Source organism: Vanellus vanellus (genome assembly GCF_965231255.1).
Source record: "Vanellus vanellus genome assembly, chromosome: 30".
In the NCBI taxonomy this organism is placed as follows: Eukaryota; Metazoa; Chordata; class Aves; order Charadriiformes; family Charadriidae; genus Vanellus; species Vanellus vanellus.
The window spans coordinates 329,679-395,348 of record NC_138935.1 but is presented as its reverse complement, the minus strand read 5'-3'; the positions used below and the strand labels follow the sequence as shown (position 1 = coordinate 395,348).

The 65,670-nt window shown below is 53.9% G+C and overlaps 3 protein-coding genes and 2 pseudogenes across 5 annotated transcripts; 2 read left to right on the top strand and 3 right to left on the bottom strand.

The window, feature by feature from the left end:
* Positions 1–5,189: 5,189 nt before the first annotated feature.
* LOC309682596 (guanylate-binding protein 1-like) lies at positions 5,190–15,612 on the bottom strand (the record flags this gene model as incomplete). Its single annotated transcript, XM_082496704.1, has 9 exons — positions 5,190–6,505; positions 6,635–6,737; positions 6,862–7,659; positions 7,959–8,228; positions 8,787–8,946; positions 14,014–14,140; positions 14,489–14,607; positions 15,358–15,392; positions 15,501–15,612. 7 exons carry the CDS (start codon positions 15,610–15,612, stop codon positions 7,319–7,321), a joined length of 1,164 nt encoding a protein of 387 aa, XP_082352830.1. The 3' UTR covers positions 5,190–6,505; positions 6,635–6,737; positions 6,862–7,318.
* A 159-nt stretch (positions 15,613–15,771) lies between these two features.
* Positions 15,772–21,433, top strand: LOC309682595 (olfactory receptor 14A16-like; annotated as a pseudogene). Its single transcript has 3 exons — positions 15,772–15,871; positions 17,337–17,423; positions 20,547–21,433. The product of its transcript is annotated as an olfactory receptor 14A16-like (transcript).
* Positions 21,434–30,292: 8,859 nt separating this feature from the next.
* Positions 30,293–34,762, bottom strand: LOC309682528 (guanylate-binding protein 1-like). The gene is made up of 6 exons (XM_082496628.1): positions 34,542–34,762; positions 34,324–34,451; positions 33,775–33,884; positions 33,257–33,459; positions 32,897–33,139; positions 30,293–32,597 (listed from the first exon to the last, which is right to left on the bottom strand). The coding sequence occupies exons 1-6, from the start codon at positions 34,732–34,734 to the stop codon at positions 32,257–32,259; spliced, it is 1,218 nt and encodes a 405-aa protein (XP_082352754.1). The 5' UTR covers positions 34,735–34,762; the 3' UTR covers positions 30,293–32,256.
* Positions 34,763–45,482: 10,720 nt separating this feature from the next.
* On the top strand, positions 45,483–46,728 carry LOC309682594 (olfactory receptor 14A16-like; annotated as a pseudogene). The gene is made up of 2 exons: positions 45,483–45,557; positions 45,835–46,728. The product of its transcript is annotated as an olfactory receptor 14A16-like (transcript).
* A 7,731-nt stretch (positions 46,729–54,459) lies between these two features.
* Positions 54,460–59,079, bottom strand: LOC309682509 (guanylate-binding protein 1-like). The gene is made up of 8 exons (XM_082496601.1): positions 58,874–59,079; positions 58,656–58,783; positions 58,107–58,216; positions 57,589–57,791; positions 57,229–57,471; positions 56,132–56,929; positions 55,905–56,007; positions 54,460–55,775 (listed from the first exon to the last, which is right to left on the bottom strand). Exons 1-6 carry the CDS (start codon positions 59,064–59,066, stop codon positions 56,589–56,591), a joined length of 1,218 nt encoding a protein of 405 aa, XP_082352727.1. The 5' UTR covers positions 59,067–59,079; the 3' UTR covers positions 54,460–55,775; positions 55,905–56,007; positions 56,132–56,588.
* Positions 59,080–65,670: the final 6,591 nt, after the last annotated feature.

Here is a 65,670-nt window from a genome sequence, read left to right as displayed (position 1 = left end):
CCTTCCTCTTCATTCAGGGATGCCAAGAAGCTGGGTATGCGATCCAGACAGTAAAGAGTTAAAGTTCCCAGGGTAAACGGAGGAAGTGTTATTTTCCAAACTGTGAAAATTTGTTTATGTTCTCCGGAAGAGAAGCACATGTCATCTACTGGCTTAGCAGTTAAAAAGCACAATGGAAATATTTAGGGTTTCGATGGGCTGACTGGATGAAACCTGTGCCTGGCAGACTGTGGCGCGTGGTCCTTCAGGACAAGCACCGACCCCAACCCCGGTAGGAATTGGGAGGCTACAGTGCGTGCACTCTGCACAGCCCAGAAATCACCAGTGTACTGCAGGATCCGATTGCTGCTGCAGCAGGAAATGGAATTTCGCACGTCATAACAGACTCAGAAAAAAGGCACATTATTACCCCTTCCCCTGTACAATTCACCCCTCTGGCCAGTCTGAAACTGGGTGGGAGATGGCACCTGAGAGTTGATTATCAGCATAATAATATGTTATCGTGTATTGCCGTGCCGACACATCTCCGCTAATGGCTGCGTACCCGCTAGTGCAGCTCTAACAGCCACGCTCCAGGCAGCCGCACAGCCCTGGATGGCCGTGCTCCATGTCGGAGATATGTTCTTTACGGTGCCCTCGCCGGAGGAGGATAAAGAGAAACTGGCTCTTCCTTGGGAAGGAAGACAATACCCCTTTGACAGACTCCCACAGGGCTACAAACATTCACCCGCGATCGCTCATGCTGCGCTTGCTGAAGTTTCACAGAGCGTCCCGCTTCCTCAGGATGTGGAACTCTGCCAAGAGATGATATTCTGACTGAAGGAACTTCTCCTGAGAGGGTGGTGTGTTGTGAAGCTCACTTATGACCTCACTGACAGTAAAGCCACAGCTTTTGTTTGAACAGTAGGCAATGCTTGTGTACCCACCATACACCCAATCAGTGCACTGCGATTAAATTGTACTCTGTCTGTCAGAACATAGCGTGTGGGCCTGAGAAAATGGGAACAAATGGCCGACCATTGCTGTTAATGCATGTGTTGTATGGCAACAGCAAGGATTTCTTGGGGAAATAACAGCATTAAGGCCCAAGACATCCGTCTTGACACCGAACAAAATGTTTGTCATTTTGAAATACATCCTGATGAAACCCCTGAAACTGTCCTTGTGCACGTTGGAAATGGATGTGCTTGTGCAAGAACCCTTTGTGATTCTGTAGTTACAGACACCACCACTGTAGGTATACCCAGTCCCTGAAATATCTGTCTTGGTCGTTTTGCTGTAGTCCAAGGCTGGGTGTCCCAACAGAAGACATGGACCTGCTGGAGGGGGTCCAGTGGAGGCCACAAAGATGCTGCGAGGGCTGGAGCCCCTCTGCTGGGAAGACAGGCTGGGAGAGTTGGGGGTGTTCAGCGTGGAGAAGAGAAGGCTCCGGGGAGACCTCAGAGCCCCTTCCAGTGCCTAAGGGGTCTCCAGGAGAGCTGGGGAGGGCCTCTGGGTCATTGAGGGGAGCCATGGGACGAGGGGGAAGGGTTTGACACTGAAAGAGAGGGGCTTTAGGTGAGATATTAGAAAGAAATTCTTGCCTGTGAGGGTGGTGAGACACTTTGAGCAAACTGGGCTGGTGGAAGGTGCGGGGATTGGAACTAGATGGTCTTTAAGGTGCCTTCCAACCCAAACCATTCTACCATTCTATGATTCCTTGTCCAAACTAGCAGTAGTCTGGTTCAGGCTCCAAAGGATGTAGAGGTCTAAGTCTTAACCCGGCCAAGAACAAAGTAAGCTGTGGGTACAAGGCCTATCATGCATACTTTTCCCATCGCAAGTCATTTGACTACAAGCCCCCTCTTTAGGCATGGACTCAGAGAATCACTGAAGTTGGGAAAGACCCTTAAGACCATCGAGTCCAACCGTTAACCTGGCCCTGGCAATCCCCCCACTAAACCATGTCCCCAAGTGCCACGTCTACTCGTCTTTTAAACACCCTCAGGCTATTTCCTCTTGTCCTATTGCTTGTCACTTGGGAGAAGACACCAACCCACACCTCACCAACACCTCCTTTCAGGCAGTTGTAGAGAAGGCCTCCTTTTCTCCAGGCTAAACAACCCCAGTTCCCTCAGCCACTCCTCACAAGATGTGTTCTCCGGACCCTTCACCAGCCCTTCTCTGGACACACTCCAGCACCTCAATGACTTTCTTGTTATAAGGGGCCCAAAACTGAATACAGGATTTGAGGTGGGGCCTCACCACTGCCGAGTACAGGGGCAAAATCAGTGCCCCAGTCCCACTGGCAACACTATTCCTGACCCAAGCCAGGGTGCTACTGGCGTTCTTGGCCACTGCGCACAGTTCTGGCTCATATTCAGCCGGCTGTTCACCTACACCCCCAGGCCCTTTGCTGCTGGGCAGCTTTCCAGCCACTCTGCCCCATGCCTGTAGCACTGCCTGGGGTTGGTGTGACCCAAGGGGAGGACCTGGCATGACAGCTTGAGTGATCCTTTTTTGATCTCTTCCTGCTGAGCAGCTGCCTGCATGGCCATGCTCTTCCCTGGAGCTGGGACACCTCTCAAGGTTGCTCCTTGTGGCAGAAACCTCTCACCAACTGCAGATCCTTGGTAAGGGACCGGTGTTGCTCATAATCTTGCATTATAGCACACCAAGGTTTTGTATTGCAAACTTTGATTCTGAATTGGTAGTTTTGAATCATTATGTCCTTCGTGCAGTAGGTAATCGAGGGAACCTTGCCACTGAAGTCACTCTTTATAACATCATATTTCAACAAAACCATTTTTGCTGATACCTTTAGTAGTGGTTCTTTAAGATGTCTTAATCTCCTGTCCACCACAAATTGGCATCATGGACAGGACGTTAAATCTGATCTGATCAGGGTGACCAAGTAGGTCAGGGGAGTGATGCTTATAAAGCACAAGAAGAGGCTGAGAGACGTGGGTTTGCTCAGACTTAAGGAGCAAAAGGGAGACTTCGATGCCATCTTCACTCAGTGGGAGGTGACGAGAAGGAGCACGTGGAGCAGCGTGGCTGTAGAGACATGCACAGAGCCCTTACACTTCTCTGTGTGATCCAGAGCAAACTTTGCTGTTCTTAGTGAGATTCATCTCACCTGTCTCTGGCAACCACAGCACTGATGTCCCTGCCCACTGGCCCACCTCTGCTGCCTTTGCAGGTGCTGGAGCTGCTTCTCCTCAGGAAGAAGGCAAACAGGGTTGAGAGGACCATGCTCATTTGCCAACAGCGGGGCACAGCTGGACCCTGTGCACCTGCTTTGCAGGAGGAAGAGATCCTGACTGGGAGGACAATCAGCAGATCAGCTCACCGCAGTCTGCCTCAGGGAGACATTTTGGGGCGCTCTCCTTTCAGAGGCAAAGCCTGAAGGCAACTCAACTCATACCACACACCAGGTCTGCATGGCTTGGAGGCAATGCCTGCTGGCCCCAGGGCCAAGGCTGTGAGGAGGAGAGCACTGCTCATGTGGGTCAACAGTTGGCTGAGGACTTGGTGTTGGTGATGGGGTTAGGGGCTCAGCCACCACGGGACCCTGTATGCAGATCAGTGTGTGCCTGGCAGAGATGGGATCCACCGCCCCAATAGGGCAAATGAATCTTTGACCTTGTAAGGGAGGCTTTGAAGTAAGGGTGAGAGGGAGAGGGCATCCAGCAGCGTGTGAGTGAGTGGCAGAGAGGGTCGATGAGCAAAGCTCCGGGGTGATGTGACAGGAAGGGATTGAAAAAACAATAAAGGAGACCTTAATCAGGTCACCTCCAACACTTGTGTGTAACAAGGAAGCGCCTCCGTGTCACCGTGATGGAGAAATCCCCAAAGCCTCTGCAGGAACTCAGCATGCTGGGGTGCCTCTCTACAGTCTCTGCACATTAATGCACGTGGCACGGGGAATTAACGTGAGGAGGGAGAGATCTGTGTGCAGTTGCCGGGCTACGATCTGGTTGGGAAGGCAAGATGGCCATGCCCAGAGGGTGGTGGTGAATGGAGTTCAATCCAGTTGTTGTGCAGTCATAAGTGGTGTTCTCCAGGGCTCAGTGCTGGGGCCGGTTCTCTTTACTATCTTCATCAATGACCCGGAGGAGGGGATCGAATGCACCCTCAGTAAGTTCGCAGATGACACTAAGCTCGGCGGGCGTGTTGATCTGCTTGAGGGTAGGATGGGTCTACAGAGGGATCTGGACAGGCCGGACCGATGGGCCGAGGCCAATGGTATGAGGTTCAAGAAGGCCAAGTGCCGGGTCCTGCACTCGGGTCACACCAACCCCAGGCAGTGCTACAGGCTTGGGGCAGTATGGCTGGAACGCTGCCGGGGAGAAGAGGGCTGGGGGTCTTTAAAAGGTGTGTAGGTGTGGCGCTTAAGGACCTGATTCATTGGTGGACTCTGCAGTGTTAGGCAGTGTTGGGCGAAAAGGCTTCAAGTTATGCCAGGTGAGGGTTAGACTAGATATGAGGAAAAATTTTTCACTGAAATGGTTATTAGACATTGGAAGGGGCTGCCCAGGGAGGGGGTGGATTCGCCATCCCTGGAGGTGTTTAAAAGAGGGGTAGACGTGGTACTTGGGGATATGGTTTAGAAGCGGTTTTGCCAGGGTAGCTTAGTGGTTGGACTTGATGCTCTTCAAGGTCCCTTCCAACCTCAGCAATCCTATGGTTCTATGTGGTGGGACGGCTCCCAGGACTAGAGTGTGGCAAGGGAGGGTCTCACGGTGTGGGGGCTCAGGAGGGCAAAGAGCACCGGCACAGGAGCCTGTGGAGGAGCAGAGCCTGGGCTTTGTCCTCGGGAGCTTTCCCAGGACCTTGCTGGGTGAGCAGGGGCTGTGCTCTGCAGACCTTCCTCTCTCACGGGCAGACGTCCCCTGCAGGGATGGAGTGCCCACAGCGCAGGAAAGTCTTTCCAGGGGCTAGTGTCTCTGGCGTGGCGGGGGTGACTGCCTTTGGAGCAGCCCCTCTGTCCAGAAAGAACTCAAAACCCTCTACTCCTTCACCTTACTGCAACGGTTAGTGTCCCTGCTTCTTCTCATGCTGCAGGTGAACATTTCATTGCCTGCAGGGAAGAGGGACACCCCTTTGCCCATGGGTGTCGTGGGTTGACCCCGGAAGGCAGCTAAGCCCCACACCACTTGGGGGATGGAGGAGACAATGGGAAGGGTGAAAGTGAGACAACTCATAGCTCACGATAAAGACAGTTTAATAGATAAAGCCAAAGGTGCCTGTGCAAACAAAGCAAAAGAAGGGATTCATTCTCCACTTCCCATCGGCAGGCAGTCAGCCACCTGCAGGAAAGCAGGGCTCCATCGTGCGTAGTGGTGGCTTTGAAGACAAACGCCATAACTCCAAACATCCCCCCTCCCTCCCGCTTTCCCCCGGTTTCCATTGCTGGGGCACAGGCTCATATGGTCCGGGATATCGCTTTGGTCAGTTGGGGTCAGCTGTCCCCGCTGTGTCCCCTCCCAACTCCTTGCCCACCCCCCGCCTACTCCCTGGTGGATGAGAAACAGAAAAGGTGCAGACACGCTTCGGTGACAGCTAAAACAGGGGGGTGACACCAACAAATCCAAAACACACAACCACCCCGGCATCTAAGGAGAACATTAACTCTCTCCCAGCCAACCCCAGTACGATGTGGGGGACACCTCCCACGAACCCTCTGTACAACAGCCATCTCCTGCTATACCACCTCAGACACCCTCGGGAAGGGGCACTTGGGGATCTCTTGGGCTCAAGAGAGACAAGAGGCAGCAGCATGCAGCTGGGGTGAGCGAGCAGAGAGCACGACAGCCCTCTGGGGACAACTTCCTCACCGCTTCAGAGGGAGAAGAGCCTCACGAAGGACCAGGGTGGGAAGAGCTACAGAGCAGAGGATGGCTTTCACTCACTGCTCCCTGGGTCACGGGCTCACTCCTTCTGGGTTCCTCTGCCCAGGACTGATGCCAAGCAAACCAGGTAGCGCCCACCACGGGGATTCCTGCTCTACTCACAACCTCCGCGCTCTTTCACGCTGCCGCAGTACGTGCCAGCCTAGGATATCAGCTAGTGGGCTTCAAGCTCTCTCGGGCGTGTTTCCCACAGCCCTGCTGAGGAGGTCTCTCGAAGAGGTGTGTTAGATCCCCAGGGACATGTTCTGAGCATGGCAAAATGCTCCCCGACCGCCCTCCGGGCATTATGGCCTTTCTGTGCCCCAGGCCACCCTGGCTGTAGACGTTCCCCGTGCCTTCAGGTCTACAGTGCAGTACAAGCGAACGTGGAGGTCACTTCCCTACTCTACAGCAAGCGTCTTGCAGGAAAGGCTTTCAAACTTTAACAGACTTCTACGTGGGGACTAAACACACCGTCGTATTTGGCTACAACAGGAGTAAGAGTAAAGATATCAATCCTTGCATAAGGGGAAACACGAAATGTGTGACATTTGAAAATACACGGTCTCTGTTCATCCTCTTCCACTCGTCCTCCCACTCCTTCTGAGCTCTCTCATACTGCTCCCGCTCACCTGGTGACAGAGAAACAGAGGTGTTGCAAAGGCGGGAGCTGAGCCCCCAAGCTCCCAAGGACTACTCTTGTCCCCCCCACCAAGCTTGGCCCTCGACAGGCAGTGACATTTCTGCCCCCCAGATTTTACTTTTCAGCTCCTTGTCCTTCTCTGCCAGGGAGATTTGGGTGTTGATGATGATTTTTTCCAGAGCCTCTATGCGCGGGAGGAACTCCAGCAGGACAGCATAAGCCTGCAGGAGTACAGTAGAAGAGGAGTCGGGGGCAGAAAGAGCAGCAGGGGGGAAATGGTTTCCTGGGGGAAGGGGATGGGACGTGGAGCCTCTCCCCTTGAAGGGGAGCTGCTCTTGTGCCTACCTTCACCCCCTTGCCAGGCAGCTCCCAATATTTCTCCAACAGTGCCTTCTGGTCTCCTTTGAACAGCTCATAACCCCCTGACACACTGTAGACACCAGCACTGATGTTTTTGTCTATGTCTTGGTAGAGGTTCCAGAGAGCAGCCTTGCAATTGCGACGGGACACCTCCTCGTTGGCCCTGCAGAACGTCGCCTTGATGGCCTCCACCTGGCGCTGTCCAGAAAGATGCAGAGCAAAGGCATCAGCCCAGGCTGAGCTGCGGCTGCTGCTCTCATTCTAGGCAAAAATCAAGCCCTGTTGCCAAAGAAATTGGGATCTCCATCTGTGGGGTAATCAGCTGGCAGGTGAGAGATGGGGAGGGCATTGTGCACCCATGGACATCTCTGCGCCAAGGTGCCCAGGAGCAGAGAGCATGCCAGGGACCACAGGCTTCACAAAACAGAGGGACAAGAATTAGTCAGCAGGAGAGGGGAAGCATGTCCCTGGTGGAATCCCAGCTGGGCTGGGGACCACCTACTGTAAGATCTGCCTGGAAATGGCAGATGTCATCCTCGAATGCCTGTTTCTGGAACAGCTCCAGTGCCTCCCACTCGCACTGGCTGTGCAGATCCAGGAGCTCCTCAACGGTCTCCGTCGGCAGCTGCGCCCGCTGATGCATCAGATCATGGTACAACTTCACAGCCTCTTCCACTGCCGCTGCATTTGCAATCTTGGCCAGGGCAAGCATTGCACTCTCCAGGCATGGCACTGCCCCGCTCTGGATGGCCTCCACGTAGGCCTCTGCCAGTTTCCCCAGCACTGCCAAGGAGGACCGAGGATGAGAGATCGGCAGCCCCAACACAACCCAGGCTCCCCTTCGGCCCCGGCTCCTGCCATATCCCTGCTGCCTCCCTGCCAGAGCCTGCCTCAACTTCTCTTCCAAACTCTTTCCCACCCGCCTCCAACACCCAGAACCTCCAAATCCAGAGGCAGGCACAGCAGCCAGCAGAATACCTCTCCCTTTCCCCACCGGCATCATTTCACTATGCATTTGACCCCTCCCCAGACACAGTGCCAGGAGCTGCTGGCCACCCAATCCTCTGGACAGCCGTACTCACACGTCCCTGTTATGATGCTGCCACCGGGGATGGTCTTAGGTGAAGACTTCTCCCAGATGTGCCTGCAGAATTTCTCCGCCTGCTGCTGGAATTCAGGATTGATCTCATGATCCTGAAGCTCCTCCAAGTGGACCAGGTCCCTCTTGTGGGCTGGCTGCTCAAAAACAAAGCACTTGCGATTTGGAAAGAACCTGCAGATGCATTCCCGGGGCTCATTGTAGCGCTGGATCTCTGGGCTGTTACCTGTGGGGTAAGGGGACACGGAGCAAGTTCACCGGGCTTGGGCTGCTCTTGACTTACCCTGAAATGCCGCTGAGTCTGGGGCTGGACGTCTCCAGCAGCACAGCACCATTCCCTTACCAGCCTTCAAATTCAGTGCCTTCTCCAAGTAGTCATCCTCAGAGATTTCCTTCCCATCCACCTCCATCTGCAGCGTGAAATCCCGGACAGTCCAGACAAACGTTGGGAAGAAGGAGACAAACTTTTCAGAATCCTTCCCTTTATTGTTACTCTGCTCGAGTGCTGCTTTCAACTTGACATGCTCGGACAGCTTCATCACATAGCTAGGGAGCTGGCTAAGGAAAGAGGGAGCTCTGCTCTGAAGGCAGGGGCATCGCCATCCTGCAAGCCCCCAGCACTTCCTGGGCAAGAGGGGAGACTCTGCGGGGACAGACAACTGCAGGGAACCACCGGAAGGAGGAGGGAGAAAAAGCCTCAGCCCTCAGCTCCACCACATGGCACTCCTGAGGACTCAAAGCACATCACTGGGCAGCACCAGAAGGTTCTGCCACTGTCGGAGGAAGTAACATTTGTCAAGCCCTTGCCCACCATACAGGCAGAGGAGGGCATCCCTGGTGCTGCTGTCCCACCAAGGATACTGCAGTTGCTCCATGGCCTGCTGGTCAATGGTGCCTCTGCTGTTGTAGATCAGGGTGCTGGAGAGCAGTACGGTGAGCACAAAGATCCAGGTGTCGTTCTTGGTGTCGCCCTGGAACAAGAACCCATGGCTCTTGTTAACAACACTCCCAAAGTCTGAGCAGAACCCCAGAGCCCCAGACCCTGAGCACCCCTAACCAACATGCCATGGCAAGCCCACTATTTGGAGACATCCACCCCCATGCCACCCCCATGTCTTTCTGCAGCCGCGTTATCCTCAACTCTTTACTCTCAGGGTGCCACCACACCTCTATCCAAGTGCTCCCTGAGCTCCTCGTTCCCGTTCTGCTGCTCTTTGCCAGAGAAGCAGAGGAATTTGGCACCTCGTCTACCCCAACCGCCTTCCCCGTGGCCGCCGGCTCTTCCCAGCACACAGGCTGAAGGCCTCCACCGGTGGTGGGAACACCTGCACTCTGGTCCCCGTGGCTGGGCCCTCAAGAGCTTCCCCAAGTGCTGGGAATGCACAAAGGCAGCTTCCGCCTCTGCCACACCTTCTCCACGTCGCCCAGCCCTTCAGTGTCCAGCAGCACCAGAGTGTGTCCAGGCTGGCAGGGGTGAGGTACACACCACATCCAGACCCCTTTGGTGTGGGACTGCAGGCCGCAGCCCAGCGAGAAACCTGTGGGGAGGACGTACGGCTCTCCAGAGTGCTACATAGAGAGGGGGAAACCCAGGTACCTTGGCCAGCCGGGGTCGGGACCTCCCTCACCTTTCCTCTGACCAGCCAGCCTGTTCATGAGGTAGGACTTGCCAGTGCGGTACAGCCCTGTGATGCCCACCACCACCACAGGCTGGGTGATCTCCGACAGCACCTGCAGGGCCTCCTGATGCACCACCAGCCTCTTCGTCTGGCTGTTCTCTATGAGGCAGACAGGCTCCGGCATGTGCACTTCAGATGCCATTGCTGACGCAAACGCAGCCTGCGGAGGAGACGGCGAGACGGCATGCTTAACAAGGTGGGGGCACCCCACAGTCCAAACAGGGACAGTCCTTATCACCCTGCTTCATTTCTCCAAGCCAATCATGCTTTGCATCAAATTCCTTCCACCACACCTCCTCTTTTGGCCCATCGCAAGCGATGCTGCCAAGACAACGACGACACTTGGAAGAGGTGCACAGCCCCTTCCCGTTGGCCACACAACAGGAATGGCTCAATTCCGCAAAGCCCACTGGGACCGTGGGAGTGTTCTGCATTGTGTCCTGAACCCCCCGTGGAAGTTTGCTGAGTGCCGAATTGTGCAGAAATGGGTGTGGGACAGAGCAATGGCCTCAGGCAGGGCTCTAGGGCAGAGGAATGGCTGCAGAGTCACAGCAGCACCAAGGGAAGGATAGGTTAGGGGATGAAAGTCAAGCTTCTGGGAGCTGCCTAGGAATGTCTCCATAAATTTCTCACACCCGACCCCGTTAAACCTCGTCTCACCCCCCGCTGTGCTTCTCACCGGGACATGAGTTTCTGCACAATGTGCAGTTAATTTTCAGCAGTAAGAAGAGGCTTAGCTAAAACGTGAAGTTCCTGAACACAATTGGTCCTGTTTTACCTCAAAACGCAACCACCATGACAAGCCCCCGCACCTGTGGCTTCTGGATCTGGGAGCAAGAAAATTTACTCTATCCCAGCCAAAACCACCACAGAATCACAGAATCACAGAATCACAGAATCGTCAGGGTTGGAAGGGACCTCTGGAGATTATCTAGTCCTACCCCCCTGCCAGAGCAGGGTCACCTACAACAGGTTTCACAGGACAGCGTCCAGGCGGGTTTTGAACGTCTCCAGAGTGGGAGACTCCACAACCTCTCTGGGCAGCCTGTTCCAGTGATCCACTACCCTCAAAGTGAACAACGTCCTCCTCATGTTAAGACGGAACTTCCTATGTTCAAGCTTGTGCCCATTACCCCTCGTCCTATCAATGGGAACCACTGAGAAAAGACTCCTCCCATCCCTCTGGCATCCTCCCTTTAAGTATTTGAAAGCATTAATAAGATCCCCCCTCAGTCTTCTTTTCTCTTGACTAAAGAGACCCAAGTTCCTCAGCCTTTCCTCATATGAAAGATGTTCTAATCCCCTAATTATCTTCATAGCCCTTTGCTGGAGCCTCTCCAGCAGATCCCTGTCTTTCGTGTACTGGGGAGCCCAGAACTGGACGCAGTACTCCAGATGCGGCCTCACCAGGGCAGAGTAGAGGGGGAGGATGACTTCCCTCCACCTGCTGGCCACACTCTTTTTGATGCACCCCAGGATGCCATTGGCCCTCTTGGCCGCCAGGGCACATTGCTGGCTCATGGTCATCCTGTTGTCCACCAGGACTCCCAGGTCCCTTTCCACAGAGCTGCTCTCCAGGAGGTCAGCCCCCAACCTGTACTGATGCATGGGGTTATTCCTCCCCAGATGCAGTACCCTACATTTACCCTTGTTGAATTTCATTAGGTTCCTCCCTGCCCAACTCTCCAGCCTCTCCAGGTCACGCTGCAAAGCCGCACAGCCTTCTGGCGGGTCAGCCACTCCTCCCAGTTTAGTGTCATCAGCAAACTTGCTGATAGTACACTCTATCCCTTCATCCAGATCATCGATGAATACATTGAACAGGACTGGACCCAGTACTGACCATTGAGGGACACCACTTGCTACTGACCTCCAACTAGACTCTGCACCACTAACCACAACCCTCTGAGCTCTATCTGTCAGCCAGTTCTCAATCCACCCCACTGTCCATTCATCTAGCCCGCACTTCCTAAGCTTGCATGTGATAACCTTCTTTACATCCAGGTGCTTTGAGATGATAAGAATGAACAAGAAGTCGGGAACGGTCACCGCCACGACAGCTGACCCCCAACCGACCATTTTGCTTTGTTTGCACACACTTTGCTTTTGCTTTGCCTATTAAAACATCTTGATCTCGACCTATGAGTTCTCTCCCTTCTGATTCTCTGCCCCATCCCACCCGGGGAGGGGCAGCCACCGGCTGTGTGGGGCTTAGTTGCTAGCTGGGGTTAAACCACGACAAGCCCCAGCTATCACCAGCCCCTCCCGGGCTCCAGCAAACCCCACGCACAGACGTGGAGGCAGCACAAGGGCTCAGCCCATGCCCAGACCCAGAAGCTGCCCCACGGCAACCTCCCGCACCCCCCGCGACTCACTGTGGCAATGGCCAGCTCCACACACACTGCCCACTGCTGGGCTTTGAATCCTCTCTGAGGACCTCACAAGCACTGCCCTCTTCCAGGCAAAGCAAGGCGATCCCCAGGGGGGGACAAGAGGCTGCCCCTCATGTCAAGGGCACTCCCCGCATAGTAGGGAGGAGAGGAAAGGTTCGGGCATAGCGCCCCAGCTTCGGCCAGTCCTAACGCGCGTGCAAAGCCACAGGGGGGTGAACACCCGCTCCCAGCCACCCATTCCTCTTGCTCAGTGCCAGAGCCTACGGAGACGTTTGGGCCACCTCCTCCTCCCACCCGCTTGGGTCCCTGTCACTTGCTGGGGACCCCGTGGCTTCCCGGGTCAGAAGGAGGCATTCCGCAGCCCCAGTGTGCAGGGCTGCTTGCCCGGGCTGGGGGGAGGCGTGAGGGGAAGGGACTCACCGCTGCCTTCGTCCCCTGTCCAAGGCTGCAACAGCTTTGCTGCAGCCTGGGTCCTGCCCTGACTTTTATCCTCTGCCCGTGGCCAGCGGCCCCTCTCCTGCTATTCCGGGAAATCAGAGTGAGTCATAGAGCAGAAGTGAAAGTCAGGCACTGGTGGGCAGGAGGAAAACCCCACCCAGAGAGACCGCCCATGGTTTGACAGGGCCCACAAGCTCAGCACAGAAACTCGGAGCAGACAATGTAAAGACAGTTTAATAACTGAAGGACCAAGAACAAAAAACAAGCGACCCAAAAGCAAACCCTCACCACCTCCCAACCGCATGTTATCCCACACCGGGGCGTGAACCATTCCCCTAATGTCTGCGCACCCCACATCGCTTTTCCCCCCGGCTTGTGGTGGAGTGAAAGACACGAACTCCGATATGCAGGATTGAAATCAGCTTTATTAAGCAAGCGTGCTCTTTTTATACTTTTCTACCAAGACCAGTAATTTTCTACTTTGCTTGTTTACACCATCGCATACTCTAAAAGATCATGTTCCCCCCGTAAAGGGAATCACTCTTCCCTGTGAGCAGCTCTCCTTATCTAGGGAGTAGCTTCACACAACTTCATCATCTGCCACAACAGTGCTGCAGCTGCTTATTCCTCCCTATTCGTTCTACCACACTTAACCCTTCTTTTGCCTCAGTCCCCACTTCTCCCCCTTTTTTCTTTTGTTGAACAATTAGCACTGTGTTGATTGAGTTTTTCAACATTCTCTGCAAATATTGTAAAAGGCACAGAAAAAAGCACGGTTCTGCAAAGCAGCATGTCCAACCGAGTCTACATCCATTAATAAGCTAGACAGAGACAGCGACGTGGCATTGCTCTGTTTGGTAAGCCAGCACTCAAATTTATTCAACGTGGCTAAAGCTTGCGAAGCAGCATAGAGGCCGTAATTATCTCCCCTTTACTCCAAAACCCCACGTTATCATTGCATTCGCTCTGAAAGGCGTGGGCCGATCGTTTGGGGCGTCGATGATGTTTTGTAAAATTCAGAATCGTTGATGTATTTGGGGTCAACTGCGTAAGTCTTCCCGGACTACAGGGCCCTCCCCTTATATGTTAGGCTACACCTCCCCAAGCTCGATCGCCACAGATAAAGAGCCCCCGCAGGAGCTGTAAAGGCACATTGCTGGAGCGGGAGACCTTACTACTGCTCTAGCTGCACCAGGCCGTGTTATTTCTATACATAGACAGAGAAGAATTAACATTCGGTGCTCGTATACTTAAAATTGTTTCCAGTATACTGAAAAATTAGACAGCTATCCATTTTGATTGAGCCTAGGAGTTCATTCTCCTGTGGCTCATGGGGTAGGGGTGGCAAGTGAGGAGCCCACCCATCCCAGTTATGAGCCAAAGCTGATGAGTTTCCAAAATGCCTTGCTTGTTCATGGCTTGGCCAGTTGTCTGCTGGGACACCAACGAGACATGTGGAAAAGGGGTTTCCTGGGGTAGGCAGCGAAAGGCGCAGGGTGTCCTGACTGGTCTTGTTTGCCAAAGTTACGCAGATGTTTTCCTTGGGTGCCGGTGGGATCCACAGCACATCTCCTGGTTCTGCTGTCATCATGATGACGAGGATGACTGCAGCGACGGTCGGACCCATCTCGCCAAAACGCATCTTGGTGCAGTATCTGTGGAGACACAAGCATATCCGCGACCCCAAGTTATCTGTGGGTACGGACCTTCCCATTGGTTATTCATCATATTTTTGATCATCACCTGTGCTTTCGCCCGTGGAGAGAGTGCTTGCAGTCCCTCTGAGAGAGTAAAGTGTTTTATCACGGCCAGCTCACCGTCCGTCCATCGATTTAAAAAATTCAAGACATATAATGCTTTTGCTAAACGTTCTGGCGGTGTGCCTAGGGCCACCCCCCTTTTTGTTTTTGCAACATGGCTTTGAGCATGCCATGGGCCCGTTCCATGATGGCTTGGCCAGTAGGAGAATGGGAGATACCCGTAATGTGGGAAACCACCCACACCTGGAAAAAGCGTGCCGTCTGACGGGCCGTATAGGCAGGACCGTTATCAGTCTGAACACGTCGCGGGACACCAATGCCACAAAGGCGGCCTTTAGATGCCGAACTACTAGCTCGCTCAGCTGTATGACAGGAGGCAAAAATACATGTCGAAAATGTGTCAACCGACACGTGCACGTATTTCAACCTGCTGAGATCTGGAACACAGGCAGTGTCTGTCTGCCAAAGTTCTGGAGCCGACAGACCTCAGGGATTAATGCCAATGGGGACACCGGCGTCACTTGCTGGCAGTCTGGACAGGAGGCAGCAATGGCTTGAGCCTGTTCCTTGGATATAGAAAACGGACAAGCTAATGCCTGAGCATTTTGATGAAAAACTTCATGTGACAAACAAGCTTGCTCAAATGTGTGTGGGACCACAACCGGGCCCGCCACCAGATCCGCCTGTGCATTGCCTCCGACCATGGGGCCTGGAAGTTTATTCGGGGACTGCACATGCATGATAAAATATTTGCCCGGCCACCAATCCAATAAAAGCAACAATTGCCTCATAAGAGAAAACAAGTGAGGATTGGCGACCTCCTTTAAAAAGGCAGATTCCATTCTGCTGCCCAGGCCAGCAACATAGGCTGAGTCGGTGACAATGCTGAGATGTGTTGACCATTGGCAAAAGGAACAAACTACTGCCAGCAATTTGACGATTTGAGGGGAGCTGTGGAGCACTTGGACATCCTGCTGCCAGGGAGCCTCAGCGTCCGATCACCAAATGATGTAAAATCCGACCGGAGGTGGAGGCCCCATTGTGACAAGCAATCTCTGCCCCATAGAGTGACTCAGCTAGCGAGGATGAATGGCTTTACAGTTGCCACTCACCTCTCCGGGCCTGTACTCAGAATGTTGTGCTGACTCTGCAATGGGAGAGCTGCCCCCCCTGATACCAGAAACGGAGGCAGCCGCCCTGGGGGGTGGCCACAAGGGAGGCCAAGCTGTTGTAGAGGTGCTGGTAACATCCGCACCCGTATCAATAATTCCTTCCAGAGTTATCTCATTTTGACGGGTGGAGTGCCGGAGGCTACAACGGTAGGAGGGGCGTCTCGTGGAGACCTTCTGGGCCCACATGATCTGCATGGGCCCCGTGGAACTGAAACCATCTCTGTGAGAATCTTCCAGGCATCACGGCACCTGGCTCTGAAATGGCAGAAACTGTGCAATACGTGAGCCTTCAGGAATCTGACACGGAGGAGCAGGAGTCCATACCGCAATTTGAATCTCCCCGGTAAAGTCCACATGGATAACACCAGGCAATGCAAACAGTCCCTGGCACATCGCCGAGGAGCGACTGAGAAGGAGGGTGCTCAGTCCATTGCCCAACGGTCCCTTAACCCCCGTAGGGATCAGGGTAGCGGTTGTATCAAAAAGCGTTACTGTGACTGCGGAGGCCATGTCCTTTCTGGCGCTTCCGCTGGTTCGGGCATAATGGCTGGGGCTGACAGGGGCAGGGGAGGGTGGCTTGTGTCATCATGTGCCCCCTCTGCGCGCTGCCCTGGCTGTTTCCCCGACCCGATGGCTGAAGCGGTCTGCTGTCTTGTCAAACCTGGAGTGACACTGGTTGGCGAAGCGACTCCCCTTTTTACATCACGGACCGAGTCCCATCTATCATGGGGATCGGGGGGAAACAAATCTGGCTCCTGCTCAGGATCGACTGGCCTGGGATCGAAAGGGTCGCCTGCAGGCGATTCCTGATCTCCCACAGCCCCCACCACCATGTCGGCTGACACCAAATCCAATGGAGCTGAGGTGGTCTTAGACTGTTCTCCGGGCTTTTGAGTATGCTGTTTCAAGGTCTCAAACAACGTCCACCATGCAGAGAGCCACCCTGCTGCTGTTTTGTCAGACCGGATTGCCGAGTCCCACAGTTTGACCCCTATCTGGTCCCAGGTTTTGGGATCGTAGATAGAACTGGAATCGATCCCCGGGCAGTTTGACCGAGCCCGCATTAACAGCACTTTGAGATCTTAGAGGGTAGGGTTTTGCCGTGTTGTTTCAATATTTTCTGCATTATATTCACTGTGGTTCTCTGCTCCTGGGAAATATCATTCCCCATAGTCCCCGGCTGCTTACCTCCGTCAAGCGGTAGGTAATTAATCATGCACAATGCCGCTTCCTTTCAGCGATGCAAGTTCAGCCGCTTCCTCTCATTGTTTCAAGTTCAGCCACTTCCTTTCAGCGATGCAAGTTCAGGTGCTTCCTTTCAGCGATGCAAGTTCAGGCGCTTCCTTTCAGCACTCCAAGTTCAGCCACTTCCTTTCAGCAATCCAAGTTCAGTCGGGCTCTGCCACCGGTCTGCGGGATGCTGCTATTATAGCCCTGGGTGAAGTGAAACTTCAAGTCCCTGTTCAGGCGTCATTTTTGGCAGATTGAAAGACACGGACTCCGATATCCAGGATCGAAATCAGCTTTATTTAGCAAGCGTGCTCTTTATATACTTTTCTACCAAGGCCAGTAAGTTTCTACTTTACTTGTTTACACCACCGCGTGCTCTAAAAGATCACGTTCCCCCCGAAAAGGGAATCTCTCTTCCCCGTGAGCAGCACCTCCTTATCTAGGGAGTAGCTTCACACAACTTCATCATCTGCCACAACAGTGCTGCAGCTGCTTATTCCTCCCTATTCGTTCTACCACACTTAACCCTTCTTTTGCCTCAGTGCCCACACCTGCTCTCCCCTCCCAGGCCCTGATCCCATCCCTCTGACCCACCCCACGCATCTCCTGGGCCATCTCAGTGCTCGCTGCAAACACCCAGCACTGACATGCTCATCCCACAGGCACCCCACACTTGGGGGTCCCCTCAGGTCCCCTGGGGACCCTCATCAATCCCTCATACCCCAGCCTGACCCAGGACCCCCTCCTGGCTGACTGGTCCAGCTCAAAGTTTGCTGGTGAGTGCCCACCGGGACTGAGGAAGACACAGATATTTACCCCTCCGGCCAGCAGCAGGGACTCGGGCTCTCACCCGTGGTCCCACTCCAGACACTGGCACTGAGCCCCTCACTCACCCCAATCCCTTTTGCCCCCCGCTCTCCCCTCCACGTGCCCACTGACCAGTTCCCCACACACAAGCGTGCCCTCCCGTGCCCTGACAGCGGTTAGGGACTGCCTGGCCAGGTTGCAGCTCTGCAGAAAGGTCAATTTCATTGTATTTCATTGTACCCCATGAAATTTGGCCAACCTCTAGACAGGCATGATGTGGGGGAAGCACTGGCGGGTGTGGCCATTGCGTAATAGCAATGAAATGAAAATGGGATCGATCCACCTTCTCCAACTATCCCTTCTTCCAGCTGCCTTCAGGTATCATAGAAAGGTTTAGGTTGGAAAGGACTGTGAAGATCATTGAGTTCTAATCCCCCTGCCATAGGCAGGGACACCTCCCTCTAGACCAGGTTGCCCAAGGCTACGTCCAGCCTGGCCTTGAACACCTCCAGGGATGGGGCCTCAACAACCTCTCTGGGCAACCTGGGCCAGTGCCTCACCACCCTCAAAGTGAAAAACTTCTTCCTACTCTTCAATCCTCCGGTTTAAAGTCATTCCCCTCGTCCTATCGCTACATACCCCAGTAAAAAGTCCTTCCCCAGCTCTCCTGTAGGCCCCCTTTAGGTACTGGAAGGCCACAATAAGATCTCCCCAGAGCCTGCTCTTCTCCAGGCTGAACAGTCCCATTCTTTCAGCCTCTCCTCATAGGAGAGGTGCTCCAGCCCTCGGATCATCCTCGTGGCTCTCCTCTGGACACACTCCAGCAGGTCCATGTCCTTCTTTTGTTGGGGACTCGAGAGCGGGATGCAGTACTCCAGATGGGGTCTCACCAGAGTGTAGTAGAGGGGCAGGATCACCTCCTTTGACCTGGCTGGTCACACTGCTTTTGATGCAGCCCACCTCTGCAGCCTGTCCAGTTCCCTCTGGGTGGCATCCCTCCCATCCAGCGTTTCTACCTCGCCAAACAGCTTGCTATCATCAGCAAACTTGCTGAGTGAGCACTCGACCCCACTGTCCGTGTCACCGACAAAGATGTACAGGTCCCAGTACTGACCCCTGAGGAACACCACTCGTCACTGCTCTCCACTTGGACATCGAGACGTTGACCGCAACACTTTGAATGCGACCATCTAGCCAATTCTTTATCCACCAAGAGGTCCATTTTTTGAATCTCTTTCTCTTCAATTTAGAGACCGGGATATCATGTAGGACAGTGTCAAACGCTTTGCACAAGTCCAAGTAGATGACATCAATTGATCTTCCCTTGTCCACTGCCGCTGTACGCCCTTTGTAGAAGGCCACCAAATTTGTCAGGCATGACTTGCCCTTGGTGAAGCCATGCTGGCTGTCACCAGTCACCTCCTTGTTTTCTATGTGCCTCAGCAGAGTTGCCAGGAGGATCTGCTCCATGATCTTGCCAGACACAGAGGGGAGACTGACTGGCCTGTAGTTCCCTGGGTCTTCCTTATTTCCCTTTGTGAAAATAGGGGTTACATTTCCCCTTTTCCAGTCAGTAGGAACCTCGCCAGACTGCCATGACTTCTCAAATATGATGGCTGGTGGCTTAGCGCCTTGATCTGCCAGTTCCCTCAGGACCCGTGCATGTGTCTCATCAGGTCCCACGGACTTGTGCACCTTCAGATTCCTCAGGTGGTCTCGCACTGGATCTTCACCTACAGTGGGCGGTTCTCCATTTTCCCAATCCTCGTCTTTGCATTCTGCGTCACGGGCACTGCGGCTGCAGTCCTTGCCAGTGAAGACTGAGGCAAAAAAGTCATTGAGTTCCTCAGCTCTGTCTCTGTCCCGGGTAACCAGTTCTTGAGTTTCCTTCCGGAGAGGGCCCACACTTTCCCTACTCTTTCTTTTCTCACTGACATACTTAAAGAAGGATTTTTTGTTTGTCTTAATGTCCCAGGCCAGATTTAGTTCTGTCTGGGCTTTAGCTTGTCTGACCCGATCCCTGCCTGCTCAAACCAGTCCTGCTCAAACCAAACCTCCCAGGCTACCCGCCCCTGTTCCCACTCCCTATAGGCCTCCCTTTTGCTTTTGGTCATGTCCAGGAGCTCCTTGTTCATCCATGCAGGCCTCCTGGCTTTTCTGCCTGCCTTCCTCTTTGTAGGGATGCAGGTAAATGTTTAAGGCAGTGTGGGGTGGGAGGGTGCAGAGAGCTCACTGGGGGGGAGATCTTCACAGCCTTCTACGTGGTAAGTCTTTGGATGCAGAGCAATGGAGGTGTGGGTGCTAGAGGAATCTCCAAAAGCCAGGGCCATCCCATGGCTGTCCTTGCCAGCAGGGTCCCTGAACACCGTGGGAGGGAGAATTCAGAAAACCCCCTGCTGTTCCCTCCAATGCAGACCCCCTTGCTCTGAGCAAGCCCCCTTGCCTCTCTCCCACCCAGCCAAGCCTCTGCCCTCAGGGCTGTGGGGTCCAAAGCACGAACCAGCTCCTCTGCAGCCAGAGCTCCAGCAGAGCCATGGGGCAGCTCTCCAGCATCTCCCCTGAAGAGCACACAGGCTGAGAGCAGCTGCCCAGCAGACCTCCACGATGCAAATCTGCCCCATAGAAACTTTGTTTTTTTCTGAAAAAGAGACCTTGAGAAGAGGTGAGAGGTTTAGTGGTCTGCAGTGGATCCCTCTGCTCTTGGCCGTGTCTGGTGGCTTTTGAGAGTAGGCCATGCGATCTAAAACCCCCATCAAAGATCTGGCTCCTGCCCCTACCGTTCCCATGAACCCATGGCTGCAGAGCAGGGTTGACTCCTGGGCAGCAAACCAGCAGATGCTCTGCTCCTCAGGGCACACGCAGCCAGCACCAACCAGAGCTCCAGCCATGGAGCTGAAGAAGGTCTCCTGCAAAAGGAAAAGGGAGTTGAGTGTAGCAGGGAGAGCATCCGTGAGTAGTTCCTTTGATTTTGCTCAGAGAACTCTCCCCTAATTTGTCACTGTCTTTCCCTCCACGGAAAGTGCCCCTTGCCCTGAGGCAGCACATGTCCAGCAGCAGCTCCATCACCCACTTTTTCCCCCTGGAGTTTGCAGCCAAGCAGGAGCTGCAGCTCTTGCACTTCTACCTCTTCCTGGGCATCGACCCGGCTGCCCTCCCGGGCAACAGCCGCATCATCACAGCCATAGCCTGTGACCACCACCTCCACACACCCATGTAATTCTTCCTCCTCAACCTCTCCCTCCTCAGCCTGGGCTCCATCTCCACTACTGTCCCCAAATCCATGGCCAATTCCCTCTGGGACACCAGGGCCATTTCCTATGCAGGATGTGCTGCCCAAGTGTTTCTGTTTGTCTTCCTCTTGTCAGCAGAGTTGTCTCTTCTCACCATCATGGCCTATGACCGCTACGTTGCCATCTGCAAACCCCTGCACTAGGGGACCCTCCTGGGCAGCAGAGCTTGTGTCCACATGGCAGGAGCTGCCTGGGGCAGTGGTGTCCTCCATGCTGTGCTGCACACGGCCAATCCATTTTCACTACCCCTCTGCCAAGACAATGCCATAAACCAGTTCTTCTGTGAAATCCCCCAGATCCTCCAGCTCTCCTGCTCACACTCCTCTCTCAGGGTAGGCTGCCTTCTTGTGGTTAATGTCTCCCTGGGGTTTGGGTGTTTTATTTTCATTGTCCTGTCCTATGTGCAGGTCTTCATGGCTGTGCTGAGGTTCCCTTCTGAGCAGGGACGGCACAAAGCCTTTTCCACGTGCCTCCCTCACCTGGCCGTGGTCTCCCTGTATGTCAGCACTGGCATGTTCACCTACCTGGAGCCCCCCTCCACCTCCTCCCACTCACTGGATCTGCTCATGGCTGTTCTGTACTCGGTGGTGCCCCCAGCAGTGAACCCCCTCATCTACAGCATGAGGAACCAGGAGCTCCAAGACACACTGAAGAAGCTGAGTCAATCACTTTTCCTTCAGCAGCAATAAGCTGCTCAGGTCTCTTTACCAGCGATCTCCAGTCCATCTCAGGAACCACCTCGCCTTTGGGCATTTGGTCTGTGATCATCATGTTTGGCCAGGAGTATCTGCATCCACTCCAATTCTCCAGCGTCATGAGCCCAGTCTGTCTGAGGCAGAGGCCTTTGTACATGTCTGTGGCATGATGGTACAGCTGCTCTCCTGTGTCACATCTCTCTAATAAAAGGGGATTTCCTCAGTTCCAGTGTCTGGAGGTTGGACTCTTCTTCCCCAGCTGAAGTGGAGAACCGTCTGAAGAGGTTGCCCCTCCAAGGCCATGCTGCTGTGCTTGGGTTCTGCATGGGCTCGGGGGTGGAGGGCATGGGGCGATGTGTTGGGGAAGGCCTGGGCTGAGCTTTCACCTGTGGGTGACCTCTGGCCCAGGAGTTGGTGAATGCTCAGAAGGGCTCTGCCTTGGACTGTCTCCGCATGGGTTTTGGGCACCACAGCCTGCTCACTCTGCAGAGCAGCACCACCCTCTCAGGGCTCTGTGGGGAGCACGGGGAGGGCCAGGAGTGTCCAGCCAGGTCAGCACAGGCACATTGCCATGGGGAAAGGTTCTCTGGGGAAGGGACGTCCCTGGAGAAGAGCAAAGGAGCAACTCTGTGAGGGGAAGAAATGACCAGGAGAAAGGTATTTCTGCATGCAGCAGCTCGGGGAAGGCTGGTCTTTCGCTGGCGAGATGGGAAGAGGCGAGAAGTGGCTGGGCCGGGCTGGAAAGTGCCCGGCAGAGGAAAAGACCAAAGTTGGCTGAGCTGTGTGACCACGCAGGGTGAGGACTCAGCCCAGGTGGGTTGTGGTGCAGAGCCAGGGCTCCTTGAAGGGAGCTGAGACGTGCAGGCACAGGAGAGAGGAGCCTGGTCTGGAACAATAGTTGCAGCTCTGTTGCTTGGCCACCTCCGGGACAGGGTGGTGACGGGGCCACGAAGCAGCATCCAGAGAGGGGCAGCAAAGACAGGCACAAACAAGGGATTCCTGTGCATTGCCGCCATTGTGCAGGTATGATTGTGGGGAAGGCAAAGCTCCCCTGGAGTCGGTTGCAAGGAATGTCAAGGGCGAAACAAAGAGCTTTTATTGCTTGTTAGAGACCAAGGCTGAGCAAGGGAAATGCAGGGCTGCTGCTGAAGGGGAGGGAGATTTCACACCAGCAGACACAGGGGCAGCTGAGGGACTCAAATGGCCTTTGTCTTTCCTGGAAAGGTCTCCAGGGCTCTGTGCTCAAAGAGAGGGCTGAAGGAGGAGGAGAGCCCATCTTGGCAGGAACCTCATGGAACGCCTCAAGGACAAATGCCAGTTTCTGCCCCTGCAGGGGACAAACCCTGGCAACGACAAAGGGTGGGGGCGACCTGGGTGGGGAGCAGCTCTGTGGAGAAGGTCTTGGTGGTCAGTGATCTGGAGAGGAGCCAGCGGTGTGCCTTAAAGGAAGGGAGGCCACCAGTGTCCTGGGCTGTCTGACCAGGAGCATGGCCAGGAGAGCGAGGAAAGGGACTCTGCAGGTAACTGCATCCAGATTTCTCATCCCCAGTACAGGTAGAATGTTGGTGGTAAGCTGGAGTGGGTTTAGCAAAGGTTGCCCAAGATGGTGGGCTGGAGCACTTGACTTATGAGAAGAGTCTGAGGAAGCGGGGCTTGTCCAGCCTGGAGAAGGGAAGGCCGAGGGGCACCTCAGTGCAGCCTACCAGTACCTACGAGGAGGTTACGGAGAATACAGAGCCAGGCTCTCCACCGGGGTGCATGTTGAGAGGGCAAAAAGCAGTGAGCGTAAGGTGATAGAGAAGAGCTTCAGCACGGAGAAAAGAAAACACTTTTTCTCCATGAACTCAGTGCACCGTTGGAACAGGTCACCCAGAGGGGCTGTGCCGTCTGTGTCCCTGGGGGATTTCAAACTCCGACTGGATCAAGCCTTGAAGAACCCGGTCTGACCCTCTTTCTAACCTGTTTGACTGCAGACCTCCCGAGGTCTCTTCCGACCTGAGCTGTGTTATGATCCTATGACCTCTGGCTGTGTTCCTGGTGCTTATTGGTCATGAATCCTCCTGTGCCCTATGTGGCCATGCAGTGCAAGGCATGGGAACTCCTCCTCCTTCTCCTCCTCGCTCTTCACTGCAACTGCAGCCTGGGAGGCACTGCCTCAGACCTCTGTGTCGTACTCTTGAAACTCATTGCAGTCAGCTTGAACCACCTCCACGTGCCTTGTCTGGCTGCGCACAGGGATGTAGGGAGAAAACCTGGGCTTTCCTGGGCTGGGATTTCTCCACCCCTGCAGTCTGCTTCTCTGCCCCTTCACTTTCTTTCCTACTTGAAGTTGGCACATGTGTGTTTTGGGAATGAGGGGAATGGACCCCAGACAGGACTCCTCAATACAGGCCTTGTATTCATGGTGAGGACCCCCTGCCCAGCCTCCACCTGCAGCTCCAGAGGGGCTCTAATCTCCTCTGCAATACCTGCTTATCCCAGGCAAACACCTCAGGTCCAGTCGGGCCTCCAAGAAAGGCACTGGATGTTTATGGTCAGGCCACTGAGGTCTACCTGGAAATGTGCACATTTTTTTTCAACATTATTAATCAGTCAAAACAACTGAGTACTTTTAATGAAATCACCATATTTTCCCACGTTGTCAGAAAGGGAATGTCCTGGAAGTGCATTATTCATAGGAGAAGTATTGATCTTCCCCTCTACTTGCATGGCAGCTACTCTGTCTACTCCACTGGGAATTTCTTCTCCCTCACCTTTTATGTGTTCCCACCTCTCCTGATTAAGTGACCTCGCCTGAGGGCATCTTTTCAGCAGTCTATCTCGACACATACCCTTCCCATGGCTATCCAGGTTTCCCCCTCCCCTGGCTCGTTGGTCACTCAGATGCCTCCAAACTCTGTGGTTGCTGCTTTGAGCTTCAGAGAATTAGGAAATTGCCCCATCACTGAGAAATGTAATGAACTCTTGACACATATCCTTAATTATGTTTCTATCTATCCTTTCCTAACTCTATCTAAACCAGTTCTTGTGCAGATATCCCTTGTGGAAGGTGGCCCTCGTGAGGTGCAGCTTGGATATGGCGTGTGGAAAAGGATAGTGTTTTGAAGGTTAGCGAATTGCATCATGTGTGGCTTTTTTTTTTTGTGAATGAGGAGAAGTGCTCCTGTGGCAGTTCTCTGAGGAAAGCAGGAGGGAATTGGTGGCAAGGTGCTGTAACATCCAGCTGCAGCCTTCAGTGGAGAAGTCTGCTGTAAGGAGAAGTGATGCAAGGCCCAGGGGTCTGATGAGAGAAATGGAAGGGTTGGGGAGGTGAGGAGCAAGGATGTCCATCGAGTGTCTGGTGTCAAGGGACTGCTTCTCCTACCTGCCCATATCAGCTTAGGTGACCCTCTGGGTCAATACCAGTTCTAGAATGCTGTTATCACTTCTTCAGCAAAATGAAAAGGTAAAATGAATTGACTTTAAAACATATAAATACTTCATTAAGTAGTCATTGAAAACTTCCCCTTTAACTACCCTCCTGAAACCTCTCCAATTAGCTGCTGAAGACTTGAAGAACACTATGGGAAGAGACAAGGCACACGAGGGCTCTCTGCCTTGGAATGAGCCCCATGGTGGTTTTGGTGCTGAGTCCATGGACCTGCAGTGCTGAGAGGAGATTGCACAAACTGCTCAAGGAGTCAGAAGGAAGCACTGAAGTTTCTTGGAGTATTAATGAGCCCCACTGAGGGCCAATTCCAAGACAGCCTCCCCACAGAGTCGTTAGAGCATAAAATTGGAGGCAGTTATGGCAGGCAGGCACAGGCCAAGCAGCGGTGGCTCTGGTGCTGAGTAAAGCCTTAGTGTGTTTTATCACGCCAAATGCCAAGCCCTGACCCCGGCCCCTCAGAAGAGAGATCTTGTCCATCACACACGGCTCAGGGCTCTTCCTGGGACGTGTGTGGTGTGATGCCAAGTGAAGGACAACAGTACAACACCTCCCAGCCTCCCCACGGGGTGCAAGGTGGCAACGTGGCCTCAGTGCCATGAGGTCAGTGTATCTCCTCATCAGCCTTGGTGGCAGAGACATCCGCCATAGCCAAGGGGACAATGACCTCAGTTCTCTCAAGGCCTCTCCGCCTTGCCAGCACCCTTGCCCATCTCCACCATAGGCTGTCCTACACTGTCCCAAGCCCGCACCTCTTTCTCTGCAGGCTGTGGACATCCAGCACATATCCCCACCTTTTCCTCACCCCGGCATGTCCCTTCCTTTACTGACATCTCTCCATCCTCACTGGCTGTTCCTTCAAACACAAAATCATCCGCTAACCCAGACTGCCTCTGAGCGAAATGTTGTGCCAAAACACCACTCTCCTTCAAGTGACATTTCTGTCTCCTCACATCCACCTGGACTTCCAGAACTGCAGTTTCTTGGGATTTTCCTCTCTCATGCTCTTTCCTTCCACCAAAAAGCATGACATCATCTCTGAAAGTAACCATCAAGATTTCTCAGGCCACTACTGTATTTTCCTGAGCCTCCACTTCACCAGGCCAATGAGGTCCCCACCTCTCAGCTTTCCCACACATGGCCTTTAACCCCATCTTGGCAGACGTCTTATGGGCCCGCTCCAGTTCCTCCCCACTCCTCCAGAAAAGGCATGCCCACATGAGGCCACACTATTCCAGATGTGGCCCCACACATGCTGAGTGCGGGCTGGGGGTTGATAACTCCCCTGGCCATGGTGGCCACACTCCTCCCAGTGCAGACCAGTGTGCACATGCCCATAATTAGGGTTAGCACCACTGCCCTGTAATGCCCGGGCCCTTCTCCTCCAGGTTGCTGCTCATCCAGTTCCGGTAGAAGCCTGCCTTGCTTTAAGAGGGGTTGTTTTTCTCCCTAATGTAGAAGGTCAGACCATCAAAAGCTGAAGATTCTGCCTCCTTGAAAACTTCTTGAAGTCTCAGTTGGCCAAATCCCTGAGTTTCTCAAGGTCTACTTGGAGTGAAGCTGCGTTGTGCCAACTGTTAGTGTCAGCGTGCTGGTGGCCCACTGATCTGTGGCATCCCTAAGAAGGTCACAGCATGAGGAAATTATAGGGCAGGGCAGATAAGAAATGAAAAGAGGAGATACTAGTTAAGTGACATTGCATGCCGAGGTAGGTACTACCATGGTGACCATCCCAGAAACACCAAATGTGGGACAAACCAAGGCAAAGCAGGCCCAGTGAGGGAAGGTTTAACAGGGGAGGGCTGTTTGTATGGGAGGGCCTGGGGGTGATCAAAGGGAAGAGCTTGGGAGGGGCAAAAGAGGGAAAAAGAAAATACAAGGTGAAGGCAAGGAAAAGGTCATGGCTGATCCTGGGCCGCATTAGACAAAGTGTTGCCCGCAGGTGGATGGCGGTGATACTTCATCTTCATTCAGCACTGGTCAGGTCACACCTGGCCTACTGGTCCAGTCCTGGGCTCCTCAGTGCAAGAGAGTCTGGGACATACTAGAGAGACTCTAACAGAGGCCCAAGAAGATGATGATGCGACTGCAAGAGGTTGCCCAAGGGAGGTTGTGGAGCCTTGTGACGGATGCACAATCGACGAACAATTCATATCAGCAAATGCTAAAGACGATAGAGGAAAAGGAATTTTGTGTAGGATGTCAGGCACCTGCCTAGAAGCTGCCTGTCAGGGCAGGAAAGGTAATAAAAGAGAGGAGCGAGATCGAAGAAATAGAAGGCAGGAAGGCAGTGAGCTATTGCTGTCCTTCAACGATGATCTGCCATCCGTTCCCTAAGCGAGCTCTCCCCTGCTGTCAGGAGAGCCGTCTGCATACAAGCTATGCACACACAAGGAGGATCCTGTGATACCCCGATATCCGCCACAGTAGATTATGCAAAATTAAAGCCACTGAAGGAAGGAGGCACTTAGGTTCTGATTCCAGCTGGTCCTTGATGACAGCTGGTGAGGTTTCTAATAGATACGGGAGCACAAATGGCAGTGCTAACACAAAGGGATGCCGAGAAGCTGGGTATGAGACCCAGACAGCAAAGAGTTAAAGTCCCCAGGGTAAACGGAGGAAGTGTTATTTGCCAAAGCAGGAGAATCTGTTTATGTTCTCCGGAAAGGAAGCACATATCATCTACCAGCTTTGCAGTTAAAAAGCACAATGACTGGACGAAACTGGTGCCTGGCAGACTGTGGCGTGTGGTCCTTCGGGACAAGCACCGACACCAGCCCCGGTAGGAATTGGGAGGCTACAGTGCGTGCACTCTGCACAGCCCAGAAATCAGCAGTGTACTGCAGGATCCAATTGCTGCTGCAGCAGGAAATGGAATTTCGCATGTCATAACAGACTCAGGAAAAAGGCACATTATTGCCCCACCCCCTGTACAATTCACCCCTCTGGCCAGTCTGAAACCGGGTGGGAGATGGCACCTGAGAGTTGATTATCAACATAATAATATGTTATCATGTATTGCTGTGCCGACACATCTCCGCTAATGGCTGCGTACCCGCTAGTGCAGCTCTAACAGCCACGCTCCAGGCAGCCGCACACCCCTGGATGGCCGTGCTCCATGTCGGAGATATGTTCTTTACGGTGCCCTCGCCGGAGGAGGATAAAGAGAAACTGGCTCTTCCTTGGGAAGGAAGACAATACCCCTTTAACAGACTCCCACAGGGCTACAAACATTCACCCGCGATCGCTCATGCTGCGCTTGCTGAACTTTCACAGAGCGTTCCGCTTCCTCAGGATGTGGAACTCTGCCAAGAGATTATATTCTGATTGGAGGAACTACTCCCGAGAGAGTGGGGGAGTGGCTGCAGCACTGTGGCAGGCACTCCGTAAAGCAGAAGTTGCGTTTCCAGATGAAAAATGCCAGGCAGCAAGTAGAGAAGTAAAGATTTTAGGTACTTCAGAGATTTCAGGCGGTGCAGCAATTCCCCTGGTCAGCTGTTCTGTGAAACAGAACAACTGCAGATGCCCCATTCTAGGAAAGAATGACAACAGCTTACGGGTCCTTCAGGTACTGGAGGAAACAAACCCGTACCTGGATTTTCATCATTGCTCGCCCGCTGTACTCACTTTTACAAAAGGAAAATATGTGGAAATGGAAGGCAGAACATGAAGAGGCAGTCAAAGCCCTCACACAGGAATTAAAAACCTACCGGTCACTGGGGCCTGTGCACCCCTGAGACCCTGTTACAGCAGAGAGGGCTCTGCAGAACATGGTACTTAAGGGAATCTCTTTCAGACCAGGCAAGGGGGCCAAAAAGGCCTTTAGTGTTCAGGTTGACTGCATTTAAAGAGACAGAAGAGAGGTGTTTGGAGTGGGAAAAGGGCCTTTTGTCTTTAGTCCAAGCAGTTAAACAAGGAGAGCCACACTGGGGTCATCCGTTTGGAAAAACCCTGCCGAGACTTATAATGTGTCCCCGCTCTGGGAATGATACGGGGAAAGATACCAGTACACCTCCCCTGGAGATGGGGTTAACCATTGGAGGATTGCTCATCCTTCTCTCAGGAGTGACAATGGCTATTATTTATGCTCATCAATGCGGTAAGTATAGTGCAGTCCACAGCATACGTTTTTCCCAGCTATGGGTACCATCTACCATAGCAGCACCTCTAAGGGAAGGCGACGAGGGCACCTTGCTCAGCGAGATGGAAGTGCCCAGTGCCCAGAGGGTGGTGGTGAATGGAATTCAATCCAGTTGGTGTGCAGTCACAAGTGGTGTTCTCCAGGGCTCGGTGCTGGGGCCGGTTCTCTTTACTATCTTTATCAATGACCTGGATGAGGGGATCGAATGCACCCTCAGTAAGTTCGCAGATGACACTAAGCTAGGCAGGCGTGTTGATCTGCTTGAGGGTATGATGGCTCTACAGAGAGATCTGGACAGGCCGGACCGATGGGCCGAGGCCAATGGTATGAGGTTCAAGAAGGCCAAGTGCCGGGTCCTTCACTCGGGTCACACCAACCCCAGGCAGTGCTACAGGCTTGGGCAGTATTGCTGGAACGCTGCCCGGCAGAAAAGGGCCTGGGGGTCTTTAAAAGACGTGTAGGTGTGGCGCTTAAGGACCTGGTTCATTGGTGGAATTGCAGTGTTAGGTAGTATTACGCGAAACCGGTTCAAGTTATGCCAGGTGAGGGTTAGACTACATATGAGGAAAAATTTTACACTGAAATGGTTGTTAGACATTGGAATGGGCTGCCCAGGGAGGGGGTGGATTCGCCATCCCTGGAGGTGTTTAAAAAAGGGGTAGACGTGGTACTTGGGGACATGGTTTAGAAGCGGTTTTGCCAGGGTAGCTTAGTGGTTGGACTTGATGCTCTTCAAGGTCCCTTCCAACCTCAGCAATCCTATGGTTCTATGTGGTGGGACGGCTCCCAGGACTAGAGTGTGGCAAGGGAGGGTCTCACGGTGTGGGGGCTCAGGAGGGCAAAGAGCACCGGCACAGGAGCCTATGGAGGAGCAGAGCCTGGGCTTTGTCCTCGGGAGCTTCCCCAGGACCTTGCTGGGTGAGCAGGGGCTGTGCTCTGCAGACCTTCCTCTCTCACGGGCAGACCTCCCCTGCAGGGATGGAGTGCCCACAGCGCAGGAAAGTCTTTCCAGGGGCTAGTGCCTGTGGCATGGCGGGGGTGACTGCCTTTGGAGCAGCCCCTCTGTCCAGAAAGAACTCAAAACCCTCTACTCCTTCACCTTACTGCAACGGTTAGTGTCCCTGCTTCTTCTCATGCTGCAGGTGAACATTTCATTGCCTGCAGGGAAGAGGGACACCCCTTTGCCCATGGGTGTGGTGGGTTGACCCCGGAAGGCAGCTAAGCCCCACACCACTTGGGGGATGGAGGAGACAATGGGAAGGGTGAAAGTGAGACAACTCATAGCTCACGATAAAGACAGTTTAATAGATAAAGCCAAAGGTGCCTGTGCAAACAAAGCAAAAGAAGGGATTCATTCTCCACTTCCCATCGGCAGGCAGTCAGCCACCTGCAGGAAAGCAGGGCTCCATCGTGCGTAGCGGTGACTTTGAAGACAAACACCGTAACTCCAAACATCCCCCCTCCCTCCCGCTTTCCCCCGTTTCCATTGCTGGGGCACAGGCTCATATGGTCCGGGATATCGCTTTGGTCAGTTGGGGTCAGCTGTCCCCGCCGTGTCCCCTCCCAACTCCTTGCCCACCCCCCACCTACTCCCTGGTGTTTGAGAAACAGAAAAGGTGCAGACACGCTTCGGTGACAGCTAAAACAGGGGGGTGACACCAACAAATCCAAAACATACAACCACCCCGGCATCTAAGGAGAACATTAACTCTCTCCCAGCCAACCCCAGTACAATAGGGGGGACACCTCCCATGAACCCTCTGTACAGCAGCCACCTCCTGCTGTACCACCCCAGACACCCTCGGGAAGGGGCACTTGGGGATCTCTTGGGTTCCAGATAGACAAGAGGCAGCAGCTTTCAGATGTGGTGAGTGAGCAGAGAGCACGACAGCCCTCTCGGGACAACTTCCTCATCGCTTCAGAGGGAGAAGAGCCTCCCGAAGGACCAGGGTGGGAAGAGCTACGGAGCAGAGGATGGCTTTCACCCACTGCTCCCTGGGTCACGGGCTCACTCCTTCTGGGTCCCTCTGCCCAGGACCGATGCCAAGCAAACCAGGTAGCGCCCACCACGGGGATTCCTGCTCTACTCACAACCTCACAACGTTCCCCATGCCTTCAGATGGAGGGAGAGAGCAGGTGCTCTGGGAGGGAAGAGGACAACAGCTTCTCCTGGAGGAGACACGCATGAAAGCACTATCTACAGTGCAGTACAAGCGAACGTGGATGTCACTTCCCTACTCTACGGCAAGCGTCTTGCAGGAAAGGCTTTCAAACTTTAACAGACTGTTACATGGGCACAATACACACCTCTCTTACTTTGTGACTACAGTCTTGGTAAATATTTCAATGCTTTCATAAGGGAATACACCATAAGCGTGGCATTTGAGAATATACTCTGTCTATTCATCGCCTTCCACCGGTCCTCCCACTCCTTCTGAGCTCTCTCATACTGCTCCTGCACACCTGGGGACAGAGGAACAGAGGTGTTGCAAAGGCGGGAGCTGAGCCCCCAAGCTCCCAAGGACTACTCTTGTCCCCCCCACCAAGCTTGGCCCTCGACAGGCAGTGACATTTCTGCCCCCCAGAAGTTACTTTTCAGCTCCTTGTCCTTCTCTGCCAGGGAGAGTTGGGTGTTGACGATGATTTTTTCCAGAGCCTCTATGCGCGGGAGGAACTCCAGCAGGACAGCATCAGCCTGCAAGAGCACAGATAGAAGAGGAGTCGAAGGGAGAAACAGCAGTTGGGGGAAATGGTTTCCTGGGAGAAGAGGATGGGAAGTGGAGCCTCTCCCCTTGAAGGGGAGCTGCTCTTGTGCCTACCTTCACCCCCTTGCCAGGCAGCTCCCAATATTTCTCCAACAGTGCCTGCTGGTCTGCTTTGAACAGCTCATAACCCCCTGACACACTGTAGGCACCAGCACTGATGTTTTTGTCTATGTCTTGGTAGAGGTTCCAGAGAGCAGCCTCGCAATTGCGACGGGACACCTCCTCGTTGGCCTTGCAGAACGTCGCCTTGATGGCCTCCACCTGGCGCTGTCCAGAAAGATGCAGAGCAAAGGCATCAGCCCAGGCTGAGCTGCGGCCGCCACTCATATCCTAGGAAAAATCAAGCCCTGTTTCCACGGAAATTGGAATCTCCATCTGTGGAGTGATCACTGGCAGGTGAGTGATGGGGAGGGCACTGTGTACCCACAGACATCTCTGCACCGAGTTGCACGGGAGAAGAGGGCATGCCAGGCACAAGAATTAGTCAGCAGGATAGGGCAAATATGTCCCTGGGGAAATCATGGTTGGGCTGGGGAGCACCTACTGTAAGATCTGCCTGGAAATGGCAGATGTCATCCCCAAATGCCTGTTTCTGGAACAGCTCCAGTGCCTCCCGCTCACACTGGCTGTGCAGATCCAGGAGCTCCTCAACGGTCTCCGTCGGCAGCTGCGCCCGCTGATCCATCAGATCATGGTACAACTTCACAGCCTCTTCCAGTGCCGCTGCATTTGCAATCTTGGCCAGAGCGAGCACCGCACTCTCCAGGCATGGCACTGCCCCGCTCTGGATGGCCTCCACGTAGGCCTCTGCCAGTTTCCCCAGCACTGCCAAGGACGACCGAGGATGAGAGATCGGCAACCCCAACACAACCCAGGCTCCCTTTCGGCCCCGGCTCCTGCCATATCCCTGCTGCCTCCCTGCCAGAGTCTGCCTCAACTTCTCTTCCAAACTCTTTCCCACCCGCCTCCAACACCCAGAACCTCCAAATCCAGAGGCAGGCACAGCAGCCAGCAGAATACCTCTCCCTTTCCCCACCGGCATCATTTCACTCTGCATTTGACCCCTCCCCAGACACAGTGCCAGGAGCTGCTGGCCACACAACCGTCTGGATAGCCGTACTCACACGTCCCTGTTATGATGCCGCCACCAGGGATGGTCTTAGGTGAAGACTTCTCCCAGATGTGCCTGCAGAATTTCTCCGCCTGCTGCTGGAATTCAGGATTGATCTCATGATCCTGAAGCTCCTCCAAGCGGACCAGGTCCCTCTTGTGGGCTGGCTGCTCAAAAACAAAGCACTTGCGATTTGGAAAGAGCTGGCAGATGCATTCCCGGGGCTCATTGTAGCGCTGGATCTCTGGGCTGTTACCTGTGGGGTAAGGGGACACGGAGCAAGTTCACCGGGCTTGGGCTGCTCTTGACTTACCCTGAAATGCCGCTGAGTGTGGGGCTGGACGTCTCCAGCAGCACAGCACCATTCCCTTACCAGCCTTCAAATTCAGTGCCATCTCCAAGTAGTCATCGTCAGAGATTTCCTTCCCATCCACCTCCATCTGCAGCGTGAAATCCCGGACAGTCCAGACAAACGTCGGGAAGAAGGAGGCAAACTTTTCGGAATCCTTCCGTTTATCGTTACTCTGCTCGGGTGCTGCTTTCAACTTGACATGCTCGGACAGCTTCATCACATAGCTAGGGAGCTGGCTAAGGAAAGAGGGAGCTCTGCTCTGAAGGCAGGGGCATCGCCATCCTGCAAGCCCCCAGCACTTCATGGGCAAGAGGGGAGACTCTGCGGGGACAGACAACTGCAGGGAACCACCGGAAGGAGAAGGGAGAAAAAGCCTCAGCCCTCAGCTCCACCACATGGCACTCCTGAGGATTCAAAGCACAACACTGGGCACCACCAGCAGGTTCTGCCACTGTTGGAGGAAGTAGCATTTGTCAAGCCCTTGCCCACCACACAGGCAGAGGAGGGCATCCCTGGTGCTGCTGTCCCACCAAGGATACTGCAGTTGCTCCATGGCCTGCTGGTCAATGGTGCCTCTGCTGTTGTAGATCAGGGTGCTGGAGAGCAGTACGGTGAGCACAAAGATCCAGGTGTCGTTCTTGGTGTCGCCCTGGAACAAGAACCCATGGCTCTTGTTAACAACACTCCCAAAGTCTGAGCAGAACCCCAGAGCCCCAGACCCTGAGCACCCCTAACCAACACGCCATGGCAAGCCCAGTGTTTGGAGACACCCACCCCCATGCCACCCCCATGTCTTTCTGCAGCCGCGTTATCCTCAACTCTTTACTCTCAGGGTGCCACCACACCTCTATCCAAGTGCTCCCTGAGCTCCCCATTCCCGTTCTGCTGCTCTTTGCCAGAGAAGCAGAGGAATTTGGCACCTCGTCTACCCCAACCGCCTTCCCCGTGGCCGCCGGCTCTTCCCAGCACACAGGCTGAAGGCCTCCACCGGTGGTGGGAACACCTGCACTCTGGTCCCCGTGGCTGGGCCCTCAAGAGCTTCCCCAAGTGCTGGGAATGCACAAAGGCAGCTTCCGCCTCTGCCACACCTTCTCCACGTCGCCCAGCCCTTCAGTGTCCAGCAGCACCAGAGTGTGTCCAGGCTGGCAGGGGTGAGGTACACACCACATCCAGACCCCTTTGGTGTGGGACTGCAGGCCGCAGCCCAGCGAGAAACCTGTGGGGAGGACGCACGGCTCTCCAGAGTGCTACATAGAGAGGGGGAAACCCAGGTACCTTGGCCAGCCGGGGCCGGGACCTCCCTCACCTTTCCTCTGACCAGCCAGCCTGTTCATGAGGTAGGACTTGCCAGTGCGGTACAGCCCTGTGATGCCCACCACCACCACAGGCTGGGTGATCTCCGACAGCACCTGCAGGGCCTCCTGATGCACCACCAGCCTCTTCGTCTGGCTGTTCTCTATGAGGCAGACAGGCTCCGGCATGTGCACTTCAGATGCCATTGCTGACGCAAACGCAGCCTGCGGAGGAGACGGCGAGACGGCATGCTTAACAAGGTGGGGGCACCCCACAGTCCAAACAGGGACAGTCCTTATCACCCTGCTTCATTTCTCCAAGCCAATCATGCTTTGCATCAAATTCCTTCCACCACACCTCCTCTTTTGGCCCATCGCAAGCGATGCTGCCAAGACAACGACAACACTTAGAAGAGGTGCACAGCCCCTTCCCGTTGGCCACACAACAGGAATGGCTCAATTCTGCAAAGCCCACTGGGACCATGGCAGTGCTCTGCATTGTGTCCTGAACCCCCCGTGGAAGTTTGCTGAGTGCCGAATTGTGCAGAAATGGGTGTGGGACAGAGCAATGGCCTCAGGCAGGGCTCTAGGGCAGAGGAATGGCTGCAGAGTCACAGCAGCACCAAGGGAAGGATAGGTTAGGGGGTGAAATTCAAGCTTCTGGGAGCTGCCTAGGAATGTCTCCATAAATTTCTCATTCCTGACCCCCTCAAATCCCCTCTCACCCCCGGCTGTGCCTCTCACCGGGACATGAGTTCTAGCACAATGTGCAGTTAATTTTCAGCAGTAAGAAGAGGCTTAGCTAAAACGTGAAGTTCCTGAACACAATTGGTCCTGTTTTACCTCAAAACGCACCCACCATGACAAGCCCCCGCACCTGTGGCTTCCCGGGTCAGAAGGAGGCATTCCGCAGCCCCAGTGTGCAGGGCTGCTTGCCCGGGCTGGGGGGAGGCGTGAGGGGAAGGGACTCACCGCTGTCTTCGTCCCCTGTCCGGAGCTGCAAGAACTTTGCTGCAGCCTGGGTCCTGCCCTGACTTTTATCCTCTGCACTTGGCCAGCGGCCCCTCTCCTGCTATTCCGGGAAATCAGGGAGTCTGTGGAGGAAAATGAAACTCAGGATCTGCGAGCAAGAAAATTAACTCTATCCCAGCCAAAACCAGCACAGAATCACAGAATCACAGAATCACAGAATCACAGAATCACAGAATCGTCAGGGTTGGAAGGGACCTCTGGAGATTATCTAGTCCTACCCCCCTGCCAGAGCAGGGTCACCTACAACAGGTTGCACAGGACAGTGTCCAGGCAGGTTTTGAACGTCTCCAGAGTGGGAGACTCCACCACCTCTCTGGGCAGCCTGTTCCAGTGATCCATTACCCTCAAAGTGAAGAAGTTCCTCCTCATGTTAAGATGGAATTTCCTATGTTCAAGCTTGTGCCCATTATCCCTCGTCCTATCAATGGGCACCGCTGAGAAAAGACTCCTCCTATCCCTCTGGCATCCTCCCTTTAAGTATTTGAAAGCATTAATAAGATCCCCCCTCAGTCTTCTTTTCTCTTGACTAAAGAGACCCAAGTTCCTCAGCCTTTCCTCATATGAAAGATGTTCTAATCCCCTAATTATCTTCATAGCCCTTTGCTGGACCCTCTCCAGCAGATCCCTGTCTTTCGTGTACTGGGGAGCCCAGAACTGGACGCAGTACTCCAGATGCGGCCTCACCAGGGCAGAGTAGAGGGGGAGGATGACTTCCCTCCACCTGCTGGCCACACTCTTTTTGATGCACCCCAGGATGCCATTGGCCCTCTTGGCCGCCAGGGCACATTGCTGGCTCATGGTCATCCTGTTGTCCACCAGGACTCCCAGGTCCCTTTCCACAGAGCTGCTCTCCAGGAGGTCAGCCCCCAACCTGTACTGATGCATGGGGTTATTCCTCCCCAGATGCAGTACCCTACATTTACCCTTGTTGAATTTCATTAGGTTCCTCCCTGCCCAACTCTCCAGCCTCCCCAGGTCACGCTGCAAAGCCGCACAGCCTTCTGGCGGGTCAGCCACTCCTCCCAGTTTAGTGTCATCAGCAAACTTGCTGATGGTACACTCTATCCCTTCATCCAGATCATCGATGAATATATTGAACAGGACTGGACCCAGTACTGACCCTTGAGGGACACCACTTGTTACTGACCCTCAACTAGACTCTGCACCACTAACCACAACCCTCTGAGCTCTATCTTTCAGCCAGTTCTCAATCCACCCCACTGTCCATTCATCTAGCCCGCACTTCCTAAGCTTGCATGTGATAACCTTCTTTACATCCAGGTGCTTTGAGATGATAAGAATGAACAAGAAGTCGGGAACAGTCACCGCCACGACAGCTGACCCCCAACCGACCATTTTGCTTTGTTTGCACACACAGCTTTTGCTTTGCCTATTAAAACATCTTGATCTCGACCTATGAGTTCTCTCCCTTCTGATTCTCTGCCCCATCCCACCCGGGGAGGGGCAGCCACCGGCTGTGTGGGGCTTAGTTGCTAGCTGGGGTTAAACCACGACAAGCCCCAGCTATCACCAGCCCCTCCCGGGCTCCAGCAAACCCCACGCACAGACGTGGAGGCAGCACAAGGGCTCAGCCCATGCCCAGTCCCAGAAGCTGCCCCACGGCAACCTCCCGCACCCCCCGCGACTCACTGTGGCAATGGCCAGCTCCACACACACTGCCCACTGCTGGGCTTTGAATCCTCTCTGAGGACCTCACAAGCACTGCCCTCTTCCAGGCAAAGCAAGGCGATCCCCAGGGGGGGACAAGAGGCTGCCCCTCATGTCAAGGGCACTCCCCGCATAGTAGGGAGGAGAGGAAAGGTTCGGGCATAGCGCCCCAGCTTCGGCCAGTCCTAACGCGCGTGCAAAGCCACAGGGGGGTGAACACCCGCTCCCAGCCACCCATTCCTCTTGCTCAGTGCCAGAGCCTACGGAGACGTTTGGGCCACCTCCTCCTCCCACCCGCTTGGGTCCCTGTCACTTGCTGGGGACCCCGTGGCTTCCCGGGGTCAGAAGGAGGCATTCCGCAGCCCCAGTGTGCAGGGCTGCTTGCCCGGGCTGGGGGGAGGCGTGAGGGGAAGGGACTCACCGCTGCCTTCGTCCCCTGTCCAAGGCTGCAACAGCTTTGCTGCAGCCTGGGCCCTGCCCTGACTTTTATCCTCTGCCCGTGGCCAGCGGCCCCTCTCCTGCTATTCCGGGAAATCAGAGTGAGTCATAGAGCAGAAGTGAAAGTCAGGCACTGGTAGGCAGGAGGAAAACCCCACCCAGAGAGACCGCCCATGGTTTGACAGGGCCCACAAGCTCAGCACAGAAACTCGGAGCAGACAATGTAAAGACAGTTTAATAACTGAAGGACCAAGAACAAAAAACAAGCGACCCAAAAGCAAACCCTCACCACCTCCCAACCGCATGTTATCCCACACCGGGGCGTGAACCATTCCCCTAATGTCTGCGCACCCCACATCGCTTTTCCCCCCGGCTTGTGGTGGAGTGAAAGACACGAACTCCGATATGCAGGATTGAAATCAGCTTTATTAAGCAAGCGTGCTCTTTTTATACTTTTCTACCAAGACCAGTAATTTTCTACTTTGCTTGTTTACACCATCGCATACTCTAAAAGATCATGTTCCCCCCGTAAAGGGAATCACTCTTCCCTGTGAGCAGCTCTCCTTATCTAGGGAGTAGCTTCACACAACTTCATCATCTGCCACAACAGTGCTGCAGCTGCTTATTCCTCCCTATTCGTTCTACCACACTTAACCCTTCTTTTGCCTCAGTCCCCACTTCTCCCCCTTTTTTCTTTTGTTGAACAATTAGCACTGTGTTGATTGAGTTTTTCAACATTCTCTGCAAATATTGTAAAAGGCACAGTAAAAAGCACGGTTCTGCAAAGCAGCATGTCCAACCGAGTCTACATCCATTAATAAGCTAGACAGAGACAGTGACGTGGCATTGCTCTGTTTGGTAAGCCAGCACTCAAATTTATTCAACGTGGCTAAAGCTTGCGAAGCAGCATAGAGGCCGTAATTATCTCCCCTTTACTCCAAAACCCCACGTTATCATTGCATTCGCTCTGAAAGGCGTGGGCCGATCGTTTGGGGCGTCGATGATGTTTTGTAAAATTCAGAATCGTTGATGTATTTGGGGTCAACTGCGTAAGTCTTCCCGGACTACAGGGCCCTCCCCTTATATGTGAGGGTACACCTCCCCAAGCTCGATCGCCACAGATAAAGAGCCCCCGCAGGAGCTGTAAAGGCACATTGCTGGAGCGGGAGACCTTACTACTGCTCTAGCTGCACCAGGCCGTGTTATTTCTATACATTGACAGAGAAGAATTAACATTCGGTGCTTGTATACTTAAAATTGTTTCCAGTATACTGAAAAATTAGACAGCTATCCATTTTGATTGAGCCTAGGAGTTCATTCTCCTGCGGCTCGTGGGGTAGGGGTGGCAAGTGAGGAGCCCACCCATCCCAGTTATCAGCCAAAGCCGATGAGTTTCCAAAATGCCTTGCTTGTTCATGGCTTGGCCAGTTGTCTGCTGGGACACCAACGAGACATGTGGAAAAGGGGTTTCCTGGGGTAGGCAGCGAAAGGCGCAGGGTGTCCTGGATGGTCTTGTTTGCCAAAGTTACGCAGATGTTTTCCTTGGGTGCCGGTGGGATCCATAGCACATCTCCTGGTTCTGCTGTCATCATGATGACGAGGATGACTGCAGCGATGGTCGGACCCATCTCGCCAAAACGCATCTTGGTGCAGTATCTGTGGAGACCCAAGCATATCCTCGACCCCAAGTTATCTGTGGGTATGGACCTTCCCATTGGTTATTCATCATATTTTTGATCATCAGCTGTGCTTTCGCCCGTGGAGAGAGTGCTTGCAGTCCCTCTGAGAGAGTAAAGTGTTTTATCACGGCCAGCTCACCGTCCGTCCATCGATTTAAAAAATTCAAGACATATAATGCTTTTGCTAAACGTTCTGGCGGTGTGCCTAGGGCCACCCCCCTTTTTGTTTTTGCAACATGGCTTTGAGCATGCCATGGGCCCGTTCCATGATGGCTTGGCCAGTAGGAGAATGGGAGATACCCGTAACGTGGGAAACCACCCACACCTGGAAAAAGCGTGCCGTCTGACGGGCTGTATAGGCAGGACCGTTATCAGTCTGAACATGTCGCGGGACACCAATGCCACAAAGGCGGCCTTTAGATGCCGAACTACATCTCTAGCTCGCTCAGCTGTATGACAGGAGGCAAAAATACATGTCGAAAATGTGTCAACCGACACGTGCACGTATTTCAACCTGCTGAGATCTGGAACACAGGCAGTGTCTGTCTGCCAAAGTTCTGGAGCCGACAGACCTCAGGGATTAATGCCAATGGGGACACCGGCGTCACTTGCTGGCAGTCTGGACAGGAGGCAGCAATGGCTTGAGCCTGTTCCTTGGATATAGAAAACGGACAAGCTAATGCCTGAGCATTTTGATGAAAAACTTCATGTGACAAACAAGCTTGCTCAAATGTGTGTGAGACCACAACCGGGCCCGCCACCAGATCCGCCTGTGCATTGCCTCCGAACACGGGGCCTGGAAGGTTAGTAGGGGACCGCACATGCATGATAAAATATTTGCCCGGCCACCAATTCAATAAAAGCAACAATTGCCTCATAAGAGTAAACAAGTGAGGATTGGCGACCTCCTTTAAAAAGGCAGATTCCATTCTGCTGGCCAGGCCAGCAACATAGGCTGAGTCGGTGACAACGCTGAGATCTGTTGACCATTGGCAAAAGGCACAGACTACTGCCAGCAATTTGACTATTTGAGGGGAGCTGTGGAGCACTTGGACATCCTGCTGCCAGGGAGCCTCAGCGTCCGATCACCAAATGATGTAAAATCCGACCGGAGGTGGAGGCCCCATTGTGACAAGCAATCTCTGCCCCATAGAGTGACTCAGCTAGCGAGGATGAATGGCTTTACAGTTGCCACTCACCTCTCCGGGCCTGTACTCAGAATGTTGTGCTGACTCTGCAATGGGAGAGCTGCCCCCCCTGATACCAGAAACGGAGGCAGCCGCCCTGGGGGGTGGCCACGAGGGAGGCCAAGCTGTTGTAGAGGTGCTGGTAACATCCGCACCCGTATCAATAATTCCTTCCAGAGTTATCTCATTTTGACGGGTGGAGTGCCGGAGGCTACAACGGTAGGAGGGGCGTCTCGTGGAGACCTTCTGGGCCCACATGATCTGCATGGGCCCCGTGGAACTGAAACCATCTCTGTGAGAATCTTCCAGGCATCACGGCACCTGGCTCTGAAATGGCAGAAACTGTGCAATACGTGAGCCTTCAGGAATCTGACACGGAGGAGCAGGAGTCCATACCGCAATTTGAATCTCCCCGGTAAAGTCCACATGAATAACACCAGGCAATGCAAACAGTCCCTGGCACATCGCCGAGGAGCGACTGAGAAGGAGGGTGCTCAGTCCATTGCCCAACGGTCCCTTAACCCCCGTAGGGATCAGGGTAGCGGTTGTATCAAAAAGCGTTACTGTGACTGCGGAGGCCATGTCCTTTCTGGCGCTTCCGCTGGTTCGGGCATACAGGCTGGGGCTGACAGGGGCAGGGGAGGGTGGCTTGTGTCATCATGTGCCCCCTCTGCGCGCTGCCCTGGCTGTTTCCCTGACCCGATGCATGCTGACCCAGTTGTTTCCTCGACCTGATGGCTGAAGCTGTCTGCTGACCTTGTCAAACCTGGAGTGACACTGGTTGGCGAAGCGACTCCCCTTTTTACATCACGGACTGAGTCCCATCTATCATGGGGATCGGGGGGAAACAAATCTGGCTCCTGCTCAGGATCGATTGGCCCGGGACCGAAAGGGTCGCCTGCAGGCGATTCCTGATCTCCCACAGCCCCCACCACCATGTCGGCTGACACCAAATCCAATGGAGCTGAGGTGGTCTTAGACTGTTCTCCGGGCTTTTGAGTATGCTGTTTCAAGGTCTCAAACAACGTCCACCATGCAGAGAGCCACCCTGCTGCTGTTTTGTCAGACCGGATTGCCGAGTCCCACAGTTTGACCCCTATCTGGTCCCAGGTTTTGGGATTGTAGATAGAACTGGAATCGATCCCCGGGCAGTTTGACCGAGCCCACATTAACAGCACTTTGAGATCTTAGAGGGTAGGGTTTTGCCGTGTTGTTTCAATATTTTCTGCGTTATATTCACTGTGGTTCTCTGCTCCTGGGAAATACCATTCCCCATAGTCCCCGGCTGCTTACCTCCGTCAAGCGGTAGGTAATTAATCATGCACAATGCCGCTTCCTTTCAGCGATGCAAGTTCAGCTACTTCCTTTCAGCGATCCAAGTTCAGCCACTTCCTTTCAGCAATCCAAGTTCAGCCACTTCCTTTCAGCAATCCAAGTTCAGCTGGGCTCTGCCACCGGTCTGCGGGATGCTGCTATTATAGCCCTGGGTGAAGTGAAACTTCAAGTCCCTGTTCAGGCGTCATTTTTGGCAGATTGAAAGACACGGACTCCGATATGCAGGATCGAAATCAGCTTTATTAAGCAAGCGTGCTCTTTATATACTTTTCTACCAAGGCCAGTAATTTTCTACTTTACTTGTTTACACCACCGCGTGCTCTAAAAGATCACGTTCCCCCCGAAAAGGGAATCTCTCTTCCCCGTGAGCAGCACCTCCTTATCTAGGGAGTAGCTTCACACAACTTCATCATCTGCCAAAACAGTGCTGCAGCTGCTTATTCCTCCCTATTCGTTCTACCACACTTAACCCTTCTTTTGCCTCAGTGCCCACACCTGCTCTCCCCTCCCAGGCCCTGATCCCATCCCTCTGACCCACCCCACGCATCTCCTGGGCCATCTCAGTGCTCGCTGCAAACACCCAGCACTGACATGCTCATCCCACAGGCACCCCACGCTTGGGGGTCCCCTCAGGTCCCCTGGGGACCCTCATCAATCCCTCATACCCCAGCCTGGACCCCAGGACCCCCTCCTGGCTGACTGGTCCAGCTCAAACTTTGCTGGTGAGTGCCCACCGGGACTGAGGAAGACACAGATATTTACCCCTCCGGCCAGCAGCAGGGACTCGGGCTCTCACCCGTGGTCCCACTCCAGACACTGGCACTGAGCCCCTCACTCACCCCAATCCCTTTTGCCCTCCGCTCTCCCCTCCACGTGCCCACTGACCAGTTCCCCACACACAAGCGTGCCCTCCCGTGCCCTGACAGTGGTTAGGGACTGCCTGGCCAGGTTGCAGCTCTGCAGAAAAGTCCCTGGTTGTCCTTAGGTTTCATTGGACAAGCTAAGAGACATTGACAAAGAAGACAGAGAGCATCCTGGGCTGTCTGAGTCGGAAGACAGCCAGTGGGGGCGATTGTTCCCCTCTGCAAAGGACAGTGTCTCGAGGCAGTGACCCACATGTGGGGGCTTTGATAAACGAGGCATAAATGTAAATCATTCCGTTTGGGAGACTTACTCCAAGCCTTGAAATCAGGCAGGATGAATCCCATCCCTGGCAAGGACCACGTCCAAACTGAAGGGCCGGCACAGCAGCTGCCCAGCTTTGGCCGTGCAGGGTGAGCAGCCTCTGTCCCGCATGTGGAAGGCCTCCAGTGAGAGCGCTGTGCCCTGGGGTCTCTGGGTAGACAATGGCATCTGTCAGTCAGAGGGCAACGACGTTATGCCATTGTACCCCATGAAATTTGGCCAACCTCTAGACAGGCATGATGTGGGGGAAGCACTGGCGGGTGTGGCCATTGCGTGATAGCAATGAAATGAAAATGGGATCGATCCACCTTCTCCAACTATCACTGCTTCCAGCTGCCTTCAGGTATCATAGAAAGGTTTAGGTTGGAAAGGACTGTGAAGATCATTGAGTTCTAATCCCCCTGCCATAGGCAGGGACACCTCCCTCTAGACCAGGTTGCCCAAGGCTACGTCCAGCCTGGCCTTGAACACCTCCAGGGATGGGGCCTCAACAACCTCTCTGGGCAACCTGGGCCAGTGCCTCACCACCCTCAAAGTGAAAAACTTCTTCCTACTCTTCAATCCTCCGGTTTAAAGTCATTCCCCTCGTCCTATCGCTACATACCCCAGTAAAAAGTCCTTCCCCAGCTCTCCTGTAGGCCCCCTTTAGGTACTAGAAGGCCACAATAAGATCTCCCCAGAGCCTGCTCTTCTCCAGGCTGAACAGTCCCATTCTTTCAGCCTCTCCTCATAGGAGAGGTGCTCCAGCCCTCGGATCATCCTCGTGGCTCTCCTCTGGACACGCTCCAGCAGGTCTATGTCCTTCTTTTGTTGGGGACTCGAGAGCGGGATGCAGTACTCCAGATGGGGTCTCACCAGAGTGGAGTAAAGGGGCAGGATCGCCTCCTTTCACCTGGCTGGCCACACTTCTTTTGATGCAGCCCAGGATATGGGTGGCCTTCTGGGCTGTGATCGCACATTGCTGGCTCATGTTGAGCTTCTTGTCAATCAGCACCCCCAGGTCCTTCTCCTCAGGGCTGCTCTCCAGCCATTCCCTGCTGAGCCTGAATTTGTGCTTGGGATTGCCCTGACCCAGATGTAGAACCTTCCCCTTGGCCTTGTTGAACTGCATGAGGTTGGCTTGGGCCCACCTCTGCAGCCTGTCCAGGTCCCTCTGGGTGGCATCCCTCCCCTCCAGCGTGTCTACCTCGCCAAACAGCTTGCTATCATCAGCAAACTTGCTGAGTGAGCACTCGACCCCACTGTCCGTGTCACCGACAAAGATGTTGAACAGTACAGGTCCCAGTAGTGACCCCCGAGGAACGCCACTCGTCACTGCTCTCCACTTGGACATCGAGCCTTTGACCGCAACACTTTGAGTGCGACCATCCAGCCAATTCTTTATCCACCAAGAGGTCTATTTTTTGAATCTGTGTCTCTTCAATTTAGAGACCAGGATATCAAGTGGGACAGTGTCAAACGCTTTGCACAAGTCCAAGTAGATGACATCAATTGATCTTCCCTTGTCCACTGCTGCTATACGCCCTTTGTAGAAGGCCACCAAATTTGTCAGGCATGACTTGCCCTTGGTGAGGCCATGCTGGCTGTCACCAATCACCTCCTTGTTTTCTATGTGTCTCAGCAGAGTTGCCAGGAGGATCTGCTCCATGATCTTGCCAGACACAGAGGTGAGACTGACTGGCCTGTAGTTCCCTGGGTCTTCCTTATTTCCCTTTGTGAAAATAGGGGTTACATTTCCCCTTTTCCAGTCAGTAGGAACCTCGCCAGACTGCCACGACTTCTCAAATATGATGGCTGGTGGCTTAGCGCCTTGATCTGCCAGTTCCCTCAGGACCCGTGCATGTGTCTCATCAGGTCCCACGGACTTGTGCACCTTCAGATTCCTCAGGTGGTCTCGCACTGGATCTTCACCTACAGTGGGCGGTTCTCCATTTTCCCAATCCTCGTCTTTGCATTCTGCGTCACGGGCACTGCGGCTGCAATCCTTGCCAGTGAAGACTGAGGCAAAAAAGTCATTGAGTTCCTCAGCTCTGTCTCTGTCCCGGGTAACCAGTTCTTGCGTTTCCTTCCGGAGAGGGCCCACACTTTCCCTACTCTTTCTTTTCTCACTGACATACTTAAAGAAGGATTTTTTGTTTGTCTTAATGTCCCAGGCCAGATTTAGTTCTGTCTGGGCTTTAGCTTGTCTGACCCGATCCCTGCCTGCTCAAACCAGTCCTCTGGATACCTCCCAGGCTACCCGCCCCTGTTCCCACTCCCTATAGGCCTCCCTTTTGCTTTTGGTCATGTCCAGGAGCTCCTTGTTCATCCATGCAGGCCTCCTGGCTTTTTTTTTTCTGAAAGAGAGACCTTGTGAAGAGGTGAGAGGTTTAGTGGTCTGCAGTGGATCCCTCTGCTCTTGGCCGTGTCTGGTGGCTTTTGAGAGTAGGCCATGCGATCTAAAACCCCCATCAAAGATCTGGCTCCTGCCCCTACCGTTCCCATGAACCCATGGCTGCAGAGCAGGGTTGACTCCTGGGCAGCAAACCAGCAGATGCTCTGCTCCTCAGGGCACACGCAGCCAGCACCAACCAGAGCTCCAGCCATGGAGCTGAAGAAGGTCTCCTGGGAAAGGAAAAGGGAGTTGAGTGTAGCAGGGAGAGCATCCGTGAGTAGTTCCTTTGATTTTGCTCAGAGAACTCACCCCTAATTTGTCACTGTCTTTCCCTCCACGGAAAGTGCCCCTTGCCCTGAGGCAGCACATGTCCAGCAGCAGCTCCATCACCCACTTTTTCCCCCTGGAGTTTGCAGCCAAGCAGGAGCTGCAGCTCTTGCACTTCTACCTCTTCCTGGGCATCGACCCGGCTGCCCTCCCGGGCAACAGCCGCATCATCACAGCCATAGCCTGTGACCACCACCTCCACACACCCATGTAATTCTTCCTCCTCAACCTCTCCCTCCTCAGCCTGGGCTCCATCTCCACTACTGTCCCCAAATCCATGGCCAATTCCCTCTGGGACACCAGGGCCATTTCCTATGCAGGATGTGCTGCCCAAGTGTTTCTGTTTGTCTTCCTCTTGTCAGCAGAGTTGTCTCTTCTCACCATCATGGCCTATGACCGCTACGTTGCCATCTGCAAACCCCTGCACTAGGGGACCCTCCTGGGCAGCAGAGCTTGTGTCCACATGGCAGGAGCTGCCTGGGGCAGTGGTGTCCTCCATGCTGTGCTGCACACGGCCAATCCATTTTCACTACCCCTCTGCCAAGACAATGCCATAAACCAGTTCTTCTGTGAAATCCCCCAGATCCTCCAGCTCTCCTGCTCACACTCCTCTCTCAGGGTAGGCTGCCTTCTTGTGGTTAATGTCTCCCTGGGGTTTGGGTGTTTTATTTTCATTGTCCTGTCCTATGTGCAAGTCTTCATGGCTGTGCTGAGGTTCCCTTCTGAGCAGGGACGGCACAAAGCCTTTTCCACGTGCCTCCCTCACCTGGCCGTGGTCTCCCTGTATGTCAGCACTGGCATGTTCATCTACCTGATGCCCCCCTCCACCTCCTCCCACTCACTGGATCTGCTCATGGCTGTTCTGTACTCGGTGGTGCCCCCAGCAGTGAACCCCCTCATCTACAGCATGAGGAACCAGGAGCTCCAAGACACACTGAAGAAGCTGAGTCAATCACTTGTCTTTCAGCAGCAATAAGCTGCCCAGGTCTCTTTACCAGCAATTTCCAGTTCATCTCAGGAACCACCTCGCCTTTGGGCATTTGGTCTGTGATCATCATGTTTGGCCAGGAGTATCTGCATCCACTCCACTTCTCCAGCGTCATGAGCCCAGTCTGTCTGAGGCAGAGGCCTTTGTACATGTCTGTGGCATGATGGTACAGCTGCTCTCCTGTGTCACATCTCTCTAGTAAAAGGGGATTTCCTCACTTCCAGTGTCTGGAGGTTGGACACTTCTTCCCCAGCTGAAGTGGAGAACCGGCTGAAGAGGTTGCCCCTCCAAGGCCATGCTGCTGTGCTTGGGTTCTGCATGGGCTCGGGGGTGGAGGGCATGGGGTGATGTGTTGGGGAAGGCCTGGGCTGAGCTTTCACCTGTGGGTGACCTCTGGCCCAGGAGTTGGTGAATGCTCAGAAGGGCTCTGCCTTGGACTGTCTCCGCATGGGTTTTGGGCACCACAGCCTGCTCACTCTGCAGAGCCGCACCACCCTCTCAGGGCTCTGTGGGGAGCACGGGGAGGGCCAGGAGTGTCCAGCCAGGTCAGCACAGGCACATTGCCATGGGAAAGGTTCTCTGGGGAAGGGACGTCCCTGGAGAAGAGCAAAGGAGCAACTCTGTGAGGGGAAGAAATGACCAGGAGAAAGGTATTTCTGCATGCAGCAGCTCGGGGCAGGCTGGTCTTTCGCTGGCGAGATGGGAAGAGGCGAGAAGTGGCTGGGCCAGGCTGGAAAGTGCCCGGCAGAGGACAAGACCAAAGTTGGCTGAGCTGTGTGACCACGCAGGGTGAGGACTCAGCCCAGGTGGGTTGTGGTGCAGACCCCAGGGCTCCTTGAAGGGAGCTGAGCCGTGCAGGCACAGGAGAGAGGAGCCTGGTCTGGAACAACAGTTGCAGCTCTGTTGCTTGGCCACCTCCGGGACAGGGTGGTGACGGGGCCACGAAGCAGCATCCAGAGAGGGGCAGCAAAGACAGGCACAAACAAGGGATTCCTGTGCATTGCCGCCATTGTGCAGGTATGATTGTGGGGAAGGCAAAGCTCCCCTGGAGTCGGTTGCAAGGAATGTCAAGAGCGAAACAAAGAGCTTTGATTGCTTGTTAGAGACCAAGGCTGAGCAAGGGAAATGCAGGGCTGCTGCTGAAGGGGAGGGAGATTTCACACCAGCAGACAGAGGTGCGGCTGAGGGACTCAAATGGCCTTTGTCTTTCCTGGAAAGGTCTCCAGGGCTCTGTGCTCAAAGAGAGGGCTGAAGGAGGAGGAGAGCCCATCTTGGCAGGAACCTCATGGAACGCCTCAAGGACAAATGCCAGTTTCTGCCCCTGCAGGGGACAAACCCTGGCAATGGCACAGGGTGAGGGCGACCTCGGTGGTGAGCAGCTCTGTGGAGAAGGTCTTGGTGGTCAGTGATCTGGAGAGGAGGCAGCGGTGTGCCTTAAAGGAAGGGAGGCCACCAGTGTCCTGGGCTGTCTGACCAGGAGCATGGCCAGGAGAGCGAGGAAAGGGACTGTGCAGGTAACTGCATCCAGATTTCTCATCCCCAGTACAGGTAGAATGTTGGTGGTAAGCTGGAGTGGGTTTAGCAAAGGGTGCCCAAGATGGTCAAGGGCTGGAGCACGACTTATGAGAAGAGTCTGAGGGAGCGGGGCTTGTCCAGCCTGGAGAAGGGAAGTCCGAGGGGCACCTCAGTGCAGCCTACCAGTACCTACCAGGAGGTTACGGAGAATACAGAGCCAGGCTCTCCACCGGGGTGCATGTTGAGAGGGCAAAAAGCAGTGAGCGTAAGGTGATAGAGAAGAGCTTCAGCCTGGAGAAAAGAAAACACTTTTTCTCCATGGACTCAGTGCACCGTTGGAACAGGTCACCCTGAGAGGCTGTGCCGTCTGTGTCCCTGGGGGATTTCAAACTACGACTGGATCAAGCCTTGAAGAACATGGTCTGACCCTCTTTGTGAACTCTTTGACTCCTCCTCCTCATCCTCCTTGCTCTTCACTGCAACTGCAGCCTGGGAGGCACTGCCTCAGACCTCTGTGTGTTACTCCCGAAACTCATTGCAGTCAGCTTGAACCACCTCCACGTGCCTTGTCTGGCTGCGCACGGAGATGTTGCAGAAAACCTGGGCTTTCCCGGGCTGGGATTTCTCCACCCCTGCAGTCTGCTTCTCTGCCCCTTCACTTTCTTTCCTACTTGAAGTTGAGACATGTGTGTTTTGGGAATGAGGGGAATGGACCCCAGACAGGACTCCTCAATACAGGCCTTGTATTCATGGTGAGGACCCCCTGCCCAGCCTCCACCTGCAGCTCCCGAGGGGCTCTAATCTTCTCTGCAACACCTGCCCGTCCCAGACAAACACCTCAGGTCCAGTTGGGCCTCCAAGAAAGGCCCTGGATGTTTATGGTCAGCCCACTGAGGTCTGCCTGGAAAGGTGCACATTTTTTTTCAACATGATTCATCAGTCAAAACACCTGAGTACTTTTAATGAAATCACCATGTTTTCCCACCATGTCAGAAAGGGAATGTCCCGGAAGTGCATTATTCATAGGAGAAGTATTGATCTTCCCCTCTACTTGCATGGCAGCTACTCTGTCTACTCCACTGTGTGTTTCTTCTCCCTCACCTTTCATGTGTTCCCACCTCTCCTGATTAAGTGACCTCGCCTGAGGGCATCTTTTCAGCAGTCTATCTCGACACATACCCTTCCCATGGCTCTCCAGGTTTCTCCCTCCCCTGGCTCGTTGGTCACTCAGATGCCTCCAAACTCTGTGGTTGCTGCTTTGAGCTTCAGGGAATTAGAAAATTGCCCCATCTCTGAGAAATGTAATGAACTCTTGACACATATCCTTAATTATGTTTCTATCTATCCTTTCCTAACTCTATCTAAACCAGTTCTTGTGCAGATATCCCTTGTGGAAGGTGGCCCTCGTGAGGTGCAGCTTGGATATGGCGTGTGGAAAAGGAGAGTGTTTTGAAGGTTATCGAATTGCATCATGTGTGGCTTTTTTTTTTTGTGAATGAGGAGAAGTGCTCCTGTGGCAGTTCTCTGAGGAAAGCAGGAGGGAATTGGTGGCAAGGTGCTGTAACATCCAGCTGCAGCCTTCAGTGGAGAAGTCGGCTGTAAGGAGAAGTGATGCAAGGCCCAGGGGTCCGATGAGAGAAATGGAGGGGTTGGGGAGGTGAGGAGCAAGGATGTCCATCGAGTGTCTGGCGTCAAGGGACTGCTTCTCCTACCTGCCCATATCAGCTTAGGTGACCCTCTGGGTCAATACCAGCTCTAGAATGCTGTTATCACTGAAAAGGAAAAAAAAAAAAATTACTTTATAAAGTATATCTACTTTTTCATTAAGTAGTCATTGAAAACTTCCCCGTTAACTACCCTCCGAAAACTTCTCCAATTAGCTTCTGAAGACTTGAAGAGCATTATAGGAAGAGACCAGGCACACGAGGGCTCTCTGTCTTTGAATGAGCCCCATGGTGGTTTTGGTGCTGAGTCCATGGACCTGCAGTGTTGAGAGGAGATTGCACAATCTGCTCAAGGAGTCAGAAGGAAACGCTGAAGTTTCCTGGAGTATTAATGAGCCCCACTGAGGGCCAATTCCAAGACAACCTCCCCACGGACACGTTAGAGCAGAAAATTGGAGGCAGTGATGACAAGCAGGCACAGGCCAAGCAGCGGTGGCTCTGGTGCTGAGTAAAGCCTTGGTGTGTTTTATCACGCCAAACGCCAAGCCCTGACCCCAGGCCCTCAGAAGAGAGATCCTGTCCATCCCACACGGCTCAGGGCTCTTCCTGGGATGTGTGGGGTGTGATGCCAGGATGCCAAGGACAACAGTTCAACACCTCCCAACCTCCCCACAGTGTGCAAGGTGGCAACATGGCCTCAGTGCCATGAACCCTGGAGAAATAACTGCAGCATCCATTTTAGCCCCCGGAGTGGCGTCAGCTAAAGCGCTTGCTACGCTTAAGAAGCTTGAGTGTTGGCTGGCCAAGCGATCTAATGCTACATCTTCAGCTTTAAGTAGTTTACTACTAGATGTAGACTCAGTTAGACATGCCAGACTGCAGAATCGAGCTGCAATAGATTTTTTGTTGCTGGCTCAAGGTCATGGCTGTCAAGATTTTGATGGGCTGTGCTGCATGAACTTATCAGACCATTCTCAATCTATTCATGTACGCCTCCAAGAGTTAATGAAACGAACGAAAAAGTTAAAGGAAGAGGACGGGTTCTTCTCTTTTGATCACCGTTTGCAAAACTGGGGACTCTTGGGATGGCTGGTTTCAATGGTCAAAGCAGGATTAATAATATTGTTGATAGTTGTAGTTGTGCTAGTGATGGTGCCATGTCTCATCTCCCTGCTGCAAAGGGCCCTGCAGCAGGTGATGGGGGCGGCATTTGTAGCACAAATACAAAAAGGGGGAATTGTGGGAAACTTTGGCTGGTCCGAGGGATCAGAATGCGAGCTTAAAATTGACCTTGAGCAGATATGCGTGTACCCTTGAAGAGACTGGGGAGTCCTGAGAAGAGCCAAGTAAAAAGAAAAGGGTTGGCAAACATCCTGGCTTTGACCAGAGCATGAACAGCGCGTGATCAACAATTGTATTAGGTGGCTGGCGTGTGATGTGAGAGCGTATTGGGCAAAAGTAGAATGGTAGAATATATGCATAGATAAGCACACGGGTAAAAGAATATAAAAAAGCACTGCTTGTTAAATAAAGCAATTGGATTGCTGCAACTTGATGTTCAGTATCGTGTCCGTCCCAAAAATGACACCAAACTTGTTCTCACCCCGGCATGTCCCTACATTTACTGACATCTCTCCATCCTCACTGGCTGTTCCTTCAAACACAAAATCATCCGTTCGGGAGGGGCAAAAGAGGAAAAAAGAAAATACAAGGTGAAGGCAAGGAAAAGGTCATGGCTGATCCTGGGCTGCATTAGACAGTGTTGCCCGCAGGTGGTGGGAGGTGATCCTTCCTCCTCATTCAGGGATGCCGAGAAGCTGGGTATGCAACCCAGACAGCAAAATGTTAAAGTCCCCAAGGGTAAAGGGAGGAAGTGGTATTTGCCATACCACGAAAATTTGTTTATGTTCTCCGGAAGAGAAGCACATGTCATCTACTGGCTTAGCAGTTAAAAAGCACAATGAAAATATTTAGGGGTTTGATGTGCTGATTGGATGAAACTGGTGCCTGGCAGACTGTGGCGCGTGGTCCTTCGGGACAAGCACCGAGACCAACCCCGGTAGGAATTGGGAGGCTACAGTGCGTGCACTCTGCACAGCCCAGAAATCAGCAGTGTACTGCAGGATCCGATTGCTGCTGCAGCAGGAAATGGAATTTCGCATGTCATAACAGACTCAGGAAAAAGGCACATTATTGCCCCACCCCCTGTACAATTCACCCCACTGGCCAGTCTGAAACCGGGTGGGAGATGGCACCTGAGAGTTGATTATCAGCATAATAATATGTTATCGTGTATTGCTGTGCCGACACATCTCCGCTAATGGCTGCGTACCCGCTAGTGCAGCTCTAACAGCCACGCTCCAGGCAGCCGCACACCCCTGGATGGCCGTGCTCCATGTCGGAGATATGTTCTTTACGGTGCCCTCGCCGGAGGAGGATAAAGAGAAACTGGCTCTTCCTTGGGAAGGAAGACAATACCCCTTTAACAGACTCCCACAGGGCTACAAACATTCAACCGCGATCGCTCATGCTGCGCTTGCTGAACTTTCACAGAGCGTTCCGCTGCCTCAGGATGTGGAACTCTGCCAAGAGATGATATTCTGACTGAAGGAACTTCTCCTGAGAGGGTGGTGTGTCGTGAAGCTCACTTATGACCTCACTGACAGTAAGGTGCTAGAGCTGCTTCTCCTCAGGAAGAAGGCAAACAGGGTTGAGAGGACCATGCTCATTTGCCAACAGAGGGGCACGGATGGACCCTGTGCACCTGCTTTGCAGGAGGAAGAGATCCTGACTGGGAGGACAATCAGCAGATCAGCTCACCGCAGTCTGCCTCAGGGAGACATTTTGGGGCGCTCTCCTTTCAGAGGCAAAGCCTGAAGGCAACTCAACTCATACCACACACCAGGTCTGCATGGCTTGGAGGCAATGCCTGCTGGCCCCAGGGCCAAGGCTGTGAGGAGGAGAGCACTGCTCATGTGGGTCAACAGTTGGCTGAGGACTTGGTGTTGGTGATGGGGTTAGGGGCTCAGCCACCACGGGACCCTGTATGCAGATCAGTGTCTGCCTGGCAGAGATGGGATCCACCGCCCCAATGAGGCAAATGAATCTTTGACCTTGTAAGGGAGGCTTTGAAGTAAGGGTGAGAGGGAGAGGGCATCCAGCAGCGTGTGAGGGAGTGGCAGAGAGGGTCGATGAGCAAAGCTCCGGGGTGATGTGACAGGAAGGGATTGAAAAATCAATAAAGGAGACCTTAATCAGGACACCTCCAGCACTTGTGTGTAAAAAGGAAGCGCCTCCGTGTCACCGTGATGGAGAAATCCCCAAAGCCTCTCCAGGAATCAATCCAGTTGGTGTGTTCAATCCAGTTGGTGTGCAGTCACAAGTGGTGTTCCCCAGGGCTCGGTGCTGGGGCCGGTACTCTTTACTATCTTTATCAATGACCAGGATGAGGTGATCGAATGCACCCTCAGTAAGTCCGCAGATGACACTAAGCTCGGCAAGCGTGTTGATCGGCTTGAGGGTAGGATGGGTCTACAGAGGGATCTGGACAGGCCGGACTGATGGGCCGAGGCCAATGGTATGAGGTTCAAGAAGGCCAAGTGCCGGGTCCTTCACTCGGGTCACACCAACCCCAGGCAGTGCTACAGGCTTGGGGCAGTATGGCTGGAAAGCTGACTGGCAGAAAAGGGCCTGGGAGTCTTTAAGAGACATTTAGGTGTGGCGCTTAAGGACCTGATTCATTGGTGGACTTGGCAGTGTTAGGCAGTGTTGGGCGAAAAGGCTTCAAGTTATGCCAGGTGAGGGTTAGACTAGATATGAGGAAAAATTTTTCACTGAAATGGTTATTAGACATTGGAAGGGGCTGCCCAGGGAGGGGGTGGATTCGCCATCCCTGGAGGTGTTTAAAAGAGGGGTAGACGTGGTACTTGGGGATATGGTTTAGAAGCGGTTTTGCCAGGGTAGCTTAGTGGTTGGACTTGATGCTCTTCAAGGTCCCTTCCAACCTCAGCAATCCTATGGTTCTATGTGGTGGGACGGCTCCCAGGACTAGAGTGTGGCAAGGGAGGGTCTCACGGTGTGGGGGCTCAGGAGGGCAAAGAGCACCGGCACAGGAGCCTGTGGAGGAGCAGAGCCTGGGCTTTGTCCTCGGGAGCTTCCCCAGGACCTTGCTGGGTGAGCAGGGGCTGTGCTCTGCAGACCTTCCTCTCTCACGGGCAGACCTCCCCTGCAGGGATGGAGTGCCCACAGCGCAGGAAAGTCTTTCCAGGGGCTAGTGTCTCTGGCGTGGCAGGGGTGACTGCCTTTGGAGCAGCCCCTCTGTCCAGAAAGAACTCAAAACCCTCTACTCCTTCACCTTACTGCAACGGTTAGTGTCCCTGCTTCTTCTCATGCTGCAGGTGAACATTTCATTCCCTGCAGGGAAGAGGGACACCCCTTTGCCCATGGGTGTCGTGGGTTGACCCCGGAAGGCAGCTAAGCCCCACACCACTTGGGGGATGGAGGAGACAATGGGAAGGGTGAAAGTGAGACAACTCATAGCTCACGATAAAGACAGTTTAATAGATAAAGCCAAAGGTGCCTGTGCAAACAAAGCAAAAGAAGGGATTCATTCTCCACTTCCCATCGGCAGGCAGTCAGCCACCTGCAGGACAGCACGGCTCCATCGTGCGTAGCGGTGGCTTTGAAGACAAACGCCATAACTCCAAACATCCCCCCTCCCTCCCGCTTTGCCCCGGTTTCCATTGCTGGGGCACAGGCTCATATGGTCCGGGATATCGCTTTGGTCAGTTGGGGTCAGCTGTCCCCGCTGTGTCCCCTCCCAACTCCTTGCCCACCCCCCGCCTACTCCCTGGTGGATGAGAAACAGAAAAGGTGCAGACACGCTTCGGTGACAGCTAAAACAGGGGGGTGACACCAACAAATCCAAAACACACAACCACCCCGGCATCTAAGGAGAACATTAACTCTCTCCCAGCCAACCCCAGTACGATGTGGGGGACACCTCCCACGAACCCTCTGTACAACAGGCATCTCCTGCTATACCACCTCAGACACCCTCGGGAAGGGGCACTTGGGGATCTCTTGGGCTCAAGAGAGACAAGAGGCAGCAGCATGCAGCTGGGATGAGCGAGCAGAGAGCACGACAGCCCTCTGGGGACAACTTCCTCACCGCTTCAGAGGGAGAAGAGCCTCACGAAGGACCAGGGTGGGAAGAGCTACAGAGCAGAGGATGGCTTTCACCCACTGCTCCCTGGGTCACGGGCTCACTCCTTCTGGGTCCCTCTGCTCCGGACCGATGCCAAGCAAACCAGGTAGCGCCCACCACGGGGATTCCTGCTCTACTCACAACCTCCGCGCTCCTTCACGCTGCCGCAGTACGTGCCAGCCTAGGATATCAGGTAGTGGGCTTCAAGCTCTCTCGGGCATGTTTCCCACAGCCCTGCTGAGGAGGTCTCTCGAAGAGGTGTGTTAGATCCCCAGGGACATGTTCTGAGCATGGCAAAATGCTCCCCGACCGCCCTCTGGGCATTATGGCCTTTCTGTGCCCCAGGCCACCCTGGCTGTAGACGTTCCCCGTGCCTTCAGGTCTACAGTGCAGTACAAGCGAACGTGGAGGTCACTTCCCTACTCTACAGCAAGCGTCTTGCAGGAAAGGCTTTCAAACTTTAACAGACTTCTACGTGGGGACTAAACACACCGTCGTATTTGGCTACAACAGGAGTAAGAGTAAAGATATCAATCCTTGCATAAGGGGAAACACGAAATGTGTGACATTTGAAAATACACGGTCTCTGTTCATCCTCTTCCACTCGTCCTCCCACTCCTTCTGAGCTCTCTCATACTGCTCCCGCTCACCTGGTGACAGAGAAACAGAGGTGTTGCAAAGGCGGGAGCTGAGCCCCCAAGCTCCCAAGGACTACTCTTGTCCCCCCCACCAAGCTTGGCCCTCGACAGGCAGTGACATTTCTGCCCCCCAGAAGTTACTTTTCAGCTCCTTGTCCTTCTCTGCCAGGGAGATTTGGGTGTTGATGATGATTTTTTCCAGAGCCTCTATGCGCGGGAGGAACTCCAGCAGGACAGCATAAGCCTGCAGGAGTACAGTAGAAGAGGAGTCGGGGGCAGAAAGAGCAGCAGGGGGGAAATGGTTTCCTGGGGGAAGGGGATGGGACGTGGAGCCTCTCCCCTTGAAGGGGAGCTGCTCTTGTGCCTACCTTCACCCCCTTGCCAGGCAGCTCCCAATATTTCTCCAACAGTGCCTTCTGGTCTCCTTTGAACAGCTCATAACCCCCTGACACACTGTAGACACCAGCACTGATGTTTTTGTCTATGTCTTGGTAGAGGTTCCAGAGAGCAGCCTTGCAATTGCGACGGGACACCTCCTCGTTGGCCCTGCAGAACGTCTCCTTGATGGCCTCCACCTGGCGCTGTCCAGAAAGATGCAGAGCAAAGGCATCAGCCCAGGCTGAGCTGCGGCTGCTGCTCTCATTCTAGGCAAAAATCAAGCCCTGTTGCCAAAGAAATTGGGATCTCCATCTGTGGGGTAATCAGCTGGCAGGTGAGAGATGGGGAGGGCATTGTGCACCCATGGACATCTCTGCGCCAAGGTGCCCAGGAGCAGAGAGCATGCCAGGGACCACAGGCTTCACAAAACAGAGGGACAAGAATTAGTCAGCAGGAGAGGGGAAGCATGTCCCTGGTGGAATCCCAGCTGGGCTGGGGACCACCTACTGTAAGATCTGCCTGGAAATGGCAGATGTCATCCTCGAATGCCTGTTTCTGGAACAGCTCCAGTGCCTCCCACTCGCACTGGCTGTGCAGATCCAGGAGCTCCTCAACGGTCTCCGTCGGCAGCTGCGCCCACTGATCCATCAGATCATGGTACAACTTCACAGCCTCTTCCAGTGCCGCTGCATTTGCAATCTTGGCCAGGGCAAGCACCGCACTCTCCAGGCATGGCACTGCCCCGCTCTGGATGGCCTCCACGTAGGCCTCTGCCAGTTTCCCCAGCACTGCCAAGGAGGACCGAGGATGAGAGATCGGCAGCCCCAACACAACCCAGGCTCCCCTTCGGCCCCGGCTCCTGCCATATCCCTGCTGCCTCCCTGCCAGAGCCTGCCTCAACTTCTCTTCCAAACTCTTTCCCACCCGCCTCCAACACCCAGAACATCCAAATCCAGAGGCAGGCACAGCAGCCAGCAGAATACCTCTCCCTTTCCCCACCGGCATCATTTCACTATGCATTTGACCCCTCCCCAGACACAGTGCCAGGAGCTGCTGGCCACCCAATCCTCTGGACAGCCGTACTCACACGTCCCTGTTATGATGCTGCCACCGGGGATGGTCTTAGGTGAAGACTTCTCCCAGATGTGCCTGCAGAATTTCTCCGCCTGCTGCTGGAATTCAGGATCGATCTCATGATCCTGAAGCTCCTCCAAGCGGACCAGGTCCCTCTTGTGGGCTGGCTGCTCAAAAACAAAGCACTTGCGATTTGGAAAGAACCTGCAGATGCATTCCCGGGGCTCATTGTAGCGCTGGATCTCTGGGCTGTTACCTGTGGGGTAAGGGGACACGGAGCAAGTTCACCGGGCTTGGGCTGCTCTTGACTTACCCTGAAATGCCGCTGAGTCTGGGGCTGGACGTCTCCAGCAGCACAGCACCATTCCCTTACCAGCCTTCAAATTCAGTGCCTTCTCCAAGTAGTCATCCTCAGAGATTTCCTTCCCATCCACCTCCATCTGCAGCGTGAAATCCCGGACAGTCCAGACAAACGTTGGGAAGAAGGAGACAAACTTTTCAGAATCCTTCCCTTTATTGTTACTCTGCTCGAGTGCTGCTTTCAACTTGACATGCTCGGACAGCTTCATCACATAGCTAGGGAGCTGGCTAAGGAAAGAGGGAGCTCTGCTCTGAAGGCAGGGGCATCGCCATCCTGCAAGCCCCCAGCACTTCCTGGGCAAGAGGGGAGACTCTGCGGGGACAGACAACTGCAGGGAACCACCGGAAGGAGGAGGGAGAAAAAGCCTCAGCCCTCAGCTCCACCACATGGCACACCTGAGGACTCAAAGCACATCACTGGGCACCACCAGAAGGTTCTGCCACTGTCGGAGGAAGTAGCATTTGTCAAGCCCTTGCCCACCATACAGGCAGAGGAGGGCATCCCTGGTGCTGCTGTCCCACCAAGGATACTAAAGTTGCTCCATGGCCTGCTGGTCAATGGTGCCTCTGCTGTTGTAGATCAGGGTGCTGGAGAGCAGTACGGTGAGCACAAAGATCCAGGTGTCGTTCTTGGTGTAGCCCTGGAACAAGAACCCATGGCTCTTGTTAACAACACTCCCAAAGTCTGAGCAGAACCCCAGAGCCCCAGACCCTGAGCACCCCTAACCAACATGCCATGGCAAGCACAGTGTTTGGAGACATCCACCCCCATGCCACCCCCATATCTTTCTGCAGCCGCGTTATCCTCAACTCTTTACTCTCAGGGTGCCACCACACCTCTATCCAAGTGCTCCCTGAGCTCCCCATTCCCGTTCTGCTGCTCTTTGCCAGAGAAGCAGAGGAATTTGGCACCTCGTCTACCCCAACCGCCTTCCTCGTGGCCGCCGGCTCTTCCCAGCACACAGGCTGAAGGCCTCCACCAGTGGTGGGAACACCTGCACTCTGGTCCCCGTGGCTGGGCCCTCAAGAGCTTCCCCAAGTGCTGGGAATGCACAAAGGCAGCTTCCGCCTCTGCCACACCTTCTCCACGTCGCCCAGCCCTTCAGTGTCCAGCAGCACCAGAGTGTGTCCAGGCTGGCAGGGGTGAGGTACACACCACATCCAGACCCCTTTGGTGTGGGACTGCAGGCCGCAGCCCAGCGAGAAACCTGTGGGGAGGATGTACGGCTCTCCAGAGTGCTACATAGAGAGGGGGAAACCCAGGTACCTTGGCCAGCCGGGGCCGGGACCTCCCTCACCTTTCCTCTGACCAGCCAGCCTGTTCATGAGGTAAGACTTGCCAGTGCGGTACAGCCCTGTGATGCCCACCACCACCACAGGCTGGGTGATCTCCGACAGCACCTGCAGGGCCTCCTGATGCACCACCAGCCTCTTCGTCTGGCTGTTCTCTATGAGGCAGACAGGCTCCGGCATGTGCACTTCAGATGCCATTGCTGACGCAAGCGCAGCCTGCGGAGGAGACGGCGAGACGGCATGCTTAACAAGGTGGGGGCACCCCACAGTCCAAACAGGGACAGTCCTTATCACCCTGCTTCATTTCTCCAAGCCAATCATGCTTTGCATCAAATTCCTTCCACCACACCTCCTCTTTTGGCCCATCGCAAGCGATGCTGCCAAGACAACGACGACACTTGGAAGAGGTGCACAGCCCCTTCCCGTTGGCTACACAACAGGCATGGCTCAATTCCGCAAAGCCCACTGGGACCATGGCAGTGCTCTGCATTGTGTCCTGAACCCCCCGTGGAAGTTTGCTGAGTGCCGAATTGTGCAGAAATGGGTGTGGGACAGAGCAATGGCCTCAGGCAGGGCTCTAGGGCAGAGGAATGGCTGCAGAGTCAGAGCAGCACCAAGGGAAGGATAGGTTAGGGGGAGAAATTCAAGCTTCTGGGAGCTGCCTAGGAATGTCTCCATAAATTTCTCACACCCGACCCCGTTAAACCTCGTCTCACCCCCCGCTGTGCTTCTCACCGGGACATGAGCGCCTGCACAATGTGCAGTTAATTTTCAGCAGTAAGAAGAGGCTTAGCTAAAACGTGAAGTTCCTGAACACAATTGGTCCTGTTTTACCTCAAAACGCAACCACCATGACAAGCCCCCGCACCTGTGGCTTCTGGATCTGGGAGCAAGAAAATTTACTCTATCCCAGCCAAAACCACCACAGAATCACAGAATCACAGAATCACAGAATCCTCAGGTTTGGAAGGGACCTCTGGAGATTATCTAGTCCTACCCCCCTGCCAGAGCAGGGTCACCTACAACAGGTTGCACAGGACAGCGTCCAGGCAGGTTTTGAACGTCTCCAGAGTGGGAGACTCCACAACCTCTCTGGGCAGCCTGTTCCAGTGATCCATTACCCTCAAAGTGAAGAAGTTCCTCCTCATGTTAAGATGGAATTTCCTATGTTCAAGCTTGTGCCCATTATCCCTTGTCCTATCAATGGGCACCGCTGAGAAAAGACTCCTCCTATCCCTCTGGCATCCTCCCTTTAAGTATTTGAAAGCATTAATATGATCCCCCCTCAGTCTTCTTTTCTCTAGACTAAAGACACCCAAGTTCCTCAGCCTTTCCTCATATGAAAGATGTTCTAATCCCCTAATTATCTTCATAGCCCTTTGCTGGACCCTCTCCAGCAGATCCCTGTCTTTCTTGTACTGGGGAGCCCAGAACTGGACGCAGTACTCCAGATGCGGCCTCACCAGGGCAGAGTAGAGGGGGAGGATGACTTCCCTCCACCTGCTGGCCACACTCTTTTTGATGCACCCCAGGATGCCATTGGCCCTCTTGGCCGCCAGGGCACATTGCTGGCTCATGGTCATCCTGTTGTCCACCAGGACTCCCAGGTCCCTTTCCACAGAGCTGCTCTCCAGGAGGTCAGCCCCCAACCTGTACTGATGCATGGGGTTATTCCTCCCCAGATGCAGTACCCTACATTTACCCTTGTTGAATTTCATTAGGTTCCTCCCTGCCCAACTCTCCAGCCTCTCCAGGTCACGCTGCAAAGCCGCACAGCCTTCTGGCGGGTCAACCACTCCTCCCAGTTTAGTGTCATCAGCAAACTTGCTGATGGTACACTCTATCCCTTCATCCAGATCATCGATGAATATATTGAACAGGACTGGACCCAGTACTGACCCTTGAGGGACACCACTTGTTACTGACCCTCAACTAGACTCTGCACCACTAACCACAACCCTCTGAGCTCTATCTGTCAGCCAGTTCTCAATCCACCCCACTGTCCATTCATCTAGCCCGCACTTCCTAAGCTTGCATGTGATAACCTTCTTTACACCCAGGTGCTTTGAGATGATAAGAATGAACAAGAAGTCGGGAACGGTCACCGCCACGACAGCTGACCCCCAACCGACCATTTTGCTTTGTTTGCACACACAGCTTTTGCTTTGCCTATTAAAACATCTTGATCTCGACCTATGAGTTCTCTCCCTTCTGATTCTCTGCCCCATCCCACCCGGGGAGGGGCAGCCACCGGCTGTGTGGGGCTTAGTTGCTAGCTGGGGTTAAACCACGACAAGCCCCAGCTATCACCAGCCCCTCCCGGGCTCCAGAAAACCCCACGCACAGACGTGGAGGCAGCACAAGGGCTCAGCCCATGCCCAGTCCCAGAAGCTGCCCCACGGCAACCTCCCGCACCCCCCGCGACTCACTGTGGCAATGGCCAGCTCCACACACACTGCCCACTGCTGGGCTTTGAATCCTCTCTGAGGACCTCACAAGCACTGCCCTCTTCCAGGCAAAGCAAGGCGATCCCCAGGGGGGGACAAGAGGCTGCCCCTCATGTCATGGGCACTCCCCGCATAGTAGGGAGGAGAGGAAAGGTTCGGGCATAGCGCCCCAGCTTCGGCCAGTCCTAACGCGCGTGCAAAGCCACAGGGGGGTGAACACCCGCTCCCAGCCACCCATTCCTCTTGCTCAGTGCCAGAGCCTACGGAGACGTTTGGGCCACCTCCTCCTCCCACCCGCTTGGGTCCCTGTCACTTGCTGGGGACCCCGTGGCTTCCCGGGTCAGAAGGAGGCATTCCGCAGCCCCAGTGTGCAGGGCTGCTTGCCCGGGCTGGGGGGAGGCGTGAGGGGAAGGGACTCACCGCTGCCTTCGTCCCCTGTCCAAGGCTGCAAGAGCTTTGCTGCAGCCTGGGTCCTGCCCTGACTTTTATCCTCTGCCCGTGGCCAGCGGCCCCTCCTATGCTATTCCGGGAAATCAGAGTGAGTCATAGAGCGAAAGTGAAAGTCAGGCACTGGTAGGCAGGAGGAAAACCCCACCCAGAGAGACCGCCCAGGGTTTGACAGGGCCCACAAGCTCAGCACAGAAACTCGGAGCAGACAATGTAAAGACAGTTTAATAACTGAAGGACCAAGAACAAAAAACAAGCGACCCAAAAGCAAACCCTCACCACCTCCCAACCGCATGTTATCCCACACCGGGGCGTGAACCATTCCCCTAATGTCTGCGCACCCCACATCGCTTTTCCCCCCGGCTTGTGGCGGAGTGAAAGACACGAACTCCGATATGCAGGATTGAAATCAGCTTTATTAAGCAAGCGTGCTCTTTTTATACTTTTCTACCAAGACCAGTAATTTTCTACTTTGCCTGTTTACACCATCGCATACTCTAAAAGATCACGTTCCCCCCATAAAGGGGGGCGAAGTGATAGGAAGTGATACTCTTCCCTGTGAGCAGCTCTCCTTATCTAGGGAGTAGCTTCACACAACTTCATCATCTGCCACAACAGTGCTGCAGCTGCTTATTCCTCCCTATTCGTTCTACCACACTTAACCCTTCTTTTGCCTCAGTCCCCACTTCTCCCCCTTTTTTCTTTTGTTGAACAATTAGCACTGTGTTGATTGAGTTTTTCAACATTCTCTGCAAATATTGTAAAAGGCACAGTAAAAAGCACGGTTCTGCAAAGCAGCATGTCCAACCGAGTCTACATCCATTAATAAGCTAGACAGAGACAGCGACGTGGCATTGCTCTGTTTGGTAAGCCAGCACTCAAATTTATTCAACGTGGCTAAAGCTTGCGAAGCAGCATAGAGGCCGTAATTATCTCCCCTTTACTCCAAAACCCCACGTTATCGTTTCATTCGCTCTGAAAGGCGTGGGCCGATCGTTTGGGGCGTCGATGATGTTTTGTAAAATTCAGAATCGTTGATGTATTTGGGGTCAACTGCGTAAGTCTTCCCGGACTACAGGGCCCTCCCCTTATATGTGAGGGTACACCTCCCCAAGCTCGATCGCCACAGATAAAGAGCCCCCGCAGGAGCTGTAAAGGCACATTGCTGGAGCGGGAGACCTTACTACTGCTCTAGCTGCACCAGGCCGTGTTATTTCTATACATTGACAGAGAAGAATTAACATTCGGTGCTCGTATACTTAAAATTGTTTCCAGTATACTGAAAAATTAGACAGCTATCCATTTTGATTGAGCCTAGGAGTTCATTCTCCTGCGGCTCATGGGGTAGGGGTGGCAAGTGAGGAGCCCACCCATCCCAGTTATCAGCCAAAGCTGATGAGTTTCCAAAATGCCTTGCTTGTTCATGGCTTGGCCAGTTGTCTGCTGGGACACCAACGAGACATGTGGAAAAGGGGTTTCCTGGGGTAGGCAGCGAAAGGCGCAGGGTGTCCTGGATGGTCTTGTTTGCCAAAGTTACGCAGATGTTTTCCTTGGGTGCCGGTGGGATCCATAGCACATCTCCTGGTTCTGCTGTCATCATGATGACGAGGATGACTGCAGCGATGGTCGGACCCATCTCGCCAAAACGCATCTTGGTGCAATATCTGTGGAGACCCAAGCATATCCTCGACCCCAAGTTATCTGTGGGTACGGACCTTCCCATTGGTTATTCATCATATTTTTGATCATCAGCTGTGCTTTCGCCCGTGGAGAGAGTGCTTGCAGTCCCTCTGAGAGAGTAAAGTGTTTTATCACGGCCAGCTCACCGTCCGTCCATCGATTTAAAAAATTCAAGACATATAATGCTTTTGCTAAACGTTCTGGCGGTGTGCCTAGGGCCACCCCCCTTTTTGTTTTTGCAACATGGCTTTGAGCATGCCATGGGCCCGTTCCATGATGGCTTGGCCAGTAGGAGAATGGGAGATACCCGTAACGTGGGAAACCACCCACACCTGGAAAAATCGTGCCGTCTGACGGGCTGTATAGGCAGGACAGTTATCAGTCTGAACATGTCGCGGGACACCAATGCCACAAAGGCGGCCTTTAGATGCTGAGCTACATCTCTAGCTCGCTCAGCTGTATGACAGGAGGCAAAAATACATGTCGAAAATGTGTCAACCGACACGTGCACGTATTTCAACCTGCTGAGATCTGGAACACAGGCAGTGTCTGTCTGCCAAAGTTCTGGAGCCGACAGACCTCAGGGATTAATGCCAATGGGGACACCGGCGTCACTTGCTGGCAGTCTGGACAGGAGGCAGCAATGGCTTGAGCCTGTTCCTTGGATATAGAAAACGGACAAGCTAATGCCTGAGCATTTTGATGAAAAACTTCATGTGACAAACAAGCTTGCTCAAATGTGTGTGGGACCACAACCGGGCCCGCCACCAGATCCGCCTGTGCATTGCCTCCGACCATGGGGCCTGGAAGTTTAGTAGGGGACCGCACATGCATGATAAAATATTTGCCCGGCCACCAATTCAATAAAAGCAACAATTGCCTCATAAGAGTAAACAAGTGAGGATTGGCGACCTCCTTTAAAAAGGCAGATTCCATTCTGCTGGCCAGGCCAGCAACATAGGCTGAGTCGGTGACAACGCTGAGATCTGTTGACCATTGGCAAAAGGCACAGACTACTGCCAGCAATTTGACTATTTGAGGGGAGCTGTGGAGCACTTGGACATCCTACTGCCAGGGAGCCTCAGCGTCCGATCACCAAATGATGTAAAATCCGACCGGAGGTGGAGGCCCCATTGTGACAAGCAATCTCTGCCCCAGAGAGTGACTCGGCTAGCGAGGATGAATGGCTTTACAGTTGCCACTGACCCCTCCGTGGCTGTACTCAGAATGTTGTGCTGACTCTGCAATGGGAGAGCTGCCCCCCCTGATACCAGAAACGGAGGCAGCCGCCCTGGGGGGTGGCCACAAGGGAGGCCAAGCTGTTGTAGAGGTGCTGGTAACATCCGCACCCGTATAAATAATCTTTCCAGAGTTATCTCATTTTGACGGGTGGAGTGCTGGAGGCTACAATGGTAGGAGGGGCGTCTCGTGGAGACCTTCTGGGCCCACATGATCTGCACGGGCCCTGTGGAACTGAAACCATCTCTGTGAGAATCTTCCAGGCATCACGGCACCTGGCTCTGAAACGGCACCAACTGTGCAATACGTGAGCCTTCAGGAATCTGACACGGAGGAGCAGGAGTCCATACCGCAATTTGAATCTCCCCGGTAAAGTCCACATGGATAACACCAGGCAATGCAAACAGTCCCTGGCACATCGCCGAGGAGCGACTGAGAAGGAGGGTGCTCAGTCCATTGCCCAACGGTCCCTTAACCCCCGTAGGGATCAGGGTAGCGGTTGTATCAAAAAGCGTTACTGTGACTGCGGAGGCCATGTCCTTTCTGGCGCTTCCGCTGGTTCGGGCATACAGGCTGGGGCTGACAGGGGCAGGGGAGGGTGGCTTGTGTCGTCGTGCGCCCCCTCTGCGTGCTGACCCAGTTGTTTCCTCGACCTGATGGCTGAAGCTGTCTGCTGACCTTGTCAAACCTGGAGTGACACTGGTTGGCGAAGCGACTCCCCTTTTTACATCACGGACCGAGTCCCATCTATCATGGGGATCGGGGGGAAACAAATCTGGTTCCTGCTCAGGATCGACTGGCCCGGGATCAAAAAGGTCGTCTGCAGGCGACTCCTCATCTCCCACAGCCCCCACCACCATGTTGGCTGATACCAAATCCAATGGAGCTGAGGTGGTCTTAGACTGTTCTCCGGGCTTTTGAGTATGCTGTTTCAAGGTCTCAAACAACGTCCCCCATGCAGAGAGCCACCCTGCCGCTGTTTTGTCAGA

What these genes read in the sequence shown, in the direction of transcription:
- LOC309682509 (XM_082496601.1), bottom strand. Translation starts at nt 59,066, where the DNA reads ATGGCATCTGAAGTGCACATGCCGGAGCCTGTCTGCCTCATAGAGAAC. An exon ending in GCTGGCTGGTCAGAGGAAAG is followed by an intron (nt 58,784 to 58,873) that starts GTGAGGGAGGTC and finishes TCCTCCCCACAG; the next exon opens with GTTTCTCGCTGGGCTGCGGC. An exon ending in GGCTGGGCGACGTGGAGAAG is followed by an intron (nt 58,217 to 58,655) that starts GTGTGGCAGAGG and finishes TTCTTGTTCCAG; the next exon opens with GGCTACACCAAGAACGACAC.
- LOC309682528 (XM_082496628.1), bottom strand. Translation starts at nt 34,734, where the DNA reads ATGGCATCTGAAGTGCACATGCCGGAGCCTGTCTGCCTCATAGAGAAC. An exon ending in GCTGGCTGGTCAGAGGAAAG is followed by an intron (nt 34,452 to 34,541) that starts GTGAGGGAGGTC and finishes TCCTCCCCACAG; the next exon opens with GTTTCTCGCTGGGCTGCGGC. An exon ending in GGCACTGAATTTGAAGGCTG is followed by an intron (nt 33,140 to 33,256) that starts GTAAGGGAATGG and finishes CTTACCCCACAG; the next exon opens with GTAACAGCCCAGAGATCCAG.